The sequence below is a fragment of the Vipera ursinii genome (genome assembly GCF_947247035.1).
Source record: "Vipera ursinii genome assembly, chromosome: 3".
Classification (NCBI taxonomy): Eukaryota; Metazoa; Chordata; class Lepidosauria; order Squamata; family Viperidae; genus Vipera; species Vipera ursinii.
Genome location: NC_139516.1, coordinates 17,286,023 through 17,358,111, shown reverse-complemented (window position 1 = coordinate 17,358,111; position 72,089 = coordinate 17,286,023). Strand labels below are relative to the sequence as shown.

General features: G+C 39.1%; 1 protein-coding gene across 1 annotated transcript; it reads right to left on the bottom strand.

The window, feature by feature from the left end:
- Nucleotides 1-15,703: 15,703 nt before the first annotated feature.
- On the bottom strand, nucleotides 15,704-65,006 carry BCAS1 (brain enriched myelin associated protein 1; the record flags this gene model as incomplete). The annotated part of the gene is made up of 12 exons (XM_083357426.1): nucleotides 15,704-15,778; nucleotides 18,091-18,345; nucleotides 20,717-20,779; nucleotides 21,852-22,010; nucleotides 31,394-31,624; nucleotides 32,199-32,234; nucleotides 34,619-34,753; nucleotides 36,130-36,174; nucleotides 38,255-38,413; nucleotides 50,213-50,775; nucleotides 63,093-63,180; nucleotides 64,935-65,006. 12 exons carry the CDS (start codon nucleotides 65,004-65,006, stop codon nucleotides 15,704-15,706), a joined length of 1,881 nt encoding a protein of 626 aa, XP_083213552.1.
- Between the last annotated feature and the right edge of the window lie 7,083 nt (nucleotides 65,007-72,089).

Below are 72,089 nucleotides of genomic sequence, written 5' to 3'. Positions count from 1 at the left end.
TGAGCTTGTCTTCTGGGGTTTTGGCTATTCCTGCCAGCTTAGTGTCATCTGTAAATTTGATGAGTTCCCCTTCTATTCCATCATCTAAGTCATTTACGAAGATATTGAAGCTACTAACAATTGACTCATTAACATTAGCACATCTGCAATTGAAGATTGACAAAATATGTGTCTGAGCAGACTTTAATCCAGCAGTTTCCTGTGTGCGTGAGAAAGAGAATGAGTAGGTGAGTGTCAGGTTTCCAAATGCAGTGTGTGATGTTTTATTTTTTTAAGAAAGCTTTATTTTGTTTGTATGTATGTGGTGTTGTCTTTGTTAAGCTGGGTGGCTGTAATTTTTATATTTGTTTCTTTTCCTTTTTTCCTTTTTATTTCAATTAAACTATACACACACACACATATTGCAGATTAATCAAATTTTCTAAAATTTAATTTCAGGACAAAAAACAAACTCAATGGTTCTCTAATATTACAAAATATTATAAAAAGTGACACAAAATTATATTGAGTGATTCTAATTAGTGGATAAAATTGCCTTTTCAAAAAGGGATGTTACTTATCTCTGGAATTAAATCCTTAACATGAGGAATAGTACTACTTTTCCAATTTTTCAAAATAATTATCTTAGCCATATCCAAGGCCCTAAAACTATCCCTCCTCAAAAAATAGTCATAATCTAGAGTTTTGGGATATAATTTAACATACCGGTAATACTAATATCTTTAATATTAAAACATTTTCTATAAATCTAGTTAGTTATCTGAAAATATTATTCCAGTAAACCACAAGACCAAATCACATCTTAACAACCCTGTAATATTTTCCTCCCAAACCAGTGTTGTGATGGCAGCCTAGCCATTTCTCTACAAGAATGACATCACACACATGTATGAAGAATAGAGCTAGTGGCACAATACTACGACATCACTTCTGTCATTGTGACAAAAACAGGACGATCCTGAAAATACCTACGCTTTTTATCTCTCAACACTGAAAAAAGCATCCATACACAATTGCTTAAGAGGTAAAAAGAATATGGAAAAAACAAAAACCAAGCCAAATATTCTGAGATTTCACAGAAGAAGGTAACTCCACCTATGCTTGGGGCAAGCTTATTCTAGCATATACATGATATCAGACATTACTTAATCAGCAGTGTCTGTCTTAGTCTCCCAAAATGTACTTGGAGTTTAACATCTGATTATTATCAAGCAATAGGAGCAAAAGAATAAAAGGAAAAAAAATATCCATAGGATTAATAGATGTTAATGTAAATGAATAGCTCTGGTATATGGGTACATAATTTTGTTGTTGTTGTTAGCTGCGAAGTCGTGTCCAAGCCATTGCAACCCTATGGACAACGTTCCTCCAGGCCTTCCTGTCCTCTACCATCTTCTGGAGTCCATTTAAGCTCACGCCTACTGCTTCAGTGACTCCATCCAGCCACCTCATTCTCTGTCGTCCCCTTCTTCTCTTGCCCTCAACCTTTCCCAGCATTAGGCTCTTCTCCAGTGAGTCCTTCCTTCTCATTAGGTGGCCAAAGTATTTGAGTTTCAACTTCAGGATCTGGCCTTCTAAAGAGCAGTCAGGGTTGATCTCTTCTAGGACTGACCGGTTTGATCGCCTTGCTGTCCAAGGGACTTGCAGGAGTCTTCTCCAGTACCTTAGTTCAAAAGCCTCAATTCTTTGGCACTCGGCCTTTCTTATGGTCCAACTTTCACTGGCAGCACATAATTTACATAGAACTATATTAGAGAACAAAGGCGCAGTGGCTCAGTGGGTTAGGATGCTGAGTTTGTCAATCAGAAGGTCGGCAGTTTGGCAGGTTGAACCCCGAGTGCCGTGTAACAGAGTGAGCGCCTGTTACTCATCCCAGCTTCTGCCAACCTAGCAGTTCGAAAGCATGTAAAAATGCAAGTAGAAAAATAGGGACCACTATGGTGGGAAGGTAACAGCGTTCCATGCGCCTTTGGCATCTAGTCATGCCGGCCACATGACCACGGAGACGTCCTCAGACAAGCGCTGGCTCTTCGGATTTGAAACGGAGATGAGCACCGGCCCCTAGAGTTGGAAATGACTAGCAAGCATGTGCAGGGGAACCTTTACCTTTACCTATATATTAGAGAACTGGGTGAAATCGCCTCACCTGACAATAAATGAATTTAAAGCATTGGAAGGTTATTTTTTTACATTTTTTTCCTATTTAAGAAAGAGTGCTTACCTTTAAACACTGGGTATTGACGGAATCATAAATATTATCTGGGTAAATCACAGGATAATATGTGGAGGTTCTGCATTTGTTACTCTTAGTGTAAATGTTTGGTAGAGTTTGGCACCAAACTGTCAATATCTTCAGATTTGTTTTAGGGAGAAGACTTGGAGATCTTTCAAATGCAATGAAGAAAGATTGGGATGAAAACCTGCTTTGACTAAGCTGCATGTAACTGGAACACCACTTCCTTGTGAATCAAAACGTGGGTGAGCCAGAAATGTATTTTTTAATGATTCACTGGAAAATCAGTTTTGGGGAAATAGATTTATCCGAGAGTTTTAGTAATTACAGTATGTTTGTTCTTTTGGTTTCTAGTTCCTCAGCATGGTGTACTTCAAATGTATGGGACCATAATTTCCAAAATTTTTGAAGTGGTGGTCACAACATATCTAGATCTAATCTTGGCAACTTTAAGACTTCAACTCCCAGAATTCCCCAGCCAGTGTTTCTTAAAATTGCCAAGGTTGGACACTCCTGATTTAGAAGGTGTCATAAGAGCTGTGGTGGCACAGTGGTTAGAATGGAGTATTCCAGGCTAACTCTGCCCACTGCCAGGAGTTTGATCCTGATGGGCTCAAGATCGACAGCCTTCCATTCTTCCATTCTTCCGAGGTCAGTAAAATGACTCAGATTGCAGGGGGCAATATGCTGACTCTGTAAACTGCTTAGAGAGTGCAGTAAAGTGCTATGAAGCGATATATAAATTTATGTGTGATTGTGATTGCAATTAGTATTGCCTATGGTTAATAGATAAAAAGTCACCTCATCAAGCTTCTAATCTTTAGCCTGAGAAAACTTTGTTAATCTTTTCAGCTTCAAGGCTTACCAGCTCCTTCTTGCATAATCAGTAGTAAGGAAATGTGGGACGCATAATACAAAGTGTGTAGAAAGCAACATGTTGTCCTTCCTTGATTTTATACAAATTACTTCATTAGGAGCATATGTGAGTTTGAGATTTAGTAAGCATTGAGTCTGGCGGCAAATGTAATGTGAATGCTATAGAAAGAGATTATATTTTTAACAGAGGCTGTCCATTGTTCTCAAACATTCTTTTAGGTGATCTGGAGCATGGCAGGGCTTTCTTGAGTGAGAAATGTAAATTGGAGTAGTTAATAACCTGAAGGAAGAAGACTGCTATCTAAAACACAAACTATGTAACAGGAAAATAATATTACTGAGTGTTTGGTTCGAATTGACGAGGACTCAGAGTGGTTAACACTGAACGAGTTTATTGAATACACAAAGTCAACTGTCAAATGTCAAATGTTGCAACCCTTTTATAGAGAAAGCGTTTGAACTGTAACCAATACAAACTGTCTGTTTTCCCGCTCCTTGGTTGTGGCGTCCAATGATTGCACCTTATTTTCCCGCTTTAAACCTTGCAAAGCTGCACAGTGTTTGCAATATCTTCTATGGCTTATTGCTAACTATTTACATACACAACACCCCTTACCCCCCAGTTGGTGTCATTTCTTTACAAAGTCCTTTAGGTATTTTGGTGGCCTATGTATTCTAGAAGGGTATCTGTTACTTTGGCTGCTAGGGGCCCCTTTTCCTGGTTGACTGCTTGGCTGCTGGTTACTATGCTGGTTACTACTGGACCTGGGCTCAGGGTTACTGGCTTCAGATGTACTGCCTTGTGTATTAGGTTGTGTTTGGGATTCAGTTGTCACTGGCCTACTTCGCAGGGGTATTTCCCAATCAATTGGACTGAATTGTTGTTGATGGGCATCTGGAAATATGTCATCTTGCCCCACCACTACACCACTTTCAGGCCTAATGTTATCTGTACTGTTTGCCCTAACTGAGCTTTGGTCCCCCTCAGCTGGCACACACCCACTAGATCTTTTCCTCAGCTGGTCTATGTGTCTTTTACAGACCCTATTCCCTTCCCCCTCAATGATGTATGATAAGGGACCTAAGATTTCAGTTACCACCCCAGGAATCCACTTATCCCCTTGGGCGTAGTTCCTGGCCCAAATCAAGTCCCCCACTTCAAATGTTCTGTTAGGAATGTCAAATTCAATGTTTGGTTGGAGTCGGTCGGGGTGTAGTCTGTCCAACTTGGTCAAGATTTTTCTTCCCCACCTCATTTCAGCTGGACTTTTCCCTGTAGCCGAACAAGGGGTTGTGTGTTGGGCCAACAAGAACTCAGCTAGTCTCTGATGCCAGTCACCTCGAATAATTCTTTTAAGCGCGTCCTTCGTGGTCCTCACGTTCCTTTCAGCCAATCCGTTGGTGGAGGGGTGGAAGGGTGCAGAAGTCTTATGCTTAATCGAGTTGGCCTTGAGGAAATCCTGAAATTCAATAGATGTGAATTGTGGCCCGTTATCAGACACTATTAAATCCGGCAACCCATGAGTGGCAAAGAGGCCCCTTAATGCCTGTATTGTTCTGCCTGCCGTTACTGAACTGACCGGTACTACTTCTAGCCATCTAGAGTAGCTGTCGACCACTACAAGGAACGTTAACCCCTGGAAAGGTCCAGCGAAGTCAATATGAATCCTGGACCAAGGATTCCTAGCTAACTCCCATTTATGTGTGCGGATGTGTTGTTGTTCAGGCCTGGAACGTTGGCACAGATGGCAATTGGCAACGCATTCCTCAATGTCTTGGTCCAATCCTGGCCACCACAAGTGACTCCTAGCTAAGGCCTTCATCCTTACTATTCCAGGGTGTCCTTCATGCAATTCAAATAGAATAGCTGATTTGTGGATTCCTGGGATTACTACACGAGTTCCCCAAAGTAAGCAACCCATATGAACTGATAGTTCATCCTTCCTTCGGAAAAATGGACTGTATTTTACGTCTGGGTTGGCGTTGGGCCAACCGCTCATGACCCAGGCCATTACTCTCCTTAAGATGGGGTCCTTATTGGTTGCCTCCGCTATGTCTTTAGCAGTTAGGGGCAGATCAGGAATATCTTGTAGGGACATTACTTGTCCCACTGGGGCAGGGTCCTCCTCTGTTGTGCTAAGGGGCAATCTGCTAAGAGCGTCTGCATGACCCATGTCTTTACCTGGTCGGTATTGGAGGGAAAATGAATATGCTGAGAGGAAAATGGACCATCTCAGCATCCTGGGAGACATAATTTGGGGAGTCTGTTTATCTGTGGTAAACAGTCCCAGCAGGGGTTTGTGGTCTGTCAGGATTGTAAAGTTCCTGCCATACAGGTAGTCGTGGAACTTTTTAACTCCTGCCACTATGGCTAAAGCTTCCCGGTCAATTTGAGCATAGTTCCGCTCTGCCTTGGTTAGTGTGCGGGAGTAGTAAGCAATGGGTCTTTGCATTCCCTGGGTGTCTAAATGGCTGATTACTGCCCCGACGCCATAAGGCGAAGCATCGCACGCCAGGTAGATTGGTCTATTTTCTATAAAGTGGGTTACAGTTGAGCTACTGGAAAGGATATCTTTTAAGGTCTGGAAACTCACTTTGTGCTTGTCTTGCCAATGCCAAGGGGTCTTCTTATCTAAAAGCCTGTGCAGTGGTTCTGCAATGGCAGCCTTATGTGGCACAAAAGTGTGATAAAAATTTACCAAGCCTAGGAAGGCCTGTAGCTCAGCCTTGTTCCTTGGTTCAGGAGCCCCTTTTATTGCTTTAATTTTTTCAGGGGTAGGGTGGACCCCGCTTTTGTCAATCCTGAACCCCAAAAAATCAGTGGATTTAACCCCTATGCTACATTTTTCCTTTTTTAATTTTAATCCAGCCTTTCTAAATCTACCCAGTACCTGTTCCAGCCGCTCTACTAACATTCCTTCATCTTTTCCAGCTATTAGGACATCATCAAAGTAAGGGCATACTCCAGGTATGCCCTTTAAGGTCCTCTCCATCACTTCTTGGAAGATGCCTGGAGCAGCTGCAATCCCAAATTGCAGTCTGTGGACTCGGAACGCCCCCTTGTGGGTAACAATTGTTTGCGCCTCTGCAGCCTCTTTGGAAACAGTCAACTGTAAGTACGCATGCGCCAAGTCGAGCTTGGCGAAGATGGCGGCGTCCTGGATCGTGGCGAGGACCTGCTTCACCGTCGGGACCGGGTAAGCATGCTTTTTCATTCCAATGTTGAGGGTCGCTTTATAGTCGGCGCAGATCCTCACATCCCCATTGGGTTTGAGGGGTGTGACGATCGGCGTCTCCCATAAACCGCCCTCAACGGGTTCTAAAACTCCGAGGCCTACAAGCCGGTCGAGCTCGGCCTCGATTTTTTCTTTTAAGGCAAAAGGTACCCTCCGGGCCTTTAGCCTGATTGGATTTACTGAGGGGTCTAGGTTAAAATTAATGGGGGGCCCTTTGTACTTGCCTAGAGATCCATCGAATACGTCTGCAAATTCTTTGCAGACGGATTCGAGGGTCTTATTTTTAATCACAGAATTTATTCCCCCTATCCAAATTCCCAGGGCAGGAAACCAATTAAGCCCTATTAAGCTAGTCCTATTCCCCTCCGTAACTACCACATCTAAGACCCCCTTAAATCCCTTAAAATTAACTCTAAGGCTGGTCTTTCCCTTTACGATTATTGGACTTTTTTGGAAGTCCGTTAATTGAATATTTGTTGGGCTAAGTGGAATTCTTTTTCCACTTAGTTGTTCAATTTTTTTCAGGGTTTCAGTGGAAATTATCGACACTGAAGCCCCAGAGTCGATTTCCATTCTGCAAGGAACCCCTTGCAGAAGGACTGTGATTTTTAATTTTCCGTCCGGAAAATTGTGCCCCCTTCCCTGCCTTTTCCGATTGACTCGGGCCACCTCCCCTGGGTTTGAAATTTTCGCCCGGGATCTAGGGGTCTCCTTGCCACTAGCATTGGGGGTTACCTTACCCTCTGGCCACACATCGACTTCATTCAGACGGGAGTCCCGGACGCGGTTTCTGCAGATGGCCTGGATGTGGCCGGTCTTGCCACAAGCCCTGCACTTGGCGGTGCGGAATCGGCAGGAAGCGCGGGGATGGTTGCCGCCACAGCTGCCGCATCGGTTCTGGGTGTCGTTGTCGCGCGGTCTGGTTGCGGTGTCCCGCCACGGTCGTTGTGCCCCGGTCGGTGGTCTCTGCGGTGTTGCGGGTTGTTGCCGGCGGCCGGGTTCGGGCCCTTCGCTTCTAAGTTGTCTGGGTGCCATCTTCCCAAATCGCCTGGAGACTTCGGCGATCTCTTCCTCCCACTGCTGATCCACCTCCCCGCAGTCCACATAGCCCTCTTGGTTAATTTCAGGTGCTGTCGCCATGCTACTGCGGGGGGGGTCGCGATACCCGGTAGACTCATACGTTAGGAGTTCGTCGAGCACTTCCTGTAAATCGCCAGTAGGTTTGGCGATTATTCTGTTTTGTAATTGTTCATCGCGTAAGCCTAGCACAACTCTGTCCCGAATCCTAATTTCTAAATTATCGTATTTGCAACGAACTGCGGCTTCCCTAACGGCAGCGACGAATTTCTGTATGGATTCCCCCGGTCTCTGATTTCTCTTCTCGAAGATGCGCCGCCAAAAAAGTTCGGACCTTCGGGGAGTAAAGTGCACCTTTAGTTTTGCAAGGAGGTCGGCATAGGGCACGCTGGAGACTGGTTGTGGCTGGCACAGCCCGACAGCGACTCTGTAGACCGGTGTGCCGCAAATTGTCAAAAGTGCCGCCGCTTTTTTCCGGTCGTCGGTGATTCCGTTCACTAACAGGAATCCTTCGACCTGACCAATATATTCTTCCCAATCTTCGGGGAAGTTAGGGTCAAATTCCTTCAATGACCCGATTTGCGCCATTCGGAGAATTTTTTTCCTATTCTGCCGCGGCCGCTCGGTTGACTGTGACTCGCTCAGACTTTGCCGCCTTCACGACAATTCTTCCTAATCTCTGGTCTTCTGTCGATCCCACCTTCGTCGCCAGTTGTTTGGTTCGAATTGACGAGGACTCAGAGTGGTTAACACTGAACGAGTTTATTGAATACACAAAGTCAACTGTCAAATGTCAAATGTTGCAACCCTTTTATAGAGAAAGCGTTTGAACTGTAACCAATACAAACTGTCTGTTTTCCCGCTCCTTGGTTGTGGCGTCCAATGATTGCACCTTATTTTCCCGCTTTAAACCTTGCAAAGCTGCACAGTGTTTGCAATATCTTCTATGGCTTATTGCTAACTATTTACATACACAACACTGAGGTCATAGAAAGAAAATGGAAACATTACCATTTTGGAAAAATATTTTCATTGAGCATGTTCTTCAATCCAACCAAAAACTGGATTTCCTTCAAAATATGATCAGAAGTTATGCTTGATGAAACTACACTGTCTTTTCTTCATTAAAAGGAAGAAAATAGGGCCACAAAAATCTGAGCAACCACTAGATGGCAGCAAGGAAGCAGTTTTCTATATTAGCTTGATGACAGCTAGTGGTTATCTGTTGTGAGATGGGCTACACAAATTATTTAAATAAATTGCAAATAACATCTAATAAACAACAAATTAATAACATCTGGATTTTTGAAGACCCTGTTTTGTACTACCTCATATCTATGTTTGATCTAATGATTAAGGCACCAGGCTAGAACCAAGAGAATGTGAGTTCTACTCTAGCCATGAAAGCTGGCTGGATGCTTTGGGCCAGTTATTCGTTCTTATCACAACCCCCCTAATGCTAGTTAAAAAAAAAAAGAACTTTCTCATTCTTAAGCAGAATAACAGAATAAAAGAGTTAGACGGGACCTTGGAGGTCTTCTTGTCCAAACCCCTGCACAAGCAGGAGACCCATTCCAGGCTCTTCTTAAAAGTCTCCAGTGATGGAGCACCCACAATTTCTGAAGGCAAGATGTTCCAGTGGATAATTGTTCTCACTGTTAGGAAGTTTCTCCTTAGTTCTGTGTTGCTTCTCTCTTTGATTAATTTCCATCCATTGCTTCTTGTCTTACCTTCTGATTTTTTGAAAAATAGGTTGGCCCCCTCCTCTTTGTGGCAACCCCTCAAATATTATATTGGAACATTGCTATCATGTCACCCCTATCATGTCTCTAGACTAGCTAAACCCAATTCCTGGATTTGTCTAATTGAGTGAAACAAACCCAAATCTTATTAAAATCTTTATCTCAAAATCTTTATTTAGAAAATTTTAAGGATTTTATTTAAAAAAAAATCTTGTTCTTTGCTGAACAGTTTTAAGAAAAGTAGCTCATTTTAACATTCTGGTACCATTTTGAAACAATGCATCTGCAAAGCCCATTGAGACTCTTTGGAGGATGGATGGATGGATAGATAGATGGATGGATGGATAGATAGATAGATAGATAGATAGATAGATAGATAGATAGATAGATAGATAGAAGCATGTGATTCTTCTCTTAGAACTAGGACCACCATATCTGGACTACATATTTCTGAGTTATATAAGACTTTTCTGGACCTCTTTGTTGCTAGTTTGTGGATTTTGTCTTTCATATCTAGTATTTATTTCAAGCTCTTATTACAGGGGAAAAAGCACACCTTCAAAAGAGATGGTGCAGGATTTCCTGTTTTTGCACTTAAACTGTCTGTAGTCTGTAAAGAGTGTTCACTAAAGGAGACACAATGGAAAGGGAGGAATTGTAGTTTTCCTGAATTCTTTGTTTAAATGTTTTCTTTACAAATGGATAGATGAGAAAATAAACTTTATGCAATATGTTTTCTGAAAAAAGTGGGTGCGGATAGGCGTGCGTTGGGGGTGTCTGAGGTCATGTACTTCTAAGCCACGATTTAGAAACCAGAGGAGCTAGGCTCATGCTACATGAAAAGGTAGAACAGGTACTTCTCATTTTAGTGAAATGTGTGAAGAAAGAGAGAGAACTTTCCAGGTCAGGCCTTCACTCAACCTGCTTTTCTTCTCTCCTAATTACATATTGAAGAACACAAATGGGCATGTACACTCACTCAAAAGGTTTGATTGCAGAAGTCCCTGGAAATGAACCATCCTGAATTTAGAATGAAACGCTTACTAAAAGCCCTAAACTGGAGCAATCTGGAGTGGTTTTAAAAACTACATTGGAGTGGGTGCTCCAACACTGAAAGATTTTAAAGAAGAGATTGGATAATCATTTGTCTGAAATGGTATAGGGTTTCCTGCCTGAGCAGGGGGTTGGACTAGAAGACCTCCAGGATCTCTTCCAACTCTATTATTCTGATTTGGTCTAGCCCAATGTTTCCCAACATTTGGTAACTTTAAGATGTGTGGACTTCAACTCCCATTGGGTGTTTAAGTCTCTGTCTTAAATCCTCTAATGAAGGAGCATTCATCATCTTAAGCAATATCTTGTCCTAACAATTGTCAGCCTCAACTTGCTTCATGTACTTTTAATTCATTGGTTCTACTAGTCTTGACCTCTGGAGCAACAGGAATTGAACCTATTTCTCTTTCTGTGGGATCACTCTTCAGATATTTGAATATTGGCATCATCTCTCCTCAGTTGTCTCTTCTGTAAGCTAAACATACCTAGATCTTTTAACTATTCCTTTGTTCCAACCCCTTTTCCATCTTGGTAACTTTCCTGAGCATGCTTCATTTCTCTTTGAACGTTGGCGCCCAAAAATTTCCTTTCTCCTTAATGCAAGATTCAGAAATCTGAACTAGGTCAAACTGAACTAGTCTAAACATGAGCTTCAGTATATTGCCGAATATTCAGTTTCCAATAAGGTTCAAATGTAGAAAAGATGATTTACTGTACTAATTTAAACTTAATATATGATGTGTAATATGAAATTGATTTACAGCAGTCTGCCCCAGTCAAATGGCCACCCAAGAGGAAGAGCAAGAAAGACACATAGACACATGCGTAACTGTCAATCATTTGGCTGGAGAAGTGTAGATTACAGTTTTCTGTGTTCATGTGTGTCATTTTCTCATCAAAAATTCAGTGAATGTCAAAGTGTCCTTGGGTGTCCAACATTTGATGTGGACTTTGATACATCCTAAATATATTTCAGAAAACAGTAAAAAAGCATCAATAAGTGGTACTCAGGTTTTGCAAAATTGGGGTCACAGTCACAAGACAATTAATAGAAATCTTTAAATAAGCAATTAAAAGGAAATAGGTTTTCTTAAATAATGTTTATTGAATCAGAAGGAAATCAAAATATACAAGTATTTAAAATTCAGGTGCTAGTTTAAATTATAACATTAGTCTTACTGTTCCTTACTTTTACAATAATGAATAGAATGTGTTTGTATGTGTAGCACAGATGTGCTGTAAAAAGTTCTGACCACAGAATGTTGGGTAAATCAGTTATAATTTGCATTTGTTCTTATCCATTTTTAAAAAAAATCATATAATTGAATAACCTAACAATCCGATCTTTCCCTGCATAATAACACACAAATTATATTAATAACACAGAAGTAAATATGTCCTTTAGGTTAGTAATAAAAGGGCCTCCATATTGCTCCTTTGTGTTGGATTCTGGTTAATACTTTAATTACTTTTGAGAAGCAAACTTTTTGCATTTCATTACATGAAGACAGGAAGAGATGAGAATTAGTGAGAAATCCTGTACATTTCAGCTTTTTCAGTAAAATTACAGGTAGTCCTCGACTCACAATCATTGTTTGACAACCATTCACAGTTACAATCACGCTGAAAAAAGTGACTTATAACCAGCCCTTGCACTTAAGACCATCATGTGACAAAGCAGTCACATGATCAAAATCCAGACACTTAGCAGCTGGCATATAATCACAATGGTTGCAGGGTCCCTAGGTCACGTGATCATCATTTGCAACCTTCCCAGGGGGACTTCCGACACAGTCAAATGAGGCAAGCCTGATTCACTTAACAACTGTATGATTCACTTAAAGGCTGTGGCAGGAAAGGTCATAAGTGACTCACTTAGCAACCACACCACTTAGTGATGGGAATTCTGTCCCAGCTGTAGTTGTAACTTGACAACTCTCTGAAATCACTTGATAACCAATTTCAAAAATCACTTTAAAAATGTATGAATGCAGCCCTGGTACTCATGATCAACAGTGGGGTGCTTTTGTAACCCACTGTTGTACATTTGTGTGTTTTGAAAATAGTTTAGACACTAACTTGCAATGGAGGTTTTGGGGGTTTTCTATTATTCTTTTCCCTGGAAAATGGTACTTTACAAAGAGGATCCCCCTGATCATATAATATACATCTAACTATAAGCATTTTAATCTCATCTTTCTCTTATTGTCCACTACAATCCTAAGGAAGCCTACTCAGAAATGAACCCCACTGTCCACTGAGTCTTACATTATATTATCTTTATAACTGCAGCCTTAGAAAGCTTCCATACTCTGGTCTATCGCCCTTCATAACTGCCTTTGCAAACATCACATAATACTGAGCAATGGCTCAGCTCGTCATTTACTATCCTGAGTGTGCATTGTTATCTGATAAAACTACAAATAAGGGTGGCCTAGAAAAGGAGATATGAAATTTGCCTTCACTTAAATGTAAACAACACTCTTTTGTCCATATTAACCTATTTGTCAGAGCTATTCTTAGCTTGCCAATTAACTTCTCATTTTGGAAAGTTCTTTTTAAGTATCTTTGAGTTTTAATGCCAGTACATGTTACTTATTTGATTCCTTTTAACAGGGTTTGTTTGAAGTTGGTTTACTGTCAGCTTTTTGAGACAGGTTAGAACAGAAAACCAATTCCACAAGTTTTATTGAAACTTTATTTACTGACATAGGGCATAGTCAGAGAACTTGAATGCCTGATTGAGTTTTCCCCTCCCTCATTGTGAGACTTTAGTGAATTAAGGAGCCAAACTGGGCTTCTTTCTGCTGTTTTCCATTTTTCTTGGGCTTAATGCATGTGTGTTGACATGCTGTAACCACCTCTGTATAGTTTCTCCAAGGCTGTCTCTTAAGCCTTACTGCACTTTGAGAGAGGGTCTTAAGAATATTTATCTCCACATTTAGCACCACTATTTTACTATATCCCACAATATTCCTAGCTAAGATTAAAATTAACCCAAGACCACCCATGAGAAGCATGACATATTTTCAGATCCTAATAGGTAGTTCTCGACTTACAACAATTTGTTTAGTAACTGTTCAAAGTTACAGTGGCACTGAAAAAAGTGACTTATGACAATTTTTCACATTTATAATCGTTGCAACCTCTCCATGATCATGTAATCAAATATTAGATGCTTTGGAACTGGCTCATATTTATGATGGTTGCAATGTCCTGGTGTCATGTGGTAATCTTTTGTCACCTTTTGACAAGCAAAGTTAACGGGGAAGCTGTATCACTAACTTAAGAACTGCAGTGATTCACTTAACAATTGTGGCAAAAAAGGTCATATAATCTGGCAAAACTCACATAACTGTCTCACTTGGCAACAGAAATTTTGGGCTGAATTGTGATCGTAAGTTGAAAACTCTTTGTGCATTGTTTTTTTACAAGAGGCCAGATTCAGTATCCAAATGGTTTGTTTGTTTTTAATCTTAAATATAAGTTGGTTTGCCACTTCGAACAGATATCCCATGGGTGGAATGGACTCAGATTTTGAGAAATTATAAAGAAAATGTCCACTTGCTTTGAAGTGGGAGAGCCTGCATATCGATTAGCCTTTGCTTTCAGAATTATCCACCATTTCATAGCTCATCCCATACTAATGGCCAAGAAAGCATCTAAGCCAAACATAACACACACACAAAAAGGGGCAGAGCTTTGATTTGCACAGGCACAGTTGCTATTGGGCTTTTTTTTACTGCCCCTTAGAGATGCCCCTGCTTGTTATAGATCCGTTCAAATGACGTTAATAAGTACAACATGAACAGCCATTAACCATTAATTTTCTTCATGCTTCTGTATGCAATTATGTTCTCACAGAGCAAGGAAACTGAATTTACATTATGTAAATTACTGAAAAATAAACAAATTGCAAACACATTAATACAAATGGTATTCTTTGCAGAACTGGGCAAAGTAAGACAGATGATCCAAGGCTGGTATTCTAATTTGAGTAAGAGGACAGTTTCAGAATTTATTCATACTCCAAACTCGTTCTGAAATGATTGACTTAGCTGCAGCCAAGAGTAATTGCAAAGAATTTTTGATAATCAGAGATCATGAAACTATGTTATTTATTTTATTTATTTACTGGGGCTTATATGCTGCTCTAATTGTGGAAAGAGAGCTGGGCTAGTCTATGGCAACCAAAGATTCCAGAGGTTTCTGATAGCATCTTTTATGGAATGATATAAGTTTCACAAGCTACAGTCTCACTCATGAAAGTTTACATATTTTAATAAAATCTGTTACTTGCAAAAAAGTTCAATCGGACTTCATCTGCTGTTCTCACCTAACAGGGCTCTGGAGTGATAAATGGGCCATAGGACCTGCTATCAGATGCCCTGAGATGGTTCTCTCTTAAAAATTAGGACATTTGAAGAAATCTGGGATGGAGATTACATTTCATAGAGTTTGGAAAGGCACAGAGGAGAAATACATTTTCTTCCATTTAAAAAAATACAAATATACTGTATGCAGGTCACTTTTTGTGAATTTAGAGGGGTTTCTTCTGCATCACACTCCACACTTTGCTCAATTCTGTGATGTGATTTGCAGCTAAAAAAGATGTATAGGAAATATCAGTGTCTAAATGAAGCACATTATGAACTCGGTACAGAAATGCATATATTAGAAATGCATAATGTATATAAATTGGTATGTAGGTGTTCTCCAGTTTCCTTTAAGTTGGGTTTTTTTTGGATTCAGAAAAAAGAATGAAACAAATTTTAACCCATTTCCCCATACTGGTAACGTCTATCCGCTTTTGTTTTTTGATGAATCTACCAGATATCCTGGATGCTGAACTCCCTTTAAATCTTATTCCTTCTGTAAGCATTTGTTTGTTTGTTTTTCAACTTTGAACAGAATATGTTCTGAAAGAAGTAGTCTCTCAAAGCATATATTAGCCCAGGAGATGGATTCAGGGTTGCAAAAAGGTTTGATAGTGTTTCATTTGGCTGCAGCCCCACCACTCCATTTTATTGCTATGTGTTAAAAAAAAAAGGCATGTCAGGCAGCTAAACCAATTAGATGATGCCTTTTTGAGTGCATGACCAATGAGGACACTGGATTAGATAAATCTGCCTCGTGGTCATCCCGTGGAAAGTAGCATGATCATGACAGTAGGACAGAAAGTATACATAGTGATTCAACAGACTGGGCTGCACTGAGGGTGGCAAGGCAGTGGGAGAAGCAGTGGGTGGATGATAATGGAAACAGACACTCCCACACCCACACAGACAGCCCACAAAATACCTTACTTGGGATGGCCTTGGATTTGTATATCAGCTTTTAGGACTTAGTTTGCAACAGCCATGAAAAGAAGGGAAGGCGAGAGGGAGGGATAAACAATACCAATCATTTCTTTTTTTTTCTTTTTGTCCTGAAAGGAAGAAAAGTAACGATGATCCAGTGACTCTTCAGAGACTTCCAGTTGTTAATTATTTGGGTTTCACAACAGACACAATAGATACGGGATCTGTTTGTACCCCGGCATCTGACATCCGTTTGGGACTCTGGAGAAAAGGGAGAGAAATATGTAAATATTGCTGAAGATGCTCAGGAAATTTTGTGTTTATTTATTTCTCTCTTTAGTGGGCTATTTTCTTTATCCAGACGATGGAGGAGTCTGCATCCAGAAATGTGTGCACATTTTACTGTATAAGCAAACAAGCAAGCTTACTGCCAATATGAAGCAAATTCCATGTGAAAAAAGCTGTAACATACAATATATGCATATGGGCTTCATGACTTACACATTTGCATAATGTTTTATTGCAATTTATTTTGTTCTTAGTAAGTATGAGAAGGAATAAAGATTATGAAACTTGCCACTCAGAGCAGTGAAAGCTTTTGAGGGGTTTTTGATGGAGAAAAACAAATCAAGATGGCAGTCACTATGATACAATCAAGATCCAGCAGTTTTTTTTTAATGTGCATCACAACATAAATACCCCACATTTCACTCAAAATCTTTGGATTGTTAAGAGTTAGCTTTAATTTAGCATGCAAAAGGATTGGGAATGTTTTTTAAAGACAATATTTGGTCACTAATTATATTACCTGCACTTTTTTCTGCATGCATTTGTGCATATAACCCCACCTATCATATTTAAAACACCAACTCGTAATATATTTATATTAGTACCTCAGAAGGTTTGGTCAATCATATCATTATTCCTCAAAATATTCTGTCCTGGCTTAGTTTTTCCCCTCTGTCCTATGTACTAGAAGGCTTTGCATGTGCAAAGACAAAGGAAGAGGTTGGCTTGATGTAGCTTCTGTGATTCTAATTCATTACTGTATTGATCCTACTTAAAAATAATATTAACATTTCACTTCGGTAAGGAAAAATGAAATAAAACATGGATTACAAATAGCTCCCAAAGGGTTCTGGGGTGCCTTATATAATATTGTTCATTTCTCATCTGATAGGACATTGGACAAGATTCATTGGGAATGGTTCTAGCATAGTTCTCCTTTTAATGTCATCTTGGGCCTGCATTTTGAAACAAATATATAAGTGCATGGAGCCTGGCCTGAGGATTCATAGTCTGAAAGACACATGGAAGAAAAGAGGAGCAGATAAAAATAGGATAAAAATGTTGAACCCAGGTTCTACAACTCAGAGAATGTAGTTTGCTGCAGCAAAAATTCCAGGAATAAAAAAAGTTTTTTCTTCTGAGATAGAAATGCACTCAGTTGATATATACAATGCAACACATTTAACGTGATCACTATCAGTCTCTTTCTTGGAGTTACCCCATCCATATTGAAATCCAAAAAATTCAGGTAGATTGGCTTCACGCACAAAACCACAAAAAGACTGAATACAGTAAGATTAAAACAAATTGCAATTAGCATTCTGTGGGAATGAATCTGCTAGGTCTTTAGCATCATCTTTACAGCATAAATAAAATATCTTTAGTGGAAGGTAATATCTTCCCCTAGCAAGCTCAACCTGGCAATACTGTAGTGCGAAAATAGATCAGCATGATCAACTTCCAGGATGTTGCTGTTGTTATCATTATTATCATTGTTGTTAATGTTGTTATAGTTATTTATTTTCTCAGTCTATCTTGATTAGCAGATTCTATATTTTGTAACTGTAAAAGTAAAAGTGAGAAAACATTTTCCCCATATTCCGATGTAGGTGCAATCATTTCCAGTGAAGCAAGAAACAACAACGAATAATATGATAACTCGACATGAAACACCAGACTAAGCCTTTAATTTAAACTACAGTGTCCTGTATGAACAGAGATCTATAGTTCTTTAATTCAAGGCATGACTTTTTTTAGGCCCAGAGATTTCTGGACCTAAAAAAAAAAAGGGCAATTAAGCTGATTTCTCTGATAATTTACCCGTAACCCAGATGGAAAACCACTTATTGAATAAAAATCCATATCGATCCATTTTTCAACAGCAGACTAACTATTTCACAATCTAGCGCACTCTACATATACTTAGACCTCAACTCTCAGAATCCCGGTCAGTTTTCAGATGTGCTAGTAGGGAATTCTGGGAACTGGTCCTAATAGAATTAGAGGGCACCAGGCTGGCTAAGGATTCCAATTGATCCGAGTTCTAAAGCAGTCCAGAATAAGGAATTTGGTAGTCCCTTGCTTTTATAGCTCTCCTTTTGGTAATCTCGGAAGAGCCAGATCTCCCTCCAGTTTGGTGCCCCTTCCCTTCAAACCATTAGTCTCTCATTCTTGCTTGGGAAAAGAATGAAGGTGCAAGAGCTATTCTCATCTCCCCAAAAGAAGTTTTCTTCTAGAAGTGCTGGCTAAGTGGGGATTGCTAAGGGAAGATAAAGGTAACCTACAAGGCCCTTGAGAAACCCTCCGAAGGTCTGTCGCTTCTCCGTTCGCTTGAGAGGGCTTTGTTGTGCTGCGTCCTCTCCATTCTGAAGGGAGTCTGTCTCGGCGGCTTCTTCTTGTCTGGATTCTTGTGGATCCTTGGTTTTCTGGGGGATCTCTTGTGACTTGTTTGGGTTGTCTGTTGAATTCTTGCGGCTCCCTTTGCTTGCAGGGTCTCGATTCTCAGCCTGGGTCAAAGGTCTGTCTGTGAAGTCCAGGGTCTAGAGCAGTTTCAAACAGGGTTACTTGGTTGGTGGGTTTAAAAGAAGAAATGGGCAGCTTGTTTTGCAAAATGAAAGCCCAAATGGGGAACAATTTGTTTGCTCAGGAGATCATGGATACAGGAGTAAATGCCAGTAGTGGGCTTGGTTCAGGGGTGTCCATACAGTTCATTAAAAAATAAATCAACGTGTCAGACAATTTAAGCAATAAGTACTATAAATCAGTTGGAAAACAAAGAATGGAGAAATCAGAAACCAAATACCTATCTATATTATTTTTGGTCCTCCCTCCCTCCTTCTTTCCTCCCTTCCAAAAAGTCATGGTGATTTTGGCAGCAATCCCAAAGATATATACTTTTTTCATACCATAAAAAACAACTATGCCATCAGGATAATTTTCTTGACATAATTTTTAACCATGCCCTGATGAGACCCCTGGCACAGGGCAAAGAACTGTACAGCAAGCATAATCTGCCACATAAGTGATCTTCTGTAGTCCTGGGTTTAATGTGAATAAAAATAGCATCACTGGGTTTCTACAATCTCTCTCCCTTCCCTTATTTCTAGATTTTTATGTTTATTTTCTTTAAGGATAAAAAAAGAGGAAGATGTTCGGCCCAGAGCTAGGAGCAGATAACTCTTCTGGCACTGGCATATGCCATTTCAGCATTCCTCCCTGCCAACTTATATCACCCTTTACAGCAAGGGTAGCTGGCATCTTAGTGCCCGCCAGATGCTGTGATTTTAACATACACAAGCTCACACTAACAAGGCCAGTGGCCAGGAAGGGGTAACCAGAATATCCAAAGCATATCATCTATAATATGGTGGATTGGTATGTATCTCTGAGATTTCAAAAATCAACATAAGGTTTGATAGTATATAATCTATCCAAATCATAAGGTATAAAGCAATTCAGGGCTGATCTTTGGAAAGATATGGGAGGCACAGAAGAAAGAAAGAAAGAAAGAAAGAAAGAAAGAAAGAAAGAAAGAAAGAAAGAAAGAAAGAAAGAAAGAAAGAAAGAAAGAAGAAAAGAAAGAAAGAGCCATTTGAGAGGGATCTGGAAAAGACACCACACAGTCCAAAGATGAAAAGAAATGTGAGGTAAAAACATCAAAATAACCCTGCCTTGATTTTACTGTATTGTTAAGTAAGAAGAAATGGAGAAAAGATGACTTTGTTTCATTTACTTTATTGTTTTTGTGAAGACATGACAATTACAAGAGAACGTGTTTTAGACAAAGGAAGGAAAAAAGAGCAGGATACAGTACAGATAAAGAACAAGATACAAAATGGCATTGTTGTTATGGCTGCAGTTTCAAATTACAAAGTACAAAGAGGTTAATATATTCATCCATCACCTTTTGTAGTTGGAAGTCTGGAATAAGGAACTAACTAAACAAAACAACACATTCTTTTAAATTGGCTCATAGAGCAAAAGTAGGGTAATAACCAGGCATTTGCTAAAGACTGCAAAACAAAAATGATGCAAGGGCATCAAATGACAATTTTGTTTTTGAAGATTCTACATTTAATTAATGGTCTGCATCTCTACTTTCAAAATGGTTGCAATTGCAGAGACAGTTTCTGAAGTTAAAAGAAATATTAAATCTGTCTGAAAATTTGGCCTAAAATTATCATATTGTATGTTTAATCTGAAAAGCCAGTTTTCCCCTGTCCGTGTCTATAAATGCTGCAACCACTTTATATCGTTCTACTTTAGTCAGCTGTTTTACCAAAGCACTCTCTGGGGTTTATACATAGTTCATAGGCATATCACTGAATAGTTCTTAACTTTTATAAGGCTGAAATGAATGTATTTTCAAGCCTGAACATCCAGGCTTAATTTAACCTTCCTTAACTGGGCTGAAATACTAGGAGTCACAATCCAATATTTCTGAAGAATATGAGGTAGAGGAGAATGGGAATGGTTAATCTTCTCAATAATAATGACAAGACTATTGCCTCAACCAGTGTTTCTCAAACATGGCCTCTTTAAGATAAATGCCTGTTGGCTGGGGAATTCAGGTAATTGTAACCCACACATCTTAAATCTATTTAAATATTGTATTAAACAGAAATGTTCTGACCAATTGATGCAGCATTTGAGAACTATATTATAACAAAGCAAATTTTCTTCATTTTAGCTTCAGTTTTGAATTGAGTTGAACTGAGTGGTTTTTGAAAGAATTTAAACCAACAGTGCCACTTTCAGTACAAAAACTATTAGGAAAGAAAGGCAGGAGGGAATACATAAAGTTGTATATCAAATATAATACTAAAGGATCATGTACATTCTCATTAAACCCCAGAAGTAGAGTTCAGTTGAACCATCACCGAAGGAAAACTGAATGATCCATCCACTTACTTGGTCATCTGGTGCTGGCCCATTTATTTCAGGAGGAGTTACACCTGTGTCATTCCTGACTGACTAAAATAACAAAGGATTATATGAATTTCTTCCACGTTCCTACAATGATTATAAATGATTGTACATGGGAGTCTAGCTGAGCCTTTTCATTTCAGGACTTAGGAACACAATGGCAAAAAAGCATGTGATTTCTTTTCCAATCGGAATGCCCTCTAGGGAGCCTTTAGCCAAGCATGGGAGTGTCCCGTGAATGTCTATTTAAAATATGGTCTGTCACATCATTTATCATACATTTTATGTCTTTCTTAATATAGTCTATTAATTTCTCCCTCAGAAATGATTTGTTTCAGTGTGTCAGGTTTTAGACCTGGATTGGTTAGTAGACTGTAGAACTCCTGACACTTCACTCTTATTTGACTTCTCAACTTGAGTTGGCAGGAAAGTCTCAGAGGTGACAAAGTTAGATTAGAATCTATATTGTAGACAAATATGAAATATTTCACATGCTAAATGGTTGTCCATGTAGTGAAAAAATGCCAGGGACTTTTATATATTCTCAAAGGTTTACATTTGAGGATTTCTTTTTCCTCCTGCCCTTTTGAATTAATGGATGCTTGGTCTGATGCTTGGTGGACTGCTGCTGAGGTAGTTGTGGTATATTTAGATAATGGCTGTTGCTAGCATAGGAAATGTTGATTCCCACTGTGAAGGTGGAACTGAAGAGAAGTGGAATTCAATAGGAAAAAGCCCTTTACTCAGGCGCATATCTCTAGCTCCTTGAGAGCCATTAAAATTCTACCTACCATCAAGTGCTATATATGAACTATATAGATATAATGTGAGGTGGACTTATAGACAACTTTTAACATTCCTTTTATATTCCTTACTAGCCTTATATTTTGTGAAATGGAGGCCCAAAGTTGGGTTCACTGTTGGTGTGGTAACAATGATGATCATCCATCCATCCAATTTGGTGAACCCAGCCCAATGTAGGGCTGTTAACAAAAACTTTTAATTAGCTGGCACTGGATTGTCCCATCATATTTACTATTAATTAATTAAATTTTAAGCTGTCTGACTACTCAATAACTATACTGTAGCTGACATACAAATTCAGGAATATCCATCTTACCAGTTTAAAGAATTTTCTCAGATTTGTTTTGGTAGATCTGTCTTCTCCTTTAGACTTGGTTTCTGCAACTTCCTGGCTCCTACTTTCAACTTTCACTGGGGTCTCTGGAGATGCTTCAATTCTTTCAGTGTTTATCACCTCTATGTCATCCGTGGGAGTCTGCAATGATTCAAAAGAAGTGTTATCAAGGATGTGTGAATTTATCCAAGACATTTAGATGAGTCAAGATGAGATTCAGAAGGCCTTTTCTCAATGAGGCTGAAGAATGGCAAATTACGTGTTCTGCTTCAAGAGGAAATAAATTCAAGACTTCCAGTTTTGCGTGGTAGCAACCGGTCACGGGGTTGCAGATTCTCCGCACCCCCCGCAGCTAATTTCACCTTGCCTGGGACCCTAAATGGATCTACGTCGCCCAGGAGTGGCGACAAAAAAGAGAAGGGTGCTCCAGCGATTCTGGAATGGTGGCAGCCATTCCATTCGACTTGGGGAAAGCCTTCTAACCTGACAGGAGAAAGGCTGGCCATATTGCATCGACCAGCCCAAGCTACTAGCAACCGAAATCCAAAAGAACTAACCAGCACAACTGTGAACAGCGTGCTTGAAACTGGGTGAGGAATTTGATCATCTCTTTTCTATTGTACATTTAATTTCCTGGAAAAGATCCTCAAGAAGCAAAATATCTCTGAAAGGGAAGGAGGGGGATTCCCCCCCATCCTTATACTAACAGATGTGGCAAATTAATCTTTTTATGGATGATCAAAATATATGAAATTGAAAAACAAATAGTTGCTGACACCTAGTGGTGGATGAAGACTATGACAGCTATGAGTTTAATATAAGAAAGCCTGGGAAAAGCTAATCTATGTTTGTGACCTTCAAAGTTTTAACAACAAAGAACACCTGTGACAAAAAAAGACAATAATCTGGGTTGTAGACAAAGAGAGAATTATAAATTTCAGAAAAAAAAATCTTTTTTGAACTATTTGGATTACAAATATCTATTTAATTGGGACTCTAAAGCTATTTGCAGAGAAAAGAAAATAAGAGAAAAACTCAGATTTGTGGCCATCATGGATCAGAGACATGTAGAAAGAACATACCAAGAAAACATAAATATTTCACAGGAGGAGATATATAGTATACTGCAACTAATTCAAACAACAATGACTAAACCACAAAGAAATCCAAAATAACTTTGAAAATATAAATCAATCTATTTCTAAGTTACCTCTACAACAACAAAAAAATCCCAGAGGTTTCTGCAGACAGCAACTTGTCCTTATGATCATATCATAAGATTCAGCAAGTTCTTTTCTCTGGATATTTTTAGATTCAAGTGTTACTGATTTGTTCCCATTTTTTAAAAAAAAATAACTGGACCCTATGCTCCACATATACATCCCTTCAGACTGAATTTTAATGTAACATGACTAACTCAATGTTATTGCAAATAAGATTCATATACAGATGGACACCAGGAGCTGGTCTACAGTGAAGTTATGCTTTATTGATTAGCATTAATTTTATATAATGTTAAAAGTTTTAAGCCACTCAGAGAAGGATAAAAGAATTTGAGGAGCAAAGTAGAAGGTTTAATAAGAATGAAGATTAAATAGTATAAAGGTAAACTAATACAGTGATCTTTCTCCATAGTGAGAGGAGGAGGAGGAGGAGGAGGAGGAGGAGGAGGAGGAGGAGGAGACATTGTGAAAAATGCTGGCTAGTGCCAAAATTAGTGCTCTGATATCAGATTTCTCTTTTCGCTTTCATTGGTATAATAAACATTGCCATGAATTTGGCAATGTTATGCCCTAGCTATGCTATATTATGCAATCCTTATTAGGGATTAATTTAAGGACCTGTGAGTTGTGTAGTATGAAGTAATGGTGTTACCAATAAAGGAGAATATTTATAGCTGAAATGAGGGGTCCTTGATGCTTTCTGAGCTTGACTGTTTCCTTGCAGACTTTTCATTACTCAAACTAGGTAACATCATCAATGCTAGTGTTCTTAGTAATGATGTTCTTCCAACTTTTCATTTAAGAGTTATCATCAGAAATTTAGCTGGAAATTTTGTTACTTAAAAAAATAGAAATAGTCTTAATTAAACTGGTTGATAAAAGTGGTAGTTAATAGAAGCAGAGTTAATTTAATTAAAATTATAATTTAGTAATTTAGCGATTTTAAAGAAAACTGGAACACTTATCATTCATAATTAACTCATTATAATTATCTCATTATGTTATCACTGTGTTGCTAAAGTCTGTTTTTATTCTTTTATATGCAGTGCACTGTAATAATCCTGTAATACCATCTGATGACAGAAAAAAACCACAAAGTCAAATATAATCCAAGATTATATCAAATGCTTATACGCAGCTAATAATGAAAACATATTATCACATTAAAATATGATACCACTGAAAACATTTTTTTAAATAACCAGCTTCTCTTTCACACTCTCACTTTAGCAGCTATATTTCTAATATTTCTCACAGTAACAGCATTAATTCCTCCATCCATAAACCATTTAGAAATTTTTATTTTTATTTCTAAAGCTGAACACATGCTCAGTAAGCCAGAAGGCTTTTGTCATGATTTACTTTTCAAAATAAAATAGTGCATGGGATTCTCTTGAGAATATTGTATATAATTCTTCCGGTCATATAATCTTAATTCAGTGGGTTTAATTTCACTAGTGATACACCTATATCCTGGGAGGGACCTTTGTGATCTAAGAGAAATATTCAAGAAATCATTTGCTTTGGGAATATGCTTGACTTGAAATCTATTCATTGTGAGCAGTAGCACTGGCAGGATGGGACACAAATGTTGGAGTTGTGATGTCCATGATTTAGAAGTCACTGCAGATACCCTTGCTTAGATGCTGAGGATTTGTGAGATTAGAGTGCAATTAAACCTACAAGGTCCCTTCCAGCTCTGATATTCTATTCTATTCTATTCTATTCTATTCTATTCTATTCTATTCTATTCTATTCTATTCTATTCTATTCTATTCTATTCTATTCTATTCTATTCTATTCTATTCTATTCTATTCTATTCTATTCCATCGCATCCCATCGCATCCCATCCCATCCCATTCCATTCCATTCCATTCCATTCCATTCCATTCCATTCCATTCCATTCCATTCTATTCTATTCTATTCTATTCTATTCTATTCTATTCTATTCTATTCTATTCTATTCTATTCTATTCTATTCTACTCAATTCTACTCTATTCCATCGCATCCCATCCCATCCCATCCCATCCCATCCCATTCCATTCCATTCCATTCCATTCCATTCCATTCTATTCTATTCTATTCTATTCTATTCTATTCTATTCTATTCTACTCTACTCTACTCTAGTCTACTCTATTCCATCCCATCCCGTCCCATCCCATCCCATCCCATCCCATCCCATCCCATCCCATCCCATCCCATCCCATCCCATCCCATCCCATCCCATCCTATTCTATTCTATTCTATTCTATTCTATTCTATTCTATTCTATTCTATTCTATTCTATTCTATTCTATTCTATTCTATTCTATTCCATCGCATCCCATCCCATCCCATTCCATTCCATTCCATTCCATTCCATTCCATTCTATTCTATTCTATTCTATTCTATGCTATTCCATCGCATCCCATCCCATCCCATCCCATCCCATTCCATCCCATCCCATTCCATTCCATTCCATTCCATTCCATTCCATTCCATTCCATTCCATTCTATTCTATTCTATTCTATTCTATTCTATTCTATTCTATTCTACTCTATTCTACTCTATTCCATCGCATCCCATCCCATCCCATCCCATCCCATCCCATCCCATTCCATTCCATTCCATTCCATTCCATTCCATTCCATTCCATTCTATTCTATTCTATTCTATTCTATTCTATTCTATTCTATTCTATTCTATTCTATTCTATTCTATTCTATTCTATTCTACTCTACTCTACTCTAGTCTACTCTATTCCATCCCATCCCATCCCATCCCATCCCATCCCATCCCATCCCATCCCATCCCATCCCATCCCATTCCATTCCATTCCATTCCATTCTATTCTATTCTATTCTATTCTATTCTATTCTATTCTATTCTATTCTATTCTATTCTATTCCATCGCATCCCATCCCATCCCATCCCATTCCATTCCATTCCATTCCATTCCATTCCATTCCATTCCATTCTATTCTATTCTATTCTATTCTATTCTATTCTATTCTATTCTATTCTATTCTACTCTATTCTATGCTATTCCATCGCATCCCATCCCATCCCATCCCATCCCATCCCATCCCATCCCATCCCATCCCATCCCATCCCATCCCATTCCATTCCATTCCATTCCATTCCATTCCATTCCATTCCATTCCATTCCATTCTATTCTATTCTATTCTATTCTATTCTATTCTATTCTATTCTATTCCATCGCATCCCATCCCATCCCATTCCATTCCATTCCATTCCATTCCATTCCATTCCATTCCATTCCATTCTATTCTATTCTATTCTATTCTATTCTATTCTATTCTATTCTATTCTATTCTATTCTATTCTATTCTATTCTACTCTATTCTATGCTATTCCATCGCATCGCATCCCATCCCATCCCATCCCATCCCATCCCATCCCATCCCATCCCATCCCATCCCATCCCATCCCATTCCATTCCATTCCATTCCATTCCATTCCATTCTATTCTATTCTATTCTATTCTATTCTATTCTATTCTATTCTATTCTATTCTATTCTATTCTATTCTATTCTATTCTATTCTACTCTACTCTACTCTACTCTACTCTACTCTATTCCATTCCATTCCATTCCATTCCATCCCATCCCATCCCATCCCATCCCATCCCATCCCATCCCATCCCATCCCATCCCATCCCATCCCATCCCATCCCATCCCATCCCATCCCATCCCATCCCATCCCATCCCATCCCATCCCATTCTATTCTATTCTATTCTATTCTATTCTATTCTATTCTATTCTATTCTATTCTATTCTATTCTATTCTATTCCATCGCATCCCATCCCATCCCATCCCATTCCATTCCATTCCATTCCATTCCATTCCATTCCATTCCATTCCATTCCATTCCATTCTATTCTATTCTATTCTATTCTATTCTATTCTATTCTATTCTATTCTATTCTATTCTATTCTACTCTATTCTACTCTATTCTATTCTATTCTGCAATTGCTGGACTTCAGCCTCCAGATCCAGATTTATTTATTTTTTTTGCTTAGATGTGGTTGTGGATTGCATCTTTATTAGATGTTCTCATTTTTCCATCCGTCATGCAAGGAGATGACCAAGACTGTTCTCAAATATTTCTGTGTCTTCATTTATGATTCCTCTAAGAGAACAATAGCAATGGGGTATGTTGCATCTGTGATACAGCTCCTTCAGGTTACACTGAATTTATACCAAACTCAGGTTTTCTTTCTTATCCAATCTGCCATCACACTGAATCACAGTGGAAATAATACATGAGCAACCTGCTTAGGTAACTCCTGGAAATATGATGGCTACCTAGCTGGAATTGCATGAAAAACATTAATTATTTTTCTTGAAAACTCACCTTTCTTTAAATAAAAAATGTAGTGGGAAAAAAATATTCCCAGCAACTCATGGAAACCAATCAAACATCAATTGAGAAATTAAATAGGAATACAAAAACAATAGCAACAAAAAAACTACTAATCTATTTAATTGTCCTTATATCATCTTATTTACAAACTGTTTCACAGACACCTTGTGTCCGCGGGAGGCTACCGTTACTCAGATATTCGGGTGTGAGTCGCTCCTCCTGAGATTTGGCCCTGGGGCTCAGTTGGGCTTGTTGCTGGCGTATCTTTTGCCTACCTGTGTAGCAGCAGCCCTGCCCAAGCTCCTCAACACCCTCTCTGGGTTGGCGGTTGAGTTCCCCAGACTTATGGTTCTGGGGGACTTTAATCTGCCATCCCTAGGAGGTTCATCGGGGTTGGCTTGGGAGTTTATGGCCTCCATGACGGCCATGGACCTGACCCAGGTAATTCAGGGCCTGACTCATGGGGGGTCACACACTCGATATTTTTCTATCTGGATGGTGGCTTGCTTGATGATCTGGGAGTGGGATCTCCAGCTATTACACCCCTGTCATAGACCGATCATCACCTCCTGTGGCTGGCCTTCCATTTCACCCCCCCATCACGGGGTTATAGTACCAACCAGGTGGTTCCGTCCCAGGTGCCTAATGGACCTTGAACGGTTCCAGGAGGCGCTTGGATCTGTGCCTGCCATCTTCGCTCACAGCCTGGTTGATGCCTTAGTGGAAGCCTGGGAAAGGGCGGCCACAGAGGCACTCGACCGCGTTGTTCCCATGAGGCCCCTGATCCCGCGCAGATCCCGGCGGGCACCATGGTTCTCCATGGAGCTCCGAGAGATGAAGCGTTGGAGACAGAGCCTAGAGAGCTGTTGGAGGTCCAGCCGGTCTGAGTCTGATCGACTGCGGTTAAGAACCTTCACGAGGTCTTATCTTGCAGCGATGAAGGCAGCGAAGTCTAATTACTTCGCTGCCCTCATCGTGTCTGTAGATAATCACCTGGCCGCCATGTTTCGGGTGACTCGCTCCCTCCTGAATCAGGAGGCGAGGGAGGAGCCCCTGCGGGGTCATGCCGAGGAGTTTAGTCAATATCTGGTGGATAAAATCGCTCAGATTCGGGCCGGCTTGGACTCCGACTGGGCAGAGTCTGACGATGGGGAATCGAGCGGTCTTGGGAACAATACTTGGGAAGAATTTGATCCTGTGACTCCGGAAGAAGTGGACAGGATCATGGGGATGCTGAGTTCCACCACGTGTTTATTGTACCCATGCCCCTCCTGGCTGGTTTATGCAGCTCGGGAGGAGACACGAGGCTGGCTCCAGGCAGTAATAACTGCTTCTTTAAGAGAGGGTAGCTTCCCTGCCGCCTTGAAGGAGGCAGTGGTGAGGTCCCTCCTCAAGAAGCCTGCCCTGGACCTGGCCATTTTGAACAACTATCATCCGGTCTCCAACCTTCACTTTTTAGCGAAGGTTGTTGAGAGTGTGGTGGCACATCAGCTTCCTCTGTTCCTGGAGGAAGCAGATTATCTGGACCCCTACCAATTGGGCTTTAGGCCCAGGTACAGCAGGGAGATGGCATTGGTCGCACTGGTGAATGATCTCTGGTAGGCTCGGGACAGGGGTTGCTCCTCTGTCCTAGTCCTATTAGACCTCTCAGCGGCTTTTGATACCATCGACCATGGTATCCTACTGTGGCACCTCAGGGGGTTGGGAGTGGGTGGCACTGTTTTACAGTGGTTCTCCTCCTACCTCCTGGGTCGTTCACAGTCGGTGTTGGCAGGGGGGCAGAGGTCGGCCTCAAGGCCTCTCATTTGTGGAGTCCCTCAGGGGTCGGTCCTCTTGCCCCTTCTGTTCAACATCTATATAAAGCCGCTGGGTGAAATCATTTGTGGTTTTGGGGTGGGGTATCATCAGTACGCTGATGATACCCAGCTTTTTATTTCCACCCCAAATCAACCCGGTGATGCCCTCGACGTGATGTCCCATTGCCTGGAGGCGGTGAGGGTCTGGATGGGGAGGAACAGGCTTCATCTAAATCCCGACAAGACCGAGTGGCTGTGCATACTGGCATCTTGGGTTGTCCACTCTATTCCATCTTTATCTATAGGGGGGTGAGGTGTTACCCCCCATAGATAGGGCTCACAACCTGGGTGTCTTCCTTGACTCACAGCTCAGTTTAGAAGATCATATAGGAGCTGTGACCAGGGGGGCTTTTGTCCAGGTTCGCCTGGTGCGCCAGTTGCAGCCCTATTTGGACCGAGATGCCCTATGAACAGTCACTCATGCGCTCATGACCTCTCGGATAGACTACTGCAACACTCTCTACATGGGGCTGCCCTTGAATACCACTCAGAGGCGCCAGCTGGTGAAGAATGCGGCCGCGCGAGTTGTGATGGGGGTCTCCCGATACTCCCATGTAACACCTCTGCTCCGCGAGCTGCATTGGCTTCCAGTTATCTTCCGGGTAAGATTAAAGGTGCTGGTGATGACCTATAAAGCCCTAAATGGCATGGGTCCGGATTATTTACGGGAGTACCTTTTGCCGGCGTTAACTTCCCATCGTCCTGTACGCTCCCACAGAGAGGGCCTCCTCAGGGTGCCGTTGGTCAGGGAATGTTGACTGGCGACCCCCAGGGGGAGAGCATTCTCTGTGGGTGCACCTGCCCTCTGGAATCAGTTCCCTGTTGAGCCCCAGATGACTCCCGAACTTCGCTCTTTTCGCCGCGACCTGAAGACTTGGCTATTTGAACTTGCTAGCCTGGACTGAGGTGCGCCAGTTGGGATTGGGATTGGGATTTTAGATTTTAGATTTTAAATTTTAGAACATGTTTTATTGTTTAGGGCAACTTGGTTTAATTTATTTTAATTTTTGTATATTATGTGTTGTATATAGTGTTTTAATTGCCCTGTACACCACCCCGAGTCCTTCGGGAGAGGGGTGGTATATAAATCCAAATAATAAATGAATAATAAATAAACTTTGTTTTCAGATAATGCCAACAGCCTAATTGGATGAACTATTCTGTATAAGGGATTACCAATTGCACACAGTTTATACATTTGTGATAATTTATAGGTGGAAAAATCTCTGATCCATTACTTAACACACTGCAGATTGTATCAGGAATCCAGAGCTAGATTTATTCTGCCTTTATTAATGCAACTGAACAAGTTCAGCATAGAAGAGAAAATCTATTTCCTGCTGACTGATGTAGATGAACGTGTAATGAAATGAGTTGTGTTATTTGCAGTGGCTGCGAGAAAGATATGGATGTAGATATTGACAGTACTGTTAATTGAAGGGGTTTGAATTGAATTAATATAAAGATAAAGGTAAAGTTTCCCCCGCACATGCGTGCTAGTCGTTTCCGACTCTAGGGGCCGGTGCTCATCTCCGTTTCAAAGCTGAAGAGCCAGTGCTTGGAGGACATCTTTGTGGTCATGTGGCCGGCATGACTAGATGCCAAAGGCGCACGGAACGCTGTTACCTTCCCACCGTAGTGGTCCCTATTTTTCTACTTGCATTTTTACGTGCTTTTGAACTGCTAGGTTGGCAGAAGCTGGGACGAGTAACAGGTGCTCACTTTGCTACGCTGCACTCGGGATTCGACCTGCCAAACTGCCGACCTTCTGATCGACAAGCTCAGCGTCCTAACCCACTGAGCCACCGCGTCCCTTGAATTAATATAGGTTTTTGTAATTTTATATGAGTTTTGCCAAAAATCTAAGCACTACCAATAATAATTGCAACTTCCAAGTGAGTGTCTCTAGAATCCAAGCCAGTGGTGGGATTCAGCTGTTTCGCACCACTTCGGCAGAACCGGTAGCTACTTTTTTGTTGCCCAGGCCCAGAATGGACTTCCAGAAGCTGCATCCAGACAGAGAACCGGTTGTCCACATATATGAATCCCATTACTGATCCAAACATACCTTTTTCCAAAAGAATTTACTTATGGGTATGGGAGTAGAAGAAGATCTTTCCTTGGTCACCTCCTTGGGAGCTTCATTGGTGACAACCACAGCTGCTAAGGCTGGTTGTGGTTGTTGTACTGGAGCTTCTGGAGGCTTCACAATTGGCTTCACTGCTGGACTTTCCTGAGGTGGAGGCACGTTTATTTCTGGTTTTGTAACAGGGACAACGGGGACAGGCTGCTCAGTTTGCTAGAAACAAAATAAATCAAAAATTGTTCTGAAGAAGATGAACTTCAAAGACCATCAGTGGAAAAATGGCTACAGTGGACGACAAAAGAAGCTCAAAAAAAAAAAAGGCTTACTGGCATCTTTAATGCCTCCTTAAGTAACACCAGCTGCCTGCAATTAGTGCAGGTTCGAATCCCACCAGGCTCAAGGTTGACTCAGCCTTCCATCCTTCCGAGGTAGGCAAAATGAGGACCCAGATTGTTGGGGGCAATAAGCTGACTTTGTAATAATGCCGCTTGGGAGGGGGGCGAAAGCCCTAATAAGCAGGCATATACATAGAATGAAGGCTATTGCTAAGCACATTGGTTTGTGCTTAAATTGTAAGCCGCCCTGAGTCTTCGGAGAAGGGCGGGATATAAATGGGATTAAAATAAATAAATAAATAAATAAAATCTTTCATTCCAGCACCCTCACTCATTCATCTTTATTCACTAGACAGGTTATGAAAAAAAAGTAGAGATCTATATGGGCGATCAAAAACCATAGAAATACTATATGCAAATGAAAACTCAGAATTGTCCGTATTATTACTCACCTTGGTATTTGCTGTGTGTTGAATATCTTTTTTTGCCTAAAACAATGTAAAACACACAAAGAGAGAAATCATGTGGGCATTCTCATTCTCTAAGAATAGAAGTGACTGTAATGATATTTAAGAATGGAGAGATCCAGGCACTGCACAGGGTTTGACATGGTGAAGCCATTATAAAGAAGAGATTGCTGGATATATTTCAGCATTTCTCTGACATTCTGAAATGTTTGCTCTGTATCTTGAAATGTCACAGGGGATGGACTGGAGTATAAAACTGAAAACATGATGTAGCTAAATTAAAATCATCTCAGAATGATGGGTGGAGAAAGTTCCTAAGGAGTTTTTCTTCTGTAATTTTATGCAGCCATTAGGCTGACTGATTGGAAATAAAAAGTCAGAAAAATGGAAGGATATGCAGATATGTATGTCCTTCAGTGAGTCTCCAGACTTCCAGCTTAGCCAGGCTATGGCTGAGAATTTTGGTAGCTGATATCCAGACGGGCCTAATTGGGATAGGCTAACACTTTGGAATTTGGTATCACAAGAGGAATGTCAAATGTCAAATGGGAAAGTTTCAAAAAGGAAGAATTTATGAACAATCCACCAGTCAGTGTCTCGTCATCTTGATGGTTAAATGTGTCCAACTGCATGGCTCTCATTACCAGCAGGAGAAGTTGAATGGGATATTATGCTCAGCCAGTTAAGCCTTTGTTCTAATGTTCTTCTTAATCGGGATTTACAATGATTTCACCATATCAGCAATCAAAAGGAAATGTTTATATCAATATTTAGTATTTGATATTAGGCAATGTCATGGCTTTGGAGTTCAAATTAGTTTTATGATGTAATCCTGGGAAAGAAAATCTGACATGGAGGTGAAATTATCTGAAGCAAATCTGTATTAATTATTTTGGGACTATGTAGTATCTTTGGTGAAGAGAATTTATCAATTCAGATGCTTTGTAAAAGTAAGTTGCGGGCACCATTGAATAGAAATGGCTTCATGGTAACTATCTTAACCGTCTTATGAAGCTAGAACATGTTTTACATGTGCAGTATAGCCTGTTGTCCTAGGTTTTGTGATGGTGTTCCATCCAAGCCCTAATTGTGCTGGCTCAGCAAGCACAGTAGCAAACTCAGCAGTGCCGCTACTCAGTGAAACACGGAAAACTCATTTCCCAGGAAATAAGAATCTATGCCAAGGCAATCCTTCACATTTTCATCTTATAAAAACAGCCTTCCAGGTCTTGGTGCCATGATGATGCTGGAATTCAAGGAGTTGTGTTTACAACACATTAAATGTTGCCAGTTTTAACATATTTAACATGTGTTATAATTTCCTAAAATCAGCTCTTGTTCTAACTGGGCCTAAATTTTTTTTTCATATGGAAGGAATTTAATCGCTTTCCTTTTCTTCAATCCAGGGCTAACAAGATTGAAAAACTCAAAGATACCTGAGCCTGCCTTCCTTCCTTCCTTCCTTCCTTCCTTCCTTCCTTCCTTCCTTCCTTCCTTCCTTCCTTCCTTCCTTCCTTCCTTCCTTCCTTCCTCCCTCCCTCCCTCCCTCCCTCCTTCCCTCCCTCCCTCCCTCCCTCCTTCTGTGATGGCAGGGGAGCGGTTATTGCATGATTGGCAGTAGGTTGGGGGCAGGGCACTGAATTTCAACGTTTCAAAGAGAAGGAAAGAAAGTCGGACAGTTCAGCTTCAAATTGCTTTGTGAAGTGAAACTAATGGCAGTATGGAATTGCTCTTAAGTTCTGGTTAGGGCAGCACAGGTTTTGTTAGTGAGAAAGGGCTCAATAACAAGACACAGAAAATAGCAGTCAATATGCAGTTAGTGGGAACTTCCTTCCACTGAACCCTGAATTCACAGATATTAATGGAGAGATAGATATTCAGAATTATCATGCTATTTCCCTGCTGCCAAATTATATCTTGGTGGAGCAGTGGGCTAATGCCTCCTTAAGTAACACCAGCTGCCTGCAATTAGTGCAGATTCGCATCCCACCAGGCCCAAGGTTGACTCAGCCTTCCATCCTTCCGAGGTAGGTAAAATGAGGACCCAGATTGTTGGGGGCAATTAAGCTGACTTTGTAATAATGCCGCTTGGGGGGGGGCGAAAGCCCTAATAAGCAGGCATATACATAGAATGAAGGCTATTGCTAAGCACATTGGTTTGTGCTTAAATTGTAAGCCGCCCTGAGTCTTCAGAGAAGGGCGGGATATAAATGGGATTAAAATAAATAAAAACAAAAAATATCTTTGTCAAAGCCAGCAACAATTCTAAAAAATAATATGTCCAATTGAAGATTTGCTTTTTAATAAGTCTAGCTGCTACATGCTTACAGTCAGGATAAGAAGATTTAAAAGTTATCTGTTGTTATTCAGGGTTCGAGCTCTTCATTTTACTCTCCCATACCAACCTTATGTCTAAACAGTTTGCTAAATGTACTATGTCCTAATCGTGGGCTGTCTGGCTTCTTTTTCTTGGTGCTTTTGACAAGGGAATCAGTCACCGTCTTCTCAGCAAGCTGCCCACCATGGCCTGTTTGAGATCCCTTTGTGTGACATCAATCAAAGTTGAATTTTCATTGCATGCTGTTTTCCTTTTGCCCGTAACAGGCACCAGCAATAGTTTATGCACAATGTCTTTATAAAACTCAGTACTCATATCCACAAATCTCACTTCACTGAAGAGAATTCTATATTTTGTTAAGTACTATATATAGCATTGCATTTTTTCCCAATTGCAGATAGTCCTTGATATACGACCTGAGCCCAACATTTCTGTTGTTAAATGAGATCTTTGTTAAGTGAGTTTTGTCCCATTTTATGACCTTTTTTGTCACAGTTGTTAAGTGAATCACTGCAGTTGATAAATTAGTAACACGGTTGTTAAGTCAATCTGGCTTCCCCATTGTTTTTGCTTGTCAAAAGGCTGCAAAAGGTGATCACATGACCTTGGGACACAGCAATGGTCATAATCTGAATTTTGATCACACGATCATGAGGATATTACAAAGGGAGTAAATGTGAAAAACAGTCATGTCACTTCTTTCAGTGCTGTTGTAACTTTGAACAGTCACTAAATGAACTGTTGTAAGTCAAGGACTACCTGTATTTGCAAGAATATATTATTTGAGCAAGAAATCCACACATATCTACCACTGAAATGGCAATCATGTAACCACAGCTGACCACAGCGGTGTGGTGATATGACAACACTGAAGTGGCCACAACTTTGGCAAGTTTCAATCCCACAAGAGTCATGGGTTTTAGATTTTAGACATATGCTGTAAATTGGTCCATTTGAGGTCCATTGATTAAACATTGTTTCCCTATGAAGTTTGCCAAATTGAAGGTTACAAACAATCTAAAAGACACAAGAGTTTTAGTAAATGAGTCATTAGGCTTAGCAAAACCTCTCTGGGTGTAGGCAACAATGTTGCCCTGGCAGAAATAAACCACAACAGACTCAGTTCTTACAACAATGAAAACCAAAATGAAACAGATGAGTGAACCTAGTCATCACAAGCATCATGCTTAATGAGAATTGAATTCAACTCCTTATCTAACATAATTTACAATAGCTTTCCCCAAGCTAGCAGCCTCCACTTGTCCAGTGTGGCCTCCAAGAATAATAAGGCAGTTGTGAAGGTAAAACAAATGAAGATCATGTATGCAGTTCTGAACATCATAAAAGTAAATCAAATAAGTAAAATGAAGTAGATCAAATAAGTAAAATAATGCAAATTAAATGACACATAAACTTTAAAATCACCCACCCAACTTCATATCAGATGCAGTGCTTTTCCATTTAAGATGAGATGTGTGTGTGTGAATCAATCCTGAAATACCCAGACAGGTAGCCCCCCCCCCAAAAAAAAAACAACCACCCCTCAAATGTTGAACTTGCAAAGAGAAAGACACTCACCTTATCCTCAGTGTCACACTTGGAATCAGCTTTGCTTGGTGAAACCTTTCAATACAAAAATCATTCTTGAAATCGCAGTTTGTAACACTATTCCAAATCTTGTCATTGATTGAGAGGACGTAGGAGGACATAGTTTTAAAATACAGAGATATAGATTGAAACGATGAAGTTTCTAGCTATATGTGAAGCAAAGTAACAATCTGGTAAAGTTATGTTTTCCCCTCAAACATTCAAATTGGACAAACATCTGTTAGAAAAGAAATTGGAAGCTTTTTTCCCCCACAAAAAATAATCAACACTAGATGGCAGAACCACTGCTGCTTGTGATGAATAAATTCATTCATTTTTTTTGTTTTTCGTTTGTTTGTTTCACAAGTCACTCCTAAGGCCCAAGAACCAAGAACAACATATGGAGTTACTGCTGAGTAGCTTCTTTATTGTTATTCACCTATAGGAATCTTGCTAGACTAAAACAACTATATATACAAAATGGATGTATTCTGTGAACTGCTAAGGAGTGGCCATCTTAACTCTCTTCCTGCCTACCAAACTGCCCAAGCTCTGCTGCCTCTTTGACCTCTGGAAATCAACTGCTCCCTCCTTGGGATTCCAGACTACATTCCACGCCATCATTCCAGTTATACACATTTTGTTGACTACAGTATTGTCTTGCTTTGAGTCAAAGAAAGAAAACAAAGAACCCACATTCATGCCTAGCAGGATGCTTTGCAGGATATACAATCCCAGATGTTATCTTTTAGTTATCTGCCGCTGGAAAAAAATATTACCAGTCTTTTGATTCTTTCCAGCAGTTATTTTATTTTCTTATATTCTGTCCTCAAACTACTTAAAGGTAAAGGTAAAGGTTCCCCCGCACATGCGTGCTAGTCGTTTCCAACTCTAGGGGCTGGTGCTCATCTCTGTTTCAAAGCCGAAGAGCCAGCGCTTGTCTGAGGACGTCTCCGTGGTCATGTGGCCGGCATGACTAGACGCCAAAGGCGCACGGAACGCTGTTACCTTCCCACCGTAGTGGTTCCTATTTTTCTACTTGCATTTTTACGTGCTTTCGAACTGCTAGGTTGGCAGAAGCTGGGACGAGTAACAGGCGCTCACTCTGTTACGCGGCACTCGGGATTTGACCTGTCAAATTGCCGACCATCTGATCGACAGGCTCAGCGTCCTAACCAACTGAGCCACCGCGTCCCTCCAAACTACTTAATGCATATGCAAAAAGGAAAAAAACAACCAAGAAACATGTCTGAATTCATGTGGTTTTTAAAAATAACCTTAAATGTCAGTCTTACGCTGTTCAGAAGTTCTATATAGGTTGAATTTAAAGAGCATTGTTTCTGAATAAAAGTCTTGGTGCAGATTTTTTTATTCCTTCATCGATACTGGTACATATTTTTTTCATTGTGCTTAACTAAAAATCCTGCTTTTGAGAAAGAAAATTTATTTATGAATATAATACTTTTAAATGGTTGCCCAACTCACGCATTCTTAACATTAAAATTCCATAATTTAAAAACCTGTAACCCCCATCAGAATATATCTGATAATTTTGACTTGATCTTTCTAATTAATGAATAAAAACCATAGCCTTTCATACTCAGTTAACTTACATTCTTCTATAATAGCCTTTTCCAATTTTGCACCCTAAATCCAAAGATTTCTGGTTAAGATGACTTCCTAAAAGCAAGGGAATTCCAATCCAATATAACTGTTGGGTGCCAATCTGAGGAAAATTATTCTATAAGTTCCTTACTTCTTCTAAAACAGAAGCCTTGCTTTCTACATTGTCTAGCAAGTATAACTAGCCTCACTATCTTTGTCATAGTTCCGACTAATGAAACACTTCAAAGACAATCTTTGACAATCTTCTTATCTGCCATACATGATTTACATGATTTTACATTTGGCTTCTATGATAGTTACTTTTCTGCTGCTGTCATATTTTAAACAATTGCCCCTTTTAAAGAAGGAAGGAAGGAAGGAAGGAAGGAAGGAAGGAAGGAAGGAAGGAAGGAAGGAAGGAAGGAAGGAAGGAAGGAAGGAAGGAAAGATTGATAGAAAATGTGTGTAACAATTCATCTCAGATAGGGAAAAGCCAATGATAATATCTTACCAGTGTTTTGAAGAAGCTCATGATGTTATTATCTGTCCTGGTTGCTATATTAATGTTCTCTGTTTTTCTCTCTTCTTGGGCAAAATCTTCAGAGGCCAAGCAATTTGCAACTGCTATATCCTGTTGCAGAGTGGTTTGGTTGCACTCATCTATTAAATTCTGCATCAAAAGAAAGCATGTTTCTTTCAGATCCTAACTTCTGGAATGCCAAACAGATTTGTAAAAGTAATCTGTTTGCCATTTGTATCATGTTGCTCTACAAGAAAGAGTCATAATTCCATCCATATTTCTTCAGCCTACATATCCAGAACAATTGGTCGTTTATGTAGTCAATGTCAAAAATATGTATGGTTGCCGTTGGTTGGAGGGACATTGTTCGGAATCACAGAGAACAACAAATGCAAGAAACATGGTTGCATATTCCAAGCAACTGAATATTAAATAGTAAACTCCACGACTGCAGTTTTGAACTCTGAATTCTGAGGATAATATACTACCACACAGGATTTTTTGGAAAGCTCAGTTTATAAAATTTAATTTGCTTAGCATTTGCTTAAACCTAGCTAAAACTTTAATACTGATGCAGCATGGAAATGTTGTCTTGATGATTGTTTACATTTAAAAAATAGTAATTTCTGCAACTGTAAGGATTTTTGAAAAAAATATATTGTTCAAACCTTTGAGTTTGAATTAAATAGTAAAAACCACAAAATGCCTTATACAGAGAAGACCAATGATACTTTCTGGGATAATTAACAGACTAAGGAGCAAAAATGAATTCAAAACAATCTTGATAGGTCAAAAATGGGCTGAAATAATACCAGAATAGAGAAAATAAAATAAATAGAATATAGAAGAGAGGTTTTTCTTTTTCGTTTCATGCCTTCAAGTCAGTGTTGACACAACTGCCAGGACTAATTCTTGTAGTTTTCTTGGCAAGATTTGAGAATTGGTTTTCCCTTCCTTCCTTCCTAGGACTGAGAAAGAATGGCTGGCCCAGATGACTTTGTGTTTAAGGTGGGACTAGAACTCATGGTCTCTCAATTTCTAGCCTGGTGTTTTTAACCACTACAACCAACTGGCTCAGCAGAAAGAATACTGGGCTTGAAATAGGACATTTGAAAAATATTTTGGAACTGCAGCTATAAGGTAAAGGTAAAGGTTCCCCCGCACATGCGTGCTAGTCGTTTCCGACTCTAGGGGCTGGTGCTCATCTCCGTTTCAAAGCCGCTTGTCCGAGGACGTCTCCGTGGTCATGTGGCTGGCATGACTAGACGCCAAAGGCGCACGGAACGCTGTTACCTTCCCACCGTAGTGGTCCCTATTTTTCTACTTGCATTTTTACGTGCTTTTGAACTGCTAGGTTGGCAGAAGCTGGGACAAGTAACAGGCGCTCACTCTGTTATGCGGCACTCGGGATTCGATCCGCCAAACTGCCGACCTTCTGATCGACAAGCTCAGCGTCCTAACCCGCTGAGCCACCATGTCCCTTATAACTGCAGCTATACCCAAGCTGAATATGAATCAGTTATGATATGGCTGAAAACAAGGCAAGTGTCAGGCGTGAAAGACCAGAGTTACATGTAAAGTGCAATTAAATGGATTTCTTACTGCAAGCCAATGCACAGGAATCTTCTCAACACCTGTTTAGATAAGAGTCAAGAGCACTCAAGGTCACGCTTGTGGCTATAAGGGATACTAGGCCATTCCTTCTTCTTTTTTAAAATTTAATTTATTTGTTTTATTTTTCACAGTTCCTTTAATATCCCACAAACTAACCAATGAAATATAAACATTTTTTCAAGTATTTAACATTTGTTATATCAGTAATGCTGCAGGTATTATATATAAAGGTAAAGGTAAAGGTTCCCCCGCACATGCGTGCTAGTCGTTTCCGACTCTAGGGGCCGGTGCTCATCTCCGTTTCAAAGCCGAAGAGCCAGCGCTTATCCGAGGACATCTCCATGGTCATGTGGCCGGCATGACTAGACGCCAAAGGCGCACGGAACGCTGTTACCTTCCCACTGTAGTGGTCCCTATTTTTCTACTCGCATTTTTACGTGCTTTCGAACTGCTAGGTGGGCAGAAGCTGAGACGAGTAACAGGCGCTCACTCTGTTACGCGGCACTCGGGATTCAAACCGCCAAACTGCCGACCTTCTGATCGACAAGCTCAGCATCCTAACCCACTGAGCCACCGCGTCCCTCGGTATTATATATAACCATACATAAATACATACACGTAAGTTTGGGTGCTGCTCGTCCATTTCCCCTTTCACTGTATCCACCCTCCTTCTCTCTCTTTCTTCTCTACCTTCTTTCTCCCTTTCTCCTCTCTTTCCTACTTCCCTCTTCTTCCTCTCCTCTCCTCTTTTCCTCACCACTCCCCTCCCGTTTCTCCCCACCTCTCCTCCTCTTTCCCTCCAACCTTCCTACTTCCTTCCCCCTCCTCTACTCTCTTCCCTCTCTCCTCTCCTTTCTTCCCTCCCATTCCTCTTCTGATACAATTCAGGGGTGATGTCCGAGCAGCTCCTCTCCTTGGATTTTCAGTGTCTATATTAGGTATCCGCCTCAGGGTTCTGGCATTCCTTCTCCTACAACAAGTGCCATTTCAGGCAATATCAATGAAAGCATAGCTTCACATACAAAAATTGCTCAACTGTATTCTAGCTCTGTCAAGACCCCAAATTGAGAACAGGTTTACAGAAAGATAATTAGAAAATAAAGTTTCTAATTGGTTAGTGTATTTGTATTGTATAGTAGTCTTCCTCTCTCAGGAAATTGAATGTAACACAGTAACTATATGTAAACAAGAATATGAGTGGTCTGTGTATGTGTGTTTGAATACTTGTGTGTGTGTGTGTGTGTGTTTCTGTGTGTCTACCTCATCTTTCTCATTTATTCCACCTTGCTTTTCAACAATACCATGGATATTTGAAGCAAATAAACATGTTTTTTTTCTACTTTGTACAGCCGAACAAAGTAAAATATACTCAGAAATGGACACTCACAAAAGTTCAGCTTTGACAGCTGCTCTCTGCCCACCTACTCTCTTCTCTTTTGTTGTATACAAGCTGAACAATTCCTAATTAATTTCATACTTGCCAACATTTTACAAATGATAAAAGCAGCATCATTGTCTAGTAGTTATAACACTCTCTATCTTACACAAGCACACATATACACAAAGAGACAAAAACATAGGATTACACAGACTGTTTTTCTGCTGTGCTAAATTACTGTAGAAAAGTTTCTAAAAGTTTTAAAAACTGGCCAGATTCAGAGCACATTCTTCAGATAGGTTTTAACAAATGTGTACACCAATTTTTTGGTTAAAAATCAAGAAAACTAGTAAAGGAGAAGAATTACAATATGTAGAGTAATATTTTAAAAATACAATGAAAGTATTTTTTTATCTTTCATATCTTTCAAGAATGGCTGCAGGACTTGGGTGTGGCTAGACTAAAGAAAGGAAGTAATAGGAGTGACACGATAGCTGCATTCCAGTATTTGAGGGGCTGCTACAAAGAAGAGGAGGTCAAATTATTCTCCAAAGCACCAGAGGGCAGGACAAGAAACAATGGTTGGAAACTGATCAAAGAGAGAAGCAACCTGGAATTAAGGAGAAACTTCCTAACAATGAGGATAATTAACCAGTGGAATGCCTTGACTTCAAAAATCATGGGTGCTAAATCACTGGAGGTTTTTAAGAAGAGACTAGACCACAGGTCTGCAACCCGCGGCTCCCAGTCCTCTGCCATGTGCAGTCCCCCCCAAAAAAAAGCGGGACTAAAAAGGTTCAACCAATCAATTCAAATATGCAGGGTAGGTGCATATCTCGCCTTGGTTCCACTCTTCAGTCAAACCCTGTTCTGCACATGCATGCATGTACGCGCATGCGCACACATTTTTTTGCGGCTCCCAGTTTTTCCTTTTGTGAGGGAACCAGTTCCGAGTGGCTCTTTCACTGTTTCAGGTTGCTGACCCCTGGACTAGACAGTCACCTGTCTGAATTGGTATAGGTTATCCTGCTCAAGCAGAGGACTGGACTAGAAGACCTCCAAGGTCCCTTCCAGTTGTGTTGTATTGTATTGTATTGTATTGTATTGTATTGTATTGTATTGTATTGTATTGTATTGTATTGTATTGTATTGTATTGTATTGTATTGTATTGTATTGTATTGTATTGTATTGTATTCTATTCTATTCTATTCTATTCTATTCTATTCTATTCTATTCTATTCTCAGAGATTGTCCTGACATATCCCTGCAGTACAAATTAGTCGTCAACTTACAATTATTTGTTTAGTGACCATTCAAAGTTAAAATGACCATTTTTCACATTTATAATGGCTGCAGTATCTTACAGTCATGTGATCAAAATTCAGACGCTTGGCATCTGGCATCATTTATAATGGTTGCAGTGTCTCAGGGTCATGTGATCATCTTTTGTGACCTTCCGACAAGCAAAGTTAATGAGGAAGCCAGATTCACTTAACAACCATGTTACTAACTGAACAACTGCAGAGATTCACTTAACAACTGTGGCCAGAATGGTCATAAAATGGGGCAAAATTCACTTAACAAAATTCTGCTTGGCAATAGATATTTTGGTCTGAATTGTGGCCATAATTCAAGCACAACTTGTATTCTTGCCAGGTTTTTCAGAAGTGGTTTGCCATTGCTCCTTCCTAGGGGCCAAGAAAGAGTGTCTGTCATTCAGCTGACCTGTTTCTAGCCTGATGCTTTCACCACTACAACAAAGTGGCTCTCACAATAAGCGTACAACAAGCAGCTAAAATATTATTAATTCAGAGAAGGGAAAACAGACGCTAAAAGGATGCAACCATGAGAATTTTTTTTTAAAAAAAGCAATCAAAATTTCTCAATTAATCCAAGTTCACATCCCTAACAATCAAAAGTCTTTCTTAAAAAAGCTACAGTACTACAAAGGAGCCATCAAATTCTGCTGGTAAACTTCCAAGCTAATTTCACAGGAAGGTAGAATTAGGCCAAACCCTTTCTTGACGTGCCTAAGGTAGACAGACGGTTAAAGGAATAAACTGAAATATTCTCAGGTCAAGATAGGGAACGGGGTGGCCTAGGGTTCACCAAAAAGTTTTATTTATTTATTTATTTAAAAAAAATGGAACAGATAAAAATTTCTTTTAATGGATGATTTTATTTGTAATCTATGGGCACAGTGTAAATGCCAACATTTTGTCACTGACAACATACTTGTCAACAACAAATGATACATAAATTATTTATCATTCCTCATATAGATGAACAATATATTGACAATCATATGACATATATTTTTTTAATTCAGTTATGTTTATAGACGGAGGGGCCCACAAAGGCAAACATGCCTAGGGCTTACAAGTCATAATGGCGCTCTGGGCAAAAATGTCCCCAGCCAAGCTTGACAAGCCCCGCCATCTTCTTCTGCATGCCTGCATCATGATTTCACTGCAGTGTTGCTTGCACAGTGACATCACTGTGTCTGCTGAGATGCCGTTGAAAGCAGATTTTGCTTGCTGTCAAAAAAAACAGACCAGTCAGGGCAGCTGGTTTAATTACTGATGGCAATTTTCAATTAGTGACTATGAGCAGACCAGCTGCTGCTAACCTGGTTTTTGAGGGCAAGGAATAATTATTTTTTAAAAAATAAATAAAGAAATAAATCTGGGGATCAAGTAATGTCAGATAACTTCACTGGTTGGTTATAGTGCAGATCTTGTTTTATAATAAATTAAACAAATATTATTTAGAATTCCTGGGTGATATTTTGGAAAGTTGGAAGCAGTTAGGAAGGAATATTCCTCAACCAGAAAAAAAGGTAATTGTACTCTCTCGGTCTGAACTGTGAGCTCATGGATGCTTTTGAAAACATGAATGTTATCCCGGGTTCTTCTGTGTATGTATAGTGTTTAGCTTTTAAACCCTCCATATTTCATTTTAGTGCTTTTTGAAGGATTCAAAGTATTGTATTGGGGTTTGGCTTTGTTAGTTTTTAGCAATTCTCTTAGGGACCCACTAGGAGTCACTTTATAAATGCATTGATCGTATGTAATAGCTGTTGTTTTGGGGGTAGAGTGCACATGTTTTGTAACTTGCTGTTTCAATAGCACTTTTTTTTTTAAAATGGTGGCTTTTTAAATACTATTTTATATAATAATCCTGTTATTATATAGAAAACATAATTCAATGGATTATTCGATAGTTGCATTTTTCATTCATACAATACAATTCTTTATGCAGTGCTTGGCTGGGTGGGAGAGACATTATCAAACCACAATATGAATCTATTTAGAAAGATATTCAGAAATATATTATGGAGCTTATTCTACCCCGTGGAGATCCTTTTCTACATGTCTTTCCTTTACCAGAAAAAAATGGGTCACGTACTGTTACAAAGAGAACATACAGTTCAGTGGGATGGAAGTGGGCAGTGGAGAGAAATTCTTATTATATGTGAAATGCTGCATGCATGGAGTTATGGTATAACAAAAGTCCTTTAACTTTATGAAAAGCTAATAGAAATAGTGTTTCTTTTTAGGTCAGCATGCAAGGAGTTAAATGCTTCTATAAAAGTCAGTCAATCGGTTGGTCTACAACTTTCTCTCTCTGTCTCCTATCTAATCACATTCTATCTTGTCACAATCAAAAAGAACCTTGATAGCTTAGATAAATTAAAATAAAACAATTAAACCCTCTAATATAGAAGCTTCACAACAATAAAAATAACATTAACTAAACATAAAAATAATTCATTTGGGGGAATCTTAAAAAGTTTAGAAATGCCATACAAGAGTAAAGAGGTTATCTCAGGAATCAAGAGTTGTTGCCAGTACATAGCAACAACTCTTTATATTCATCTCCATGAAATGTTATTCGTCATGCATTAAAAACGATGATGGTAACTGTAGAAAATGTATACTTTTACAGAAAGCGCAAGCAAATTGGACAGGTATTTATTAACATTTGCCAAGCTACTATAAAAAGGATTTATGACTTTCTAATAGAAATTATATGACTTGTAACATGACCTGCAGCCTAGTATTATCACTCATTTCTTCCCCAAAATATGTTACTAGTCCTCAGTAATATGGGGGGTGGAATGAGGAAAGTCTGGCTATAATACATCAGTGGAAGGAGAGAATTCTAAACTTTCATGATTTTCAAATAAAGTTCGATAAAGATTTAAACAAAAGGCATTCTTCAAATAATCATTTAAATATTTGGACTTTTCATCTAAGTTTGTTTATTATATTTACGTATTTTGTTTAACAGAAAATTGACTGGTTACTAAACCTTTGTCACAAAAGTCACAGAATTATATCCTATAATTTTTCAAGAAGGAAAATAATATGACATTCCTTTTATTCGGTTAATTCGATGAATAACTGTTCTACTGGAAAGGACAGGTATAATCAGAGGGTAATTATATTATTATCCAGCCTCCAGAAGTCTCAGCCTGGAATAACAGATTTTTAAAATAAAACACTTATTTTTACCATCTATGACCTATGGCCCTTTTATGACCTGTGGACTTCAACTACCAGAATTTCTGAGCCAGCATGGCAGGCTCAGGAATTCTGGGAGTCGAAGTCCATAAGTCATAAAGGGGCCATAGTTCCTCAACCCTGATCTAAGTAATTAGGTGGTTAACCAAGTTTAACAATCTAATTGTTTAATAGTCACTTAGGTGAGATAGGCAGTATAGAAATTTTAAATGAATAAATAATTTTGGAATCTAACTGATTTTACATTTTTCATTGTAACATTTCAGAATAGGAATTTTTTAAAAAAAATATTACCAGTGACATTTTTCCATTTCATCTTCATGATGGTGATCAGATGACTAGACAAAGTCACAGGAGGAAGACATTTTGTAAAATGAATTCCTGAGCTGGGAATTTCACATATAGACACTTTTCAAATCTGAACAGTAATTCTAGTTACCTACTTACTATAGAACACTTTTCTTCCCTCGTTCTTTAGGTAGGTTAGAAACGATTAAGAGTTTAAATCCAGCAATTGGGGATATCAGATGAAAGAAAAATCTAAATATGACGAAGAACTAAAAACCGATTTAAGAAAAGCTAACAAGACTTGTAGGAATTTTGGAAAAATTTCGTACTGATATATAGTTCCATGTTGGACATACAAAGAAACGTGTGAGAGAAGAAAAATGGCTGAATCTGGATCAGTGATGATGAACCTTTTGGGAACAGTGGAAAATGCATAACTTGACTCTGATGGTGTTGCACACATGCTTCTCCACCAAAGAAAAAGTCTCAGCTTCAGTCCTCATGCCATCCCTGCCAAAAAGGCCACCTCATGCTGTTCCCCAAGGTGCAGGAGCACTTATTTACATAAGTGCAATAAATAAATACAATAATTAGTACAAACAGCAGCCATGATGATTGATCAACAAATAGTAAAGCCATGTAACAGGGCCCTTAACACATTCAGAGAACCAGGCCTGGGTGTGTAACCAAATTTTTAAAGCTTGGCAAAAAGCTAACAGGGTTAGGGCCATTCTAATCTCTGAGGGGCAACTATTTCATAAGGCGAGGCCTACAGCAGAAAAAGCTCATTGTTATACCTAATTGTGCATTTTAGAAATGGAAAGTGATTAAACTTGGAAGTAGTGGGAAATGCATAGACAGAAGAACGTTGGAGATACACAGGTAGTCCTCAACTTACAACAGTTCATTTAGTGACCGAAGTTAGAATGGCATTGAAAAAAGTGACTTATGACCATTTTTCACAGTTACCATGGTCACATTATCCAACTTCAGATGTTTGGCAACTGACTCACATTTATGATGGTCGCACTGTTCTGGGATTACGTGATCACATTTTCTGACCTTCTGACAAGCAAAGTCAATGGAAAAGCCAGATTCACTTAATGACCGTATTACTAACTGAACAATTGCAGTGATTCACTTTACAACTGCAGCAAGAAAGATTGTACCATGGGACAAAACTCACTTAGCAACTGTCTTACTTAACAACTGAAATTTGGGGCTCAATTGCGGTTGTAAATCAAGGACTATCTGTATTGAGGGATAGATGGAAAGAGATATAAAAAATGATTAGTAAGTCCTTTTTTTGGATTATCAATCTCTCCTTTTCATTATAGATCTGTACTGACCAAAAAAGTTGTTTTTACATATTGAATTTTCTGTGCATACTAAGTACACTAGTTAGTTAGTGGGTAAGTTAGTTAGTTAGTTAGTGAAATTTATTGGTCTTTATAAATATCCTAAGGTGGGAACAATCATAAATCAAGGGTACCTTCAAATAAAAGTCAAGTTGGTGGCCACAACTTTACAATTTAAACCCAGCCTTTTTCTTTTTTTTTTAACAAACACTGACACATGCAAAAAAGAGCCAGGTTTTGATTATGCACTCCCAGCTGCCATTCTGTTTTATCCTCTCCTGCCCCCAGCATATGCCCTGGTACAACTCCTAGTCTTTGAAGATACAGACAAGGAGATTTATGAAAATGATCCCTTCTGCCAGGACCCCATTCACATTCACATGGCTATGGCTAATATTTCAAGCAAACCATTTACCTTGGCCTGAATAGTAACTGCTCTATCCATGCAGTGAATCCTGCCCTTGTTTTAATTGTGCAGCCTCCTGAATGTAGTTTTGTGAAAGAAAGCCATGGTTCAACCAAACACAGAATATCTGTCTAGCTCCAGGACTCTGCCCTAAAATAGGAGCATCTCCTTCCTTTCCTCATTCCAGGGATCCTGTTTGTTTGTTGGCATGTGGGGAAAAAAAACTTTAATGTGATTAATATAATTGATTTTCTCCTCAGAAGCTATAAGCCTTAGTTTACTTAAAGAGTGACCAGTGCCCAGAACAAAATCCAGACAATTACAATTCTATCTAATATTTTGACTTTCTGTACAAATATGCAGTCTAAAAAATTGGGGGTTCTTGCCCAGCCAAAGGAGTCCTTATTATAAGAGGTGTGGCTTTTCCATCAGACTTCTTTATCTGAATATAAAGTCAAACAAAATACAGCTGGGAAAAATATTAAAAGTTTTTTTTCTTTTCTTTTTTACATGAAAGATCAACTTCAGGCTATCTGAACATGTGTATGCTACACAACCTGCTGCTTTGAAATAAGAAATGCAACATAAGAAGCTTAAGATCCCATTCCTCTTATTGTGGCTTGTGTAGCAATCTTTCCAGGCATGAAAGTTTGTAATATTTTCCAAGCTTTGCACAAACAAGTATTCTCAGTGCTTCAGAATGTTTAGCATAGTGTTTCTCAACCTTGACAACTTGAAGATGGGCAGACTTCAACTCCCAGAATTCCCCAGCCAGCTTTGCTCTAGGAGTTGAAGTCCACCATCTTCAAGTTGTCAAGGTTGAGAAACACTGCATCTCAAGATGCAGTCCTCTCCTACTGAAAACTTAACTTCAAGGAAGGCTTATTTGTACTCTGTGACAGTTTCTTAAGAATGCATTTTTGTCACAGGTGATCTCAGCCAGATTGAGAGAGAGGGGAAAAAATAGATGAATGAAGTTGCAAGAGGCAGAAGAACTGGTTATGAGAAAAGAAGAGGCAAGGATCATGAAGCTGATGATACTGCTAGGATTTTGTGAAGATATTTTGGAAACAGTTCAGTGATGTAGAAACTGCAATTGGGCATTGTGAGAATAAGGTTTGTAGAGTGTACAGTCTCAGTGACAAAGGACAGGGGACTGAATATCCTGCAGTGTCCAGTATCAGCCTAGGATCTTCACCTCATCATAGGAACCTACCATTGAAATCAACAAAATGAACAAGTACTGAACCATAGACTGGGTTCATATATTGTACTAAGTCATGCTTTGCTGAACAAGCCACTATCAGCTGGGCTCACTTTTTTGTCTAATTGATGATCTACAGCTATAAACCATTAGCTTTAACATTTTTTTCTTATCATGATGTATGAATGCAGTCATGTAAAATGAGGAATATTTAATTCACAGGATAATCATTTCTTCTACAACATTGTTTATGCTGTTATGTATAAAGTGGGGTGCAATCAGGATGTTTATTTTTTAAAAAACCTCTTTGTAACTCACTAAATCTTATTGAAGCAGCTAGGATTCCATGTTTTAATTTTTTTTTTAAATGACCAAACTAATCACTCTGCCTATAGACAAGGCTGGTCTTATTTATTTCTCTCCCTCAAGCATTGTTCCACCTCATTAATCTGAAACTATCTTGATTTTCCTAAGAACTGTTTACAAAAGTCATCAGGAATAAAATGGATATTCAGTTTGTGTCTAAATGCCTCTAGGGAAGAAGGCCATCTCTTGAATAACTGGTTCCACTGTTGCATTGCTATTACTGTCAGGAAGATTTAAAAATTATAATAATAAAAATAATAATTGAGAACTATCTTGCTATGGCAAAAATCCATTATTTGACAATGGACAACAGATTTTTTAATCCCAGTTCCTTCAATCTCTCCTCATAAAGTTTAATTGCTCATCTTCTGATCATTTTCATTGTTCTTCTTTGAACCATTTTTTTTAGTTTTTTCTAAATCCTTAAATTGCAATGCACAGAACTAGACTCTGTACTCAAGAAAATAACTTAGCAGCATTACTTTCTGGGATTTGGAAATGACCCTTCACTTGATGTAGTTTAAAGCTGCCTTTGATTTTACTGCTCCTATATTACACAAATGATTCATATTCAGTTTGTAATCAACTACAAGATCTGTTTTGCATTTTTTTTAACCAAGCTAGGAATCTTCTTCCTCCTAATCTTGGGCTTGGGCATGTGTTTTTCTGTTTCCTAAATGAATAAATCTGCATTGGTCTCTACTTTTTTGTTATTTTAAGCTCAATTCATCTGTTAGGATATTTTTGAATTTTATTTCTGACTTCTCTGGTATTAATTATCCCACCCAGTTCCAATTTCTATACTTACCTTTCCCTGCGATTCATGATCTGAGGTGCTTTGTAATCCTGCAGGTTCTTCTGAGGAGAGGCCTACACCTGGACTGCTGTCAGTCACCTCCTGTTGATTTTGCTCCTGTTCTCTGCTCTTAGGTTTTCCTTTTTCCAATTTGAAGAGTCTGTCCAAAAAGGTTAACTCTTTGGACTTCGGTAAAGGGACATTCTCCTCTTTAGCTGTTGCTGAGAGTTCAGTTTCACTATGAGATGCTTCACTTAGGTTTTTATCAGACGCTTTCTCTGCCGCAGCTGCCACTGAAAGCTCCCCGTTTTCACTCGATGCTTTGTTTGCTTGAGCCGCCTCTGAGCTGACATCAAGTTGAGCTGATCCAACGGGTGAATTTGTCGCCTGCGCTTCAGTACGTCCTGGTACAGACCGTGAAAATGCAAAGGCAAAACGAGATTTGGCAGCTGGTGGGATAGGTTTGGCTTCTTTCCCGAGATTATTTCCACTGGCCTCGGAGTTGGAGCTTATCTCCATTGTTTTCTGGGAAGAAACAGCTGCATTGTCCAGGCCAACACTCACTCTTGCATCCACTACAAGTGCAAACAAGAAAACAGCAATTCTCCATCACAACAGGAAAGATGCACTATTAATCGTAGCTGCCTGCATGTTTAATGGACTGACTGTAAACTGAAAGGTCTAAACAAACACAGTGTACATGTTTCGTTCTCTTACCAAGTATGATGTTTGGCCTAGCAAAGAATTTGAATTACCCAAATTTACCATGTGGTCATTGGTCCGTTTATAAGCCCTGCCTTTTTAATGACATAGGGCTGTAGGATAAAATGAAAATTAAATTAGCAAATAAAGATTAATAATTGAAAGCCTTCCCTATTTCAAAACTGTTTGGGCCCTGTAAAAGTAAGGCTGCTATTACTAATTTTTTAAGGATATATTTTTTTCAAAATGGCAAAGGTGAGATTACAGCCCTTTGTTGAATCTTCAGGAGTTGTCATTATATGAGAAATAAGAATCTGGAAAACTCAGTAAAAAAGGCAGAACTTGGTTTGAATGCCAGATGCTAGTTAATATTTGAGAAGACAGTCTGTTTGAGAACTGGCAGGGTTTCTTGTATACAGAGTTCTCAATTTATTTGACCATTCAAAGTTACAACAATACAGAAAAAGTGACTTACAATCGGTCCTCATATTTACAATTATTGTAGCATTTCTATAGTCACATCAATAAAATTCAAGTGCTTGGCAACTAGCATGTATTTACGTGAATCACGTGAATGCCATTTGTGACCTGACAAGCAAAGTCAGTGGGGGAAGTTGGATTCACTTAACAACCATGGAAAAAAAAGGTTGTAAAATTGGCTGTGATTCACTTAATGACCATATTGCATAGTGATGAAAGCTTTGGTCCTAATTGAGGTCATAAAAGGAAGGGAAGGGAAGAGAAGGGAAGGGATCATTTATTTCTAAAGCTAAATAAATTTCATATTCCCCTATTCTAGTGTTTACACTGACACAATCATGCAGTTTGATAAGCAACAATGCAGAATTTGCTTGCAATTGGATTCTTCCAATTTGCCAGTGTAGCCTACAATTGTGGAACTTCCTGGGGTTCTCCCACTCATAAACTAACCACATTTGATCGTACTGTTTCCAGGCTAAAACACAAGGTCAGTTACTTGCTAAAACACTGAAGACTCTAGAAATGAAAAACAACAATTGAACAACCTGTTAATTTGTTCATTCACTTTGAAGAACTGTCTTTTACCTACTGTTTTCTGTCCATTTTAATGTAAAGCCATATTTTACCAGTTCTTCTTTCACCCCCATGAACTCTTTTTAAACAAGACACCAGAAAGTTTTGCATCCTTAAATATTACCGTTGTCAAATGGTCATTTGAGTGATTGTTCATGTCTGAAAATAAAGAACATACTTTTCTACTTTCTCTGAAAAAATAATATTGATAACCATAGAAATGATGTGGCTTTTCTCCAAAATGTCCAGTAATTCAGTTTCAAAAAATAATAATGTACAGATTCATATTCATATTTACTTCTTTATATTTAATGTCTTTCATCAAGGAAACATCTGCCAATCTATGGGCTTTGGTCCTTCTCTCAGACACTAACAATCACAGTCGGCAACCTAATACCCACATTAGAAGTTGAACTATTGTTTTTTTATTATGTCATACTGCATAATGGGTGTTGTAGGCCTATACATCAAGGACCTGGACTGGAGAATGTTGTCCTATTGGGAATTGGAAAGTGTCCCTTAGAGGCCACTTTGGTCCTTGGATTTAAGGAAGATTGTTGGTACCAGGGGGTAGGATTACATTAGAAATTCTGATCATGGCATCTCATCTTGGAGTTTTATAGCTCCCAGGGCCTGAATTGTTGAAGTATTGGAATTCATAGATTCGTGATAGGAATATATTTGGAGGAGACTGAGGCTCAAGTAAGAATATTTAGATGGCAAAAATTATAAGGGAGCACAACCTATTAAGAAGTTCTGTTGTGTTAGCAAAATAAAAAAAGAATTATTTCAGATAACTCTCAATCAATCCATCTGTCACATTTAATTAATTAATCCTATCACTGTTTTGTAGAAAAAAATACCTTATCCTGGAGCAATGCTTCAGAAGATTTACCATGATAATTCATTAATCAGTACAATACAGCAAAGCAGATTCTGGCTTGCAAGTGATATCTGTTCACTCAGTGAAGTGAAGAAAAAACAAAGATAAATGTGTGTTGATATCAGAGCTTGCACAACTTGCAGGAAGAATTTAAAAAATGCTTTTAGGCGTGTTCCTCAACTACTGTACAGAAACATTAGCCAAACATGAATAATAAAACAAGGGAATGAAAAAAATCCTAGAGTACTGAATGTACAGTAATAGATGAAAACCCAGAATAAATGAATTATGTTTATCTGTAAGTATTCAAAACTTTCAGCAGAAAAGAAAGGGCAGAAAAAAAGATGTGTGTCATGAATAAATTTACTTCATATTGGACTCTGTTTCTATTTCTGTTTCTAAAGCAAATCTACAAAACTGCCCTAATCCATTGATCTTGTCTACCCATTAGAATGTAGATCTGTATTTTTCAAACGGCTTTCATATGGAAAATTACTACTACCTGCCTCCTTCTTTATTTCTTAGCTTATATCCTGCCTTTGTTATTTTTACAAATAACTCAAGGCAGAGGACATACAATATTCCTTCCTCTTCCTCTTTTCCTCATAACAACAACCCTTGAGGGGGTTGGGCTGTGAGAGTGACTGGCCCAAAGTCCCTCAACCAGTTTTCATGACTAAGGTGGGATTTGAACTCATGACCTCCCACTTTCTAGCCTGGTGACTAAACGATTAGACAAAACTGGCTCTATTACTTTCTTTTTAGTTCCTTCAAGTCATTATTGACTCCTGGTAACTGCCTGAATTAGTCCCTGCAGTTTTCTTGGCAAGATTTCAACATTTTAGAAGTGATTTGCCATTGCCACCTTCTTCTTAGGGCTTGGAAGGAATGATTGGATCAAGGTCACCCAGCTGGCTTCATGTCTAAGGCAAAACTAGAACTCACAGTGTCCCAGTTTCTAATCTGGTACCTTAACATTATACAAATTTATTCTCTCATGCTAGCTATCCTTTTATTCTCTATCGGTATGCTTGATATGAACCTTAAACTTTCAAAAGGAGCTCTAGGTAGCTTACAGATAAAACAAAGAGTCCCAAAACAAAGCAAAGCAAATATCCAGAACCGAATAAAGAGGATCAATCACAGTGTATTCCATTCAAGGTCTTTCAGTTTTTCATTGGCTCCTCCCATGCTCTGGCCCAATACCTAGGGGAAAAGCCAGGTTTTATCAGAAAAAGGCCCATCTGAACCTAGGGTGAATATTGATCCATAGGGCAGGTATTGTAACAGAGAAGGCATGCCACCTAACTTACACCAGGTGAAGGTGTTTCATAGAAGGGACTTGAAGCATGCCAGATAGACAGTCCTGTTAATAATCCAACCATGAAGAGACTTGTAAGTGATAGATAAATTACATTTGGAAGCTTATAGGGAGCCAGTGAATAGGCCTCTGAATCTACGAATGACACAACTGGAATACAAGATGAATTTGTGCAACAGCTATAGCTAATTTGGTAGGAGTCAAGAGGACCCCTGGATTATACTCTCTGACTAAAACCAAAGGTGGAGAATCCCAGTTGCTGGAGAAACTCAAAAGACAGAGATTCTTAGTCTTGCTTGGGTTGAATCAAAGCCTGTTCTTCCTCATACAGATTCCTACATCTTCCAGACACTAAGATAGAACTTCAGTGGCATGACTTGTCACAACTGTTGTTTGTTAAAACTCTGAAGGTCACAAACACAAATTAGCTTTTCCCAGGTCTTGCCAAGTTTTATATTAAAGTCATAACTGTCATAGTCTTCATCTACCACTAAGTGTCAGCAACTATTTGTTTTTCAGTTTCCAAAATGAACAATTATCTTTAAAATGAGAGTCTTAACCATTCATAGAATTTTAGATTTATCCAGATTTAAGTTTTAAATTTTAGGTTTTATATTTATTTCACTTCCATATATTTTGATCCTCCATAAAAAGATTAATTTGCTGCTTCTGTTAGTATAAGGGTGGGGCAGAAATCCCCCTCTTTCCCTTTTGGAGGTATTTTGCTTCTTGGGGATCTTGGGGAAATTAAATGTAGAATAGAAAAGAGAAGATCGACGGTTGTGCTGGTTAAAGCTTTTGGACTTCAGTTGCCAGTAGCTTGGGCTGGACGATGCAATACAGCCAGCCTTTCTCCTGTCGGGTTAGAAGGCTTTCCCCAAGTCAAACGGAATGGCCACCACCATTCCAGAATCGCTGGAGCACCAATCTTTCTTCATCGCCTCTCCAGGGTGACTTAGACCCATTTAGGGTCCCCAGGCAGGGAGAGATTAGCCATGGGGATATGGAGAATCTGCAAGCCCATGACCGGTTGCTAATGCACAAAACCAGAAGTCCCCTCAATAAAGTTTTTCACCCATGCTCAATTGGATTCACTGTTTACCATCCTTCAATGATGCTTTTCCTGAATTCATCAGAAAACCATGGAGCTATCTGAGACCTACAGACAGGGTTAGTCTCCGTAGTTCCCTCTGAAACCAAACAGATCCATCAGGTGCCTGATATTTATCTGAAAGGAAGACTCAATTCTTTACAAAGAAATCATCTTTATAACAGGGTGGATACTTTAGATTAGATAAGTATATGTTAAAAGAAATAAATGAGTTTATTTTTCCATCTAGTATTTCTGTTGGTAAATATGGTGAAAATCTCCAAAGGATGGCAGGCAGTGATGGGATTCAGCCAGTTCACATCAGTTCAGCAGAACCAGTAGCTGATTTTTTGTTGCCCAGACCCAGAACAGACTTCCGGAAGTTGCATCCCCACAGAGAACTGGTTGTTCACATATTTGAATCCCACCACTGATGACAGGTACTATTCCTCTTATTAGACGACAGCCAGGAGGGCTAACTCACCAAGGTGATGTTTGAAAACTTCTGATCCTCCCCATGGCAGTGCTACCAATTGCTTCAAGAGCTTTTTAAGTGTCTTCAGATCACTTAATATTTGTGGCCCGTTATATTCAATCCCCAGAAGCCTTTTGGATTCTTGTGACTCCACAGAGCCTACCAGAGATGATGAACATGCCTGACAATTTCTGAAAGTTTTTTTTTTGAGGGAACTTTGAGGAGTTCTTTGATGAAAAGTTACTTTGAGCTACATCAGAACTTGCAAACTACTCATGCATGCCCCCCATAGACCTGGAAGAATCAAGGAAGATTTTAACCCTGCATTGATTTGTGATTAACTGGACCTACAAAATAGGACATTCAGCAGTGCAGATTGCCAGGGGCATCAGTGTAACTCCAGTAATAAAAAAGCAAACGAAGACGGTAATTCCGCAGGTTGAAACTTCACTGGTCACACAAATGAGTTTGACAAGATTATTTGGATCTGCCTGTTATTTTAAGCAGATTGTCAATCTTACCACACCCTTTGACTAAATATATTCTGCTGAATACACAACATCAAGTAGGGTGTTGAAACATATATTTATTACTGCTGTGGTCTCTCTCACATCCTTCACTGTGCTGTAGCTTCCCTGTCTGGTCCCTCTTTCCAATCAGAGAAAAATCTTCTTTTGACACTGAACTGAAACAGAAAAGCAACCTTTGGAGTTGACAGGCATGATTGGAACACTGACAGCCCGTTGTAGGTGCTGAGACAAAATGGATGGGGGTGAGGAAGAACCTGTCCAGCCTGTTACAAAATAGCCATTTACCACAAGGTAAAACTGCTTTTTCTAAAGTTCCAGGGCCAGCTCGGGCTTTCTGAGTTAGCTTTGCCTTCCCCCCCCCCCCCCGGGGAAGTAGTCATATTGCCAAATAAAGTTTTAGACTACAATAATAATCCACCTTATTTGTTTTCTTATCCTGGTAATGTGGGGTGTGCAAAGACAGTTTTGAAAGTAAATATGTTCCCACAGACTAGTACTTTACGATATTTCCATTGAAAAAGATAATCTTTGAAATTTTAAGTTTTAGGCAGGATGGGAAGCCTAGACTATGCCAAAGTCAATGTCCAGAGATTATACGAGTAGTCCTCGATTTATGACCACAATTGAGCCCATCATTTCTATTGCTAAGCGAGACATTTGTTAAGTGAGCTTTGCCCCATTTTGCAACCTTTCTTGCCACAGTTATTAAGTGAATCACTGCAGTTGTTAAGTTAGTAACACGGTTGTTAAGTGAATCTGGCTTCCTCATTGACTTTGCTTGTCAGAAGTTTGCAAAAGTTGACCACAAGACCTGGGATATTGTAACTGTCATAAATATGAGTCAGTTGCCAAATGTCTGAATTTTGATCACATGACCATAAGATGCTGCAACAGTTGTAAATGTGAAAAATCTCATAAGTCACTTTTTTCAGTGCTGTTGTAACTCTGAACAGTCACTAAATGAGCTGTTGTAAGTCGAGGACTACCTGTATCTTCACACACATATACACTTTACTTCCCCCCCCCAGCATTCCCCTGCACAGATCTGCAAAGATTTCCTTTATAACTATGCAATTAACTTCATGGCATAATGTGGTATTTCTTGAAATTCAAGATGCAAGACATTTTAGACGAGTTTGCAATAATGTGTGCTTTCCTACAATATTATATGAATGCTAGTGTAGAATCTACTACTCAGGCTGTCAGTGGCAGAATGTTTGAAAGAATCTGAAAGTGTTGTTCGTCTTGGCTTTTAGAGTTGTATCTCAAATTAGGCTCCAAACATATCTATGCATTCAGCCATGAAAACATCTTAACATGCATCCAAAGAAAACTGTAGGGTTGCTTCACAATCTACTTACACTCACTTAAGTAGCAATGGATGCACAATCAGAAGAGCTGAAGGATCAGGTTAAGCAATGATCATCAGGGAAAACATCTATCTATGTGGCTGCTAAGAGCTGGTTAACAACTTGTTGGCATGTAATCAATCAACTCCCCTTCCAAAAGTATGGACACCCAAAGCAAAATCAATGCTATCTATGTTTCACAAAAATGAAAGTCAAGCTAAAACATGATTCTCACCAAGCTAAACATATTGAAAATCTGTATCTGATTCCTCCTATAAAAAACAAGAGGGGATAGAAAAGTCAGTCTGATTTAAAGATCAAAAAGGTTGTGAGTTATAAATTCCACAGTTACTTTTATTTTCCTAGTCTGACTGCTGGCTGATATTGGAACACAATGTAGGGTGAAGAAAAACTGAGAGCAAAGAAGTAATTATGGAGTGAAATGTACTCACACATAGACACACCATTTGTATGTTCCTTTCTCTAAAAATCTGCAGGATTGATACAAACCAGGACTAAAATATACACATCTGTTCCTATCACTTTTAATTTAACCCTTGCCTTGCAATCCATTTTCCACTTTATAACTCAAACAGATGTTTCTGCAAGCCTCTTCCACAACAGAAAATATTTTACAAAGTACCAAGACTTTGTCTCTTAATAACAACCAGCTTTGTCTTCTTTGACAGCTTTTACAAACATGGAATTACTTGAAGTGCCAAGTTGCTGTAAAAACTCTCTCCTCTGAAAGTTATTAGCAGAAATGTTCAGGAGGAAGAGCATGGGCTGTAATACGTTGGGCGTGCACAAGCAATGTGTTATGTTGTAGAACAAAGGCAAAAGTGATCAAAAGTAGCTACTGATTTCACAGATGAATAAAAATGTCTCCATTTTCCAAGCAAATAAACAGGGGAGCAAAACTCTTTGTGGAGGAATTTGGCAAGGAGTTTGTAATTGATTCCACATAGCACAGCAAGTAAAGGAAGCTTCATGATAATCTGCAAATTATGCACAATGCTTGTTCTGCTTGAAGAGATGCCAGACTTCACCTATTGGAGGTTCAAACATTTGTCCTTATTACAGGAAAAAGGTTGAGGAGAAACTGACTAACTTGAACAGACCATAAAAAGTGAAAAATTCCTATCTAGGACAGGTAAATTTTTTGAAAACAACAACAACTATTAATAACTCTCCCTTTCTAGTGATTCATGTGGTTGAAGATGAGTTGGAACACTAATTCGTATAGTTTGAACTAATCACATTGCTATATTTTGATCTGCAAGTCATAGGATTGTTAACAGGGCAGAATAATATAATAAAATTACTGAATAACAGAGTTGGAAGGGACCTTGGAGGTCTTCTAGTCCAACCCCCTGCACAAGCAGGAAACTCTTTACCATTCCAGACAAATGGTTGTCCAATCTTTTCTTAAAAATCTCCAGTGTTTGGAGCACCCACAATTTCTGGAGGCAAGTTGTTCCACTGACTAATTATTTTAAGTGTTAGGAAATTTTTCCTTGGTTCTAGGTTGCTTTTCTCCTTAATTAGTTTCCATCCATTGCTTCTTGTCCTGCCTTCAGGTGCTTTGGAAAATAGGTTGACCCCCTTCTTCTTTGTGGCAACCTCTTAAGATATTGGAACACTGCTATCATCTCGCCCCTAGTCATTCTTTTCATGGCTTTTGACTATCTTCTATCTGTCAAATCCTTTTTTTCTTTTCTATGGCTGAAGACCAATTTTAGCAATGTATTAAGACATCAAGAGCTGTGCACACTTCATAAACTGAAAATAGGCAAACTAATTAATAATTGTGGCAGATTGTTTACATATTGGCCTTGTGAACATTTGAATTAGTGCAGCTTGGAGGAAAGGGCAAGAAAGAAAATGTTCAGTCATTTTTGCTCCTAAATTCTAATCCCTTTATCTATGATATAAGCTCCTAGACACCTATTTCCCATTTTCTTTTCTTTTTTAAATGCTGTTTAGTAAAGTCTAGATCTGAAAAAAATGCTTCAGATTTAATATGCATGGGGGACTGAAAAAGAATTCCTGCTTATCTGTCTAATCAGGAGTCAGTTCAATAAATAAGCTAACAGTTTTGGAGAAGCTGTTTGCAAACTGTTGGACATGTGATGGCCTGTTCAGTTAAAAGCAGGTTAAGCAACTTTAGGTCATTCCACTTGTCAGAGTCTGTCAATTACTTGACATGTTTTACCATTTTCTTGTAGCTCCAACAGATAAGAAAGAGCCAGCAAGTTATTGATCTCCTAGATATGATAGGGCTGGCTCAGCTTGATGTATACAAAGTTGAGCAGACCAGGGTAAAGCTCATTATGTATCAAGACAGAATTCAACACTAAAAATAAGCAGAGCAGTTCAGTTTTCCCACTTGATGTGTGGTAGTAAAAAAATGAGACCTCCCGCCAAGTGGAGGACCATCATTACCAACTTAGTTCTGGCACATGTTGTAAGTTATCTCACAAGCCTTTTTTTTTCATCTCCAGCAGTTAAAATACAATGTCATAAACTCTAAGATTTTCTTTTAAAAAAATCCATGGCACAAAGTAGCCATGATTCTTTGTTTGTAGGATTAACTCTACCCTGGGGTGATGGGCATGGGAGCCTGTTTTTGCACAGGCATGTATCTTTTCTCTTTCCTGCAATGTCACATGGAAAAGAGGTGAGCCAACTCCAAATGAGTCAATCAAGTCAAACTATTGATTAATGCAAGCTAACACCCACAATGTAAATTTGCTATTGACTATCAGCCTTTTGTACTCAAAACTGCACCTTCATTGTACACAGAAAATAGACAAGTGATAATGCAGGGCGCGCACACACATACATACATACAAAGAGCAAGAATTTATAAGATCTACAGAGTACTTTCCATACGACAGTGGTAGGCTTTGTAAAATAATCCCAGAAAGATCTGTTTGTGGCAATAATTTAGGCTGTATTGGTGAGTGGAATCTTTTTCCTGAAACGTCTAGTGAAGATGACCATAACTACTTTACTTGCAACTTGAAAAAAAATTCCTGGCCTTCCATTCTGCACAACATCAAAGAATGCCATCTGCTCTTTAAATAATTCACAATGCTTAGAGGCTTGGAGCAGTATTAGATTGAGGATACCCTGGGAAATTTCCCAAGGGATCCATGTCATCCTGGAGATCATTGGACATATGCAACTTGGGAGCATAGAGCTAAATACAAAACTTGTTGAGATACCAAAGATCTGGCAGCTGCCCAAAGTCATCAGCCCTAGGTCTTAGACAGATGTGAGACATTGCTCAGAATTTACAGAGAAAAAATTCATTCATGTGAAATGTACTCAAATCCCTTTAGAGCCTGTTGCTCTAATGTAATCTCCCTCAATATGCTACTATCCAGATGCTAAAGATGAAGGTTTCCTCTATCCCAGGCATGTCAAACTCACGATGTCACGTGATGTTGCACGACGTATCACGACTTTTCCCTCATTGCCGGCAATGGGGTGGGTGCAGTTTTGGTGTGATGCATCCGGCCCATGGGTTGGCAGTTTGACATTCCTGCTCTATCTAGTCAATTCTAACTCTAGGGGGCAGTGCACATCTCTGTTTCTTAGCCAAGGGAGCCACCATTGTCAGAAGACATTTCCATTATCATGTGGCCAGCATGACTATACCTTTCCACCACAGTGGTACCTATTTATCTACTTGCATTTGCATGCTTTTGAACTGCTAGGTGGGCAGAAGCTGGGGTAAATAACAGGAGCTCACTCCAATGTGAGGGACTAGGGTCTCGAACCTGGACTGTTAGCTTTCCAGCTGACAAGCTCAGCATCTGTAACTGCTGAGTCATCACACCCTCCAGTCAAGATGATACAGGATACCAACCGAAACAAGCTTGCTAATAATGATAATTCTAATTTAGGACACCAATAGGTTGAAGGAAACTTTGGATTATTTTTTTAGAAAGACTCCAAAGTAAGTCAGTAAGTATGATGATGATAACTACCACTACTACTACTTGTTTGGGGTCTTATTTTTAAAGCAGGACAGAACAGGAGAATTATATTTTGGTGGGATGGACTCTGGTTGCCTGTTGGAAACCTTAATCAAGCCAGTTTTGGTTTTGCACTACGGCTATCAAGCTTAGGCATGCTCCCTTACTGAATTATTTTCACCATACTTCATGCTTCTTCTGTAGAGGTCCGATTCATGGGTGACGTAAAGATTCCATGAATTCCCCTAAGCTTCCCAGTCTATAAAAAGCTTATCACATCTGCATTAACAAGGGTCTCTTATAAAAATATATATTATTTATCATACTGATGGACTTTTACAACCTGCCCAAACAACCTTCACCTATAATATTGCGTGGGTTAAACCCACAAGCTTTCTAGACTTCAAAAATAAACACTGACCCAGATCTCTATGTCTGCATAGGTAGCTCTCCACTGGGTGCTTTCCGGAACTGTTAGCAATATTGCTAGGGGAAGAGAGGATCTGCAGTGCCACCTCGGAGAAATTTTCTTGAAATACTGGGCAAACTTTTTTTGGCCCATACAGTTGAACTTGTCATACAGGTAGTCCTCAACTGAGCTCAAAATTTCTGTTGCTAAGCAAGACAGTTGTTAACCAAATTTTTCCCCATTTTACGACCTTTCTTGCTACAGTTAAGTGAATCACTGCAGTTGTTAAGTTAGTAACATGGTTGTTAAGTGAATCTGGCTTCCTCATTGACTTTGCGGGTCAGAAAGTCACCAAAGGGGATCACATGACCCCGGGACACCGCAACCATCATAAATACATGCTAGTTGCCAAGCAGCTGAATTTCTGATCACATGACCATGGGGATGTTGCAGCAGCCATAAGAGTGAGAAACAGTCATAAGTCACTTTTTCAGTGCTGTTGTAACTTTAAATGGTCAATAAAACAATCGCTGTAAGGCAAGGACTACCCATACTGTCCTGGAGATTGCAGTGGTTATAGTTTGTGATATCAGGACACTACCAGGAAGAGAAGAATAAATAATTCCATCCTAGAATATTTTTGAGGTTCTTGGGAGTTTTCAGGGCATAAGGGACACTTAAACATGGCCAAGAGCTATATTACCTGTTTTATTTCTATACTATTCCAATCAAAGTTTCTTTTTAAAAAATTGCAATTGGAGGATGGTTGGCAGTTTTTAAGGGGCACAGTCGCTTGAAGACTAAGGCATCCATACTGCTGCTTAGAATACCTCAACTTGTAAGAGAAAGATCTGAAAATTAACCCCTGCCTATTCTGAGAAACTCTATTGTTATTCTGTAGGTGCTAGAGGTTATGTAGTTTATTGGGTCATGGAAAACCTATCCTTGCATTATATGATGCACTCTTCCTTTCTCTATCTCCTACTCACACTATGACGTAATGCCACTTGACTGTTCCCCTTTTCAGTTACCACAGAGTCTGGTCCCAATTATATAAGATGTGGATATGCTAAGCTTCCTTGCCCAGAACATACCAGCGTCACTGTTTGCAGAAAGCTCCGTCTGTGCCGGTTGGATGATGACAGGTCCATTCTTAAGGCTTTCAGAAGGTTCAGAGGAAACCTGCAGCATAAAACTAAAGTTTGGTCATCAGAACTACTAATTTGTCCTGAATGTTTGCAATGTTTTATGCAGTATAGCAGTCAACAGAAGTTCAGTTGGAACCAGCTTTGGAAAAAAATGTGACCTGATAAAAAATGAGCAAAATGGATTCAGTTCATTGGACGCAAAACACTGTAGATTTGTGAAATGATCACTTCTCCAGATTCATTTCTCCAAAACAATGTGTTTTGGGGAGTAAATCTAGCCAATTCATAAAATCTAGCCAATTCTGTTCTGATTGGATTTGTATAGGAACGTACCATTAATCTCTCATTTTTATTCTCCTACATAGGTTTTTGCAAAATATCTCCATTGTAAATCAAAAATATCAAAATGATTATCTGTTAAAATAGGATTGCATGAAATGATAGACAGAACAGACAGATAGATGATAGATGCTATCTATCTATCTATCTATCTATCTATCTATCTATCTATCTATCTATCTATCTATCTATCTATCTATCTATCTATCTATCTATCTATCTATCTATCTAATCTCCAGGTTCAGAGACTGGTCTCTTCTCCAAGGAAGCAACCTTTCAGAACAGCTCCCTTGAGACAGTTGGGAAAAGAAATGAAATGTTAACTTTTGGTCCCCAAACTACCCACCTTTTGTCCCCTTAGAAATGTTATGTTCAGAATATTTGGGATGAATATACTGAGGTAGTCCAGTATATATCCAGATGTCATTAGGAGATTTTTTTGAAACTGATATTTCTAGGTGTTACTTTGTGATTTATGATTACCTCTTTCTAGCTTCTGTTTACCCATAGCTGGAGCCTACCATTTTGCATTTTATTGTTAAGCACTTTACTGTACTCTTCAAATGTTTTTCAAGCACCTTATTACTAAGCCTCATTGCAGTGTATCATAGATAGATAGATAGATAGATAGATAGATAGATAGATAGATAGATAGATAGATAGATAGATAGATAGATAGATAGATAGATATTCTTCAGGAGTATTTGAAGCTGTGAAGCAATCTTTCAAATGTTTTGATGAAGAAAAATTGGCCATGTTTACATATAATGGATTCTCTTCCAGAAAAATTAATGAATTAAAGTGAATCCACTCTAACCTACATGCTCCACCCATTGCTCCCCTAATATGAATATTGTCCATCTCACATAGAGTGAGCTCTAGAAAAACAGTCCACTTATCAGTCTGAAACTTTTTTTTTCAGGAAATAATACACCACAGTGTGCTAAGATAGCTTGAAAAGAATGGCAGTGAAGGTCACCATTCTGAATTTTCAACCTAAAAAAAAGTTTGGATGAACCTGTAGTTTTTATAATATATATTGCTTTGAAGATTCCAAATCAGTTGTTGAGCTAGGAAACATATATAGCCTTCAGTTTCCCCCAAAACTAAGTCTTATCAGATGCAGGGAAACATGTAAAAGAGTGAAAGATATCAATGTATTGGACAAATCTCTGGTTCCATGAAGGCCAAATAACTCCAAGAAAAGCACCAAAGACACACACTATGGTCTAGAAAGGTTAGATCCATGTTATTTATATGTCAAAACATGTAGAGTGTTGTGCATATTTTAATACTATTTAAATACTGTATGAGCCAAGTGTTTTTGAAAAATATTAGAAATCAAAGACTAAGCCTGCTGGGAATTCTGGGAGCTGAGCTCCACAACACATCTAGAAAACAGCATATTGGGTATGGCTAATATACACAAATGTTTACTCAAAAATTTACCTGTGAATATGATATTTCACTAACAGGATCTTGGTCTTCAGATTCTTTTGGAATGGACTGTGTATTTCCCATAACAGTGGCTGTACTGGGAGACAAATGAAACAATTAAGTACAGATGAATGAATATATTTTAGCCAAAAATCAGGAATGGGCAATAAAATTGCTAAACTTCGGCTTGTAGGAGCACCAATCATCATGGTCAAGTAGAAAAGTATGCTATCAGGTGTAGTTCAATAACATTTGGAAAGCAACAGATTTTCCATTCTAAGCCTTGTTTTATCATTACCGATGGCCCTTGATTTACAACCCTTAGTTTAGTGACTGTTCGAAGTTACAACAGCACTGAATAAAGTGACAACTGGTCCTCAGAGTTAAGACCATCACAGCATCTTCATAGTCATATAATCAAAATTTGGGGACTTGGCAATTAACATATATTAATGATGGTTGCAGGGATCACCATACAGTATGTGACTTTCCTAGCTGGCTTCAGACAAGCAAAGTCAAAGAGGAAAGCCAGATTCACTTGACAATCATGTGATTCACTTAACAATAGCGGTAATAAAGGTGGTAAAATTGGGACCTTACTCTACTCTACTTTCCTGCTGTGGCATGTTTAGAAAAAGGATTGGTTTCTGAATCTCAAACAAAAATAAAAATGGAAGTTCTCAACATTCCCCCCCCCCTTTTCCTCTGGGTGACAGAAGTGCCTGATTGGAAGGCAAGCAGAAAAAAAGATGTGATTGGTTTTTCTGTAATTACGTTTCTGTTTTTCTTGGTGCTGAAAAAAAAATAGGCATATACAGCAAAATTTGTCATGATGCAGCACTATCAAAAGAACAGGGGATGGAGAGAAGTCCCCTGCTCCCAACTGTGAAACTGTTAGAATTCCCCAGATGATAGAGTAAATGTTCTTCACTATGATACATATCAGAATTCTAAATGTGCAGTGCTAAGTAATCTGAGTTTCGAAAAAGCCAATATGAAGTACCCAATTTTCTTATCAGAAAGTTGAAGGGATGTTTTCAGACTAAGGTTTATTGCACCAAATATTTTCAGAAGTTCAGAAACAACTCCAGACCCTCCTATGATTTTAGGTAAAGGTAAAGGTTCCCCTGCACATGTGTGCTAGTCATTTCTGACTCTAGGGGCAGGTGCTCATCTCCGTTTCAAAGCCGAAGAGCCAGCGTTTGTCCGAGGACATCTCTGTGGTCATGTGGCCAGCATGACTAGATGCCAAAGGTGCACGGAACGCTGTTACCTTCCCACCGTAATGGTCCCTATTTTTCTACTTGCATTTTTACATGCTTTTGAACTGCTAGGTTGGCAGAAGCTGGGATGAGTAACAGGCGGTCACTCTGTTATGTGGCACTCAGGATTCGACCCGCCAAACTGCTGACCTTCTGATCGACAAGCTCAGCGTCCTAATCCACTGAGCCACTGCGTCCGTTGATATTAGCTTTGTTCAAATGCTGAATTCTCTTGAAGGATACACAGGAAAATTAGCATTTCCAGTATTTTACTTCTGCAGGACTTGGGGGTAGTTTGGTCTTTGTCCTCCTTGCTCCAGATGTATCATCCTTAGAATATTTAGGAGTATCCATGGATTTTTAAAGGAAAAAATGGCTTAGCATGCCTTTCATTCATGTTTTTCCATAATATTTTTTAAGGGCACATTGACACAACTCTTTAATTTCAGCTTGAATATGCTGTCCTAATTGTTGTTTAAGATACACATTTTCCTCTCTCCCTCAGCCCATAGTCAAGGCTGCCTGGTTTTGAGGTTTTCTGATCTAATGTGTTTTCCATCTACATCCAACAAAACCTTGTTATACAGGTAGTCCTTGACTTAGAATGATTCATTTAGTGACTATTCAAAGTTATAATGAAACTGAAAAAAATGACTTAAGAGTGGACCTTGCACCTAAGACCATAGCAGCATTTCCATGGTTATATGATCACAAATCAGACACCTGGCAACCGGCATGTATTTATGATGATTGAAGCATCCTGGAGTCATGTGAACACCATTTGCAACCTTCCCAGCCAACTTCCGACATGCAAAAGTCAATGTAGGAAGCTGGATTCACTTAATTTGCAGTCAGATCTTGACAGAAGACGAAAGCCACCAACCTGTCCATCTTTCAAAATTCACTTCCTTTCCAGCTTCTCCCTCATGTTCACTTCAAGATGGGGATAATGACTTGTGAATGCAAGGAAATATATCTATCACAGTACCTTCACTTAACCTGCAATAAACTATTAGGACAGCACCACTCATCACTGTACCAAAATAGAAGTCAGCTATGGGGAAAATTATGATGCTCTACATTTGTCTCACAGACTGGGGGAATGCACATGAATTTTACTGTCTGGGTATCTCTATATTAAGAAAGAAAATGAAGGGGAAACATTAGCTGTTTATTTACTGCCTGCTTTAAAAGACATGGGAGTGAGGGGATTTTTGTTTTTCTGAGTTCTGGACTAGTTTGAGGCAGGTTGGATAGAATCACATTTCTTTGCAGGAGTGTCTATGGAATAAGAAAAAGCTCAGAATCACTTTTCAGAATGTGATGAGCAGCTAAATAAATAAATAAATAAATAAATGTTGAAACAGTCAAGATGGGAGTTTCAATTGTGCAATCACAATCATCTTAGCTGTTTTGACCATCCTCTTTGGCACTCCTGTATCTTTGTGACACCCCTTATTCTTTGTGCTCTCCTGCAACATGTCAAGGTCAAATGAAGCAAAGAGGACTGCAGGATGGCTTCCACACACTAAATTAATTTTGACTGCCCATTCCAAAAACTCTAGCTGGCTTGCAATTTCCAAATATACACATTTCACTTAAAAACGTGAAAGAAAATGTAATGAACTGGATAGAAAACAAGCATAACAATAAAAAAAATGACATGGGCTCCATAGACATATTAACTCAGATTGGGAAGTATTGCCACAGAAATCTCAAAGGAAATGTTGATACTATGAAGCTTAACATATTTATGATGACTTTGGTTTCTGCAGACTACAGCAGCTTCATTAACTTATGCCACAATAAATCTGTTAATCCTTATGGTATCTCTTTATTGTTTGTATTTTAAGGATGTCACTAAATTTGAGCCATAAGGGCTGGAACATAAGTCTGGAACTAAAAATCATTGATGCCTGTCCAAATTTAGCTGTGACAAAGAGCAAGAAGGAGAAATTTGTTGGGTGTGATAGCCTGCTAAGTAAATATCCGGTTATGCAGCCAACTAAATCACTTTTTAGCGGATGCCATTGGCATACTCACGGAACAAGCAAAAAGCAATGGCTTTTAATAATGTCACATGCTCTTAATCTTGATCTAAGGGAAAACACGAGAGAGACAGTAGAGACCAGCTATGGGAGAGGTAAATTCTTTGGATCTCTCTCCATTCAGATAAAGTCATTAGTTTGCTTTGTCGAAATAGGCAGCAAAGGGAAGGGTTTGGTATTAGTCACTGGAGAGTAAATAAGAACCACCCAAGAACAATTCAAACAAGTTTACAGCACAGCATACTCTGCATTGCAAGACCTTATAACCTCTCAGCCTCAGAAACAAGCCTCCAAGTTTTTCATGCACCTCACAAGACTAATTTACACATGACTGCCAAACAGACACTTGAGACTTCAGGAGGAGAAATCTGGCTTTGCAAAAAGCTAGCATAGCAAATGTTTGGAATAAAACTCCCCTTCTCCATCTGTCACTCCTCAGTCAAAATTGATCCCTCCTAAACATATTTGAGTATGTATATATATATATATATATATATATATATATATATATATATATATATATATATATATATATATATATATATATATATATATATATATATAAAAGGAGTCATCAAGAGGCATTGCCCAAGTGTGGAAAATTAAAGCCACTGCTTGCTTGTTGGCATATATCACCAGACCTAACAGACATTATCAATGGACTCTTGCAAATTTCTTGAATTCTGAAACCTGCACAAAACAAACCATTTTTGTTTTCCTTTCTGAAATTATTTCTGGTTTGTACCTGTGAGACTTAATTCCTCCATAACCATTTTTCCCTTTATCTTTTCTATATAAAAGGCAGGTTTCTCTCATATTAACATCAACTTCAGATGACTTTACAGACACATCAATGTAATTTTCTTGGCAGCAGATAGAACAGATTTATCATTGGTTCTTCCGGGATGTCTTCTGACCTCTCTGTCTAGAGTCAGAAATATCTTGGTATGGATGGCACATCATCAGAAAATCTCCAAGATGTAGGCTGAACTGAGAAAACAATAAAACCAAAACTTTTGTGTGTGCGTGTGCGTGTGCGTGTGCGTGGTGTGTGTGTGTGTGTGTGTGTGTGTGTGTGTGTAACAAAGCTCTATATTACTGCCCCCCAAAAACAGCATTTACATGTTCAGGAGTTTCAGCATGACTTGAAGGAGACTTTACTTTTTACACAAACTAACAACTAACACCTTTACAATAAAAGGAAGATGGCACCTTATATCAGAAAAAGCAGGGTGTCCAACCTTGGCTACTTTAAGACTTGTGGACTTCAATTTCCAGAATATCCAAGCCAGCCATCCTGGTTAGGGAATTCTGGAAGTTGAAGTCCATAAATCTTAAAGTTGTTAAGGCTGGACACCCCTGAGCTAGAAATTGCTAGAAACTACATGGAAACAGCACAGCTTCCCTTTTCCCCTGTATTATCATATTATTATAAGTTATATCACTTTTACTCAGAGCTTTCTAACATACCCAACTTTAGCAAGAATCAGATGTTTCTATTATTAGTAAAATTATAGGTTTTGGCTAGGTAGAAAGTCCATGCATTATAGGTTGGTTTATTAACACATGAAAAATTTGAGCTATGAAGTATAACTCAAAAATGAACATAACCTGTTATTTGTGAGCAGCTTTAAAAAAATGGAGATAATGACAGGGAGATGCCTCTTTGTCATTAGAGGAACACCTTCAAAAGTAAGGAGAAACTATGGCAAGGGACAAGCTTCTTCTGATCCTGGTTTTTCTGCTGTTGTTTACATCTTGAAATGACAAGGGTTTGTATGTACTTGTGTGTGTGCCTTCCAGTCAGTGTTGACTCCAGCGGACTGCCCAGACTAGTCCCCCTTCCTTTCTTCCTAGGGCTGACAGAGAGGAACTGGCCCACGGTCATCTGGTTGGATTCATGCCTAAGGTGGAACTAGAACTCACAGTCTCCTGATTTCTTGCCCAGTGCCTTAACCGCTACATCAAAGTGGCTTTCAAAAATGGCAAAATATGCTGGTTTTATCACCTGTTGTGATTTTTTATCTGTAAGAAAGCAAAACTCTTAACAAAAAGCCCTACAACAAATTATTTTTTATATAGCAGTATTCCAATATCTCAGGGGCTGCCACAAAGAAGAGGGAGTCAAGCTATTCTCCAAAGCACCTGAAAGCAGGACAAGAAGCAATGGATGGAAACTAGTCAAGGAGAGAAGCAACCTGGAATTAAGGAGAAACTTCCTGACAGTTAGAACAATTAACCAGTGGAACAACCTGCCTCCAGAAGTGGTGAATGCTCCAACACTGGAAGTTTTTAAGAAGAGACTGGCCAGCTATTTTTCTGAAATGGTATAGGGTTTCCTGCCTGAGCAGGGGGATGGACTAGATGACCTCCAAGGTTCCTTCCAACTTCTTCTTCTTCTTCTTCTTCTTCTTCTTCTTCTTCTTCTTCTTCTTCTTCTTCTTCTTCTTCTTCTTCTTCTTCTTCTTCTTCTTCTTATTCTTATTCTTATTATTATTATTATTATTATTATTATTATTATTATTATTATTATTATTATTATTATTATTATTATTATTATACCCATTGTCTTCCTGTGCGCTCCAAAGCAGCATAGTCTAACAGTTCATTTTGTTCTCATAAAATGCTTCATTACTTTACTGGCCAGAATGGTTTCCTTCTTGGGAAGCAGAGATACGAACTGGGTTCTCCCCAGTTCTGGATTTCATCTGCTGCTTCCCAGAGAGGACTGTAAACAGGAAACTGGCTGAGGAGCCCTGATTTTTCCAACTCCGTGCACTACGCAGTCTCATTTCTCCAGCTATTGCCTATGAATTGGCTCCATGTTGTCAGCTTTGGGTAAGAAGGAATAGCAGATAGGCTAGCCATATGGGCAAGTCTTGAAGACCCCGCAGCGTAAGAAGCTGGCAAAATCTATGAGAAACACTCTCCCTCCACTGCATAAGGCAACGAAAAAGAAAGGGAGAAGAAGAAAGGAGGGGGAAAAAAAGCCAGCCAACCAATCAACCGAGTTGCAGTGTGTAGCTTTTATTTTATTTTATTTTATTTTATTAATGGGACTTATATCCCGCCCTATCTCCCGAAGGACTCAGGGCGGCTAACAACAACAAAAATTAAAGGTCTCTGTACAGTAAATTAAAGTTAAAAATTGAAATAAATTAAAGATTAGAGTTAAAATTGTAAACATTTTATGTTTTGGTTATGAGGTTAAAAGTAAGATGAAAATATACATATTTGATCAACTAGCCAGGATGCTTAATATATGCTATTTGATGGATATTTAACATTAACTAATATACATACGTACATGCAAACAAATTGTACCTGCCTGTGTTTGCAGAACGAAGCCTGGCTCCGCTGTGCTGCTGATCCCTTCTGGAGCTGTTCAGCCACAGGTGCTGCACTGTTTAAACGTCTCTCCCAACAGGTACCTTGCTTTGCCTTGAGCAATATTCAGAGTATGTAAACATTAGGTACAGCTACATGGGTAGGGTGGAGCTTTGGACACTCAGCTATTTTTTTTTTCCTTCCTGGCCTCCAGGGCAATGCAGGTCTGCTCTGTTACAAGTATGCTTTCCACCATTAACAGAGCCTGAAAGATCGATAGGACCTTTAAAAAACAAAACAAAACAGAAGACCCCCGAGGCTTACAGCTAGTTATGTATTACTTGTTACTTGGACAAAAAAGTAACAGTATGGTCTCAAGTGTGTTTATGCAGAAAGAAGGCTCAAAGCATTTAATGGGAATTACCTAGGGAATATAGGATGGCAAGAATGTGGTGTACCCACATGAACAGGCACTGGATCAGTTGATGGCTTGCTATGAGCAGACTGCACAGCCTTTTGAAGAAAAGACT